The sequence below is a fragment of the Prosopis cineraria genome, unplaced genomic scaffold (assembly GCF_029017545.1).
Source record: "Prosopis cineraria cultivar Desert tree isolate PC_DT_omini unplaced genomic scaffold, ASM2901754v1 PC6, whole genome shotgun sequence".
Lineage (NCBI taxonomy): Eukaryota > Viridiplantae > Streptophyta > Magnoliopsida > Fabales > Fabaceae > Prosopis > Prosopis cineraria.
In genome coordinates this window covers 36,929,496-36,985,089 of record NW_026555337.1, presented here as the reverse complement: position 1 = coordinate 36,985,089, position 55,594 = coordinate 36,929,496, and the positions used below count along the sequence as shown (strand labels likewise).

The window sequence follows — 55,594 nt, the reverse complement described above, 5'->3', positions numbered from 1 at the left end:
CCCACATATCTTTCAATTTGGTATAATAGTTGGAGACGTTGAGGGATCCTTATACACAGTTTGACTAGGCTTGATGTAGAGATGTTTTGTGAAATCTTTCTTGTAAGTCTTTCCGAATGAGATGAAAGGTATCAAAATACACAATACCATTTACAATCTGTTTGTCAACTAAGTTGACAAGCCAAGAAATCATGATTGCATTGCAATGATCTCATTGATCATGAAGCTTGGAATCCTGATTCAGTGATACCCAACTTGGCTCCTGATACCATAGAGTGCAATATCTAATGAGGAAGCCTAACTTATTTTCCCCAAGGAACACCATGAATGGTACAACTCCAAATCATATAACTATCAGATTAGGTGAGAACTTATGAGACAAGAGTCATGATCTGTGTATTTGATAGATGGAGGTAAAGAAGATGATGAAAGTTGAGTGATTGTTTCTCTTTGTTGGCTATGGCTAAAATTATTGAATCGTGATACAAACAAGAAATTAGAGAAGCTTAGATGATTAAGATAACTAGGGATTGGCTATCAAGCAAAAGGAGAAAATGATTCTAATAAGTCCTACAATTCTTTATTAGCAGGTGATGAAATGATATCATTCAACATGACAGGCAAAAATATTTGCATTTTTGCAATACGCAGATGCATCAGTCTTAATTCTTGAAAGAATGATGTCATTCTTGTTTTTTTTATATGAAAGGAAGCTTATTGCAAATTCTAGACAGGGCTTCAATCTTAAACTCAATAAGATTCTTTAGGCTGAATGATGCCTAAACTGGCTCTTGATACCATGTAATCATTCATAAACTAGTCTTAGTGAAAGAATAAAATTATTTTATGAATAATTAGAGTCAATGAATACAAGAGGTGTTGGGCCTATTTATACATATATGATAGACCCAATATACAATACACATCACCAAATATTAAACTTAATTAATGATATATTAAAACTACATCTAATATTTCTCATAAGTTATTGCCATCAATCCCATTGCCACCACCCACTATTGTCAACTATGGCCAACCATCACCATTAGTCAATTTTTTTTAATTTTATAGCTTTTTAAATTAATATAGCAAATATATATTTTTGTCTTATTTTAAAAAAATTAAAAAAATTATTTCCAAAATGGTTTTAAAAATGAAAAATGGAAACAAAATTAAACAAGTCCTTAGATGTCATTTTTTAATTTCAATTTGAGTTATATTTCATATAGAACTATTCCTAACTAAACTCACATTCTCAAATTAGATTTAAATATTGTCTTGATGGAAAAATTATATTTAAATATTGTTGAGCTTAGATGTGAATACCTTTATCAATCTCTAACAAAAAAAAACAACAACAACAACAAAATACCTCTATCAATCTATTTATCTACAAATTTCTAATTGGAACCCTACTCATATAGTTATAAAAAACAACATTGAAAATTTAAAAATGACAGCTTGTAAAATCCATGAAAACTTATACTCCCTATTAAATAGGGATAAATATAAAAAGATAATATTAGTTGAGAGACAACTAACTACTTTATTAGAAAGTATGATTTAATTAAAAATGCCTCACATTTTTTAATGGAGGGAGTAATTGACTAGAAGAGATTAACATATAAAATTAGTAAAATGACAAGTTGAATTAAGGATTTAACAAGTTCACTTTATGTTATAACAAACAAGTGGTTTGGAAATTAAGTTTATTATCAATGCATACATGTTATTTTATTAAAATTTAATTGTAAATTTACAATTGGGAACTTGTAAAATTCTTGAATTTTCAAACTTCCCAATGCAATTGATCATGATAAATTAACAAATAAAATTAGTAAATGACAACTGAAATTAAGGAATTAATGAGTCAACTTTATGCTTGTAACAAGAAAGTGGTTTGAAAGCTAAAGTTATTACATACTTTCTTTGTTAAAAAATGTAAGGTATTTTTAACTAAATCTCATCCCTAATAAAGTAGTTATTTTTTTTAAACTAATCCTATCTTTTTATGTGTATCCATATTTAGTAGGGTGTTTCATCTAAAATAAATTTATATGAAGTAATTTATTCCGTAGGGATACTTTTGAAAAATAAGTAATGATTACATCTTAAAAAACTAAAAATTATTTACATTTGTTAACATCCAATCCCTTAAAAAATGACTTATATTTTTTAACGAAGGGAGTATATTAGTTTTTGCCTAATATATGTTAATGGGCTTGGTGGCTATAAATTTTTTGTAAGTCAAGGGATTATACATTCAAATCCCCTTGGGTTGGAGATTTAATGGTTGCCTCCAATGATAGTGGTGGCAGGCAAAACAAAATTTATTAAAAAAATTAGGGAAATTTTAGTATTTTTACAACAAAATTCAATTACATTTCAGCCTCTTAATCTTATAAAACAAACCCATAATTATTTGATCATTTTTTTTAATTAATGAGTTTATGTGGTCTTTAGATGTGATTTTCCCATAAAAAAAGCAGACAAGTACAATGTACATTTTCAAGCGAAGCGAATCATTAGGGCCACTTATATGTCTTTAAACTTGATGGCATTGGCGTACATTTTATAAAGTGTATAAAATAAATTATGAGTTATAATTATTATGATTGAGCTAATAAAGGTGAATTTAGTTGATAAAAATGTAACTCGCATCCCAAAAGAATGTGAGTTTGAATCTTATTATATGATTTATAAATAAATTTGCAAATGTTTTTCCGGTCTTATGATATGTTTTAATCTGAATGAGTCCTGAGACGCAATTCATATTATTTTTTTTTAAAAAAATATGTTATCAATTTATCATAATTGGTGAGTAAGTGTGAACACAAGCCAATGAAGATGAAGAGGGTAAGTACACGCTTGTTGTGTAGTTGACTTATTGTCGTTTTCTAGTGTTTGTAAGTCGTGAGAGGCAACTCTACATCCCTTTGGCTCTATTATTAATGACGTCCCCTTTAAGACTTGAGGTTATTCATTCCCACTCCTATTATACTCTTTTGGGTCTTTAATATAAAATAAAATAACTAAATTTATACTTTTTTTGGTCTTTAATATAAAATAAAATAAATTTATATTTACTAAAAAATGATAGTTATATTCTTAATATTGTTAGAAATTATGTAACATTTTTAATTTTATTCTTCTTTTCTATTAATAATCATAATAAATTAGAAATTCAAATGATGATAAATAAATAAAGGTTAAAAATGAAAAATAATTAATCACTTTATATTTTTCTTATATTAAGGATAAAAAATGTTAAAGTTTGCCTTATATTTAAGGATGGATCCAGATCTAATTTTAAAAACTTTTTCAATAAAAAAACAAACATTTTTTAAAGAAATAAATTTTGTGTGCGTGTGTGTATTTTTTTTGGGGGCTAAAAGGAATTTTAAAAACTTTTTCAAAAAAAAACAAACATTTTTAAAGAAATAAATTGGAGAGTGGTCCTTGCTCCCATGTAGATCTGTCCCTGCTTATATTAATGATCAAGGGAGTATGTTTTTTTTTTTCAAAAATATGTATAATTTGGATCATGTTACTTCATACTTATTTTAAATTATATATATATATATATATATTCATATATTGATTGTTTAAGTATCCAATTCAAACTAAACGATTTAAATGTTATTATTTTATTGAGTTTTAGTTATTTATTTTAAAAGTATAATATGAAATTAAAAAGACAATTTGAACTATTAAATTTAAAATTGTTGTCAAAAAAATTTAAAAAAATATTCTATTAATCTCAACATATAATTGACATCTTGGAGTTTTTCATACACGTTGAGAAGTTATTAAATAGTGTAGCTTGCATGGTGGTAAAATCTAATGATCCTTATAGTAAAACAGTAAAAAAAAGTTAATGCATTATCAAAATAATATTTTATAAAATTTATACGAAAAATTTAAAAGTGATAATAATTTTAAAATGGATGGAGTAACAATTTATGAGTGTAAAATAGGAGCACATTATTCTAAATGAAAAAAAAAAGAAAATTACGAAATTTGACTTGTAAAGAAACTGAATAATAATTAATTTGTTATTTAAGAATTGATTTTAATTTTCTCGACCAAAAAAAAAAAAAGGCCCACAAGAATTTACATGACGTGTGAGCCCGTGGTTGTTAGCTTGCGGGGGAAGATGGTGCGTGCAAAGTGTAAACTCAGAAATGGACCCAACGAGCCATTAGAGAAAGAGAAGATGGGTGCTTCACGAAAAAGCTAACGTCCAACATAATGAAGAAACGATTCCACAACCCAATTTTCCACACATGATAAATGTGGTCCCACTTTTTTTTTTTTTTTCAGTAGTCACAAAAAACTGTTGCTAGCCTGGCCCACTTGGCTCTCATATGTTTTGCTTTTAAGAACTCAAATTAATATGTTGAGAAAAAATTAATATACTTAATATTCATTCAGTTTCATTTATTGAACACATTTTAAAAATAATTTTTGATCTAAAATATATAATACATTAATATTTTTTTAATTTTATCCTTTCTTAATTAGTATAAAGATATTTAATATAATTGTATAATGATTTAAAGTTAAAGGTGAAAATAAAAGTACATCTTATTTTTTTATGATATTAAGAAAAAACTAACTTTTTCTTAATTTGCATAAAACAGTTGAAAGTGTCATATAATAAGGATCAGAGGAAGTACTTAAGTAACATTTGAATTGGTAGATTTAAAATTTCATATTTCAAATTTTACATTTAAAATTTATGTATTTAATAAAAAATTTCATTTGGGTACTTTATTCCAAACAAAGAAGAAAGATAAGTTAAGATTTTAAGCGAAAAGGAAAAATTCAAAGCAAATGTCTATTTCTATTTTTCAATCATCAAAAGATGAGAACAAGAATTAAAAAAGATATCAGAATTGTAGAAACATCAATAATAAAAACACGAAGAGAATGTGATGTTTGAATTGATTGAAATTTTAAATGTTTATGGTGTCAAGAGATTTTAAAATTACAAAAAAAATATAAAAAATAATGAGTGGATTTATATTTGAAAATTTAAATTCATAAATTTTTATGTATCTAAATGAGTAATTGGATCCAAATCTAAATTCTTATTAATCCAAACAAACTATTAAAGTACTTATTCTCAATTAAATTAAGACTTACTCCTTCTATTTAAAAATATAAGGCATTTTTAACTAAGTTTTACCCTAATAAAGTAGTTACCTACTTTCAAACTAACCCCGCCTTTTCATATTTATCTTTATTAAACACCCTATAATAAATAAAAAAGTCATTATTAATAGGAGTACTTTAAAAAAAAGGCAATAATTATATCTCGAACGACTAAAAATGTCTTATATTTTTTAACATCCAACTTCTCAAAAAATACTTTATATTTTTTAACGAAAGGAGTATGAATCTTTTACGGATAAGTCATGCAATAACAAATTCTTATCATTAATATTATTAATAGATTAAAATTTACTTGTCTTAATTTTTTTTACCAAAAAAAAGGAGGTATTCATTAAAAGCCAAACCGGTGGAGTTAATAAGATACAAAGTCATCCCCGAATAGGAACGGAGGTAGTAACACTACGCTTTGAATTACTCTATTCAAAACTTAGCCTCTTTAGAGAAGAATGATAGAGAGAGAAGCTTTACCTTCTCTCCAGACCTGGAGAGAAGGTTTAACTTCTTCCTTGTTTCTTTCTCGTTCATACTTTTGCTTTCTTCAATCTCCTCTGCTCTTCTTCATGAACTCCAATCAGGTACTTAATCCCAACTTCATTTTCTCAACTACACCAGCATTCAAAGAGACCATGAATCCACCTGCTTCGAAGGAAGAAATCGATTTACTACTCAGAAGCAATTCCAAGCCAAATGATGAAATGATTGACAAAGGTTCAGAAATTTAGCAACATTCAAAAGCTTAAATTTTTAAAAAAACATGGACATATATGAGAACCATTAGGAGTAACAAATGAAAATTCAATCTCACAATGGTCTTGCTAATGAGGCAAACCACAATAAAACTTCACTACCTCAAGGGATTAAAGCTCCTATCTCTTATAAGGAGTCACTAATAGGTTATAATGGTTGCTATGGAATTAATATTGGAAAGGAAATTTGCCACAGAAACGAAGCCCTTGCTAAGGAGCTGGATATAGCTTGGTCACCTACTAAAAGAACAAAAAAATTGATGGACCAGTACCCAGCGCTACAAATCTCTAATGAGGAATGGAAGAAAATATGTATGTCATGGATGGATGCTATTGTCATCAATACTCTGGGACTACATCTCAATCCTAAATCTTTAAAGCCTAGATTAGCTAAAATGTGGAAACTAAAAGATTTTGAATTTATAGACTTAGTTAATAGTTACCATATTATTAGAACTAAGGAACAAACTACCTATGATAAAATTCTGAATGGTGGCCCCTAAATAATATTTGATCACTGCATTCTTGTGTAACGTTGGTCACCCAGTTTTAATCCAAACTCAAATATCTTAGGTAAAGTTTCTATATGGGTTAGATTATCTAATATACCTATACAATGCTATGATAAAGAAATTCTATGGAGACTTGGAAATTGCATTGGAAAAACTTTGAAAGTCGACTCCAACTCCTTATCTGAGTTTGATGCTAAAGATGAACAAGGGAAGATAGAAAGAGGGAAGTTCATGAGGATTAGTGTTGAAATTAATCTCCAAAAAAAATTAGTACCTAGGCTATTCATCAGAGATGAATTATATAATGTTGAATATAAAAGTTTGAATTTGATTTGCTTTGGGTGTGGATGTTATAGACATAACAAAATTAATTTCCCCCACAACCCAAAGAACAAAAATGAAAATGGATCTAAAGAATGTTCAAGTTTTATTAGCCAAAATAGTAATAGCAATCAGTAGTGCTTGAAGAAGGCTCAAGACGAAAATCAACATTAAGCAGTTCAAGACTCACCAAAAAACAACCATGACCTATCAGAAGACGAATATGCAGAATGGATGAAGTATAAATAGTAGAAAAACTCTTAATTCTTAAGAAACACAGCAAATTTTCAGCCTACAGTCATAATCACGGACAAAACTTCACCTCCAGGTCATGATTTGACGTCCTCCCGGCCTCGATTAGTACTCTTATAGTGCAAGTCAGAGAGATCATACTTCCCACAGTCCACTTAAGCCTCCTCCTACAAAGACTGTTAGGAAAATTTAGAGGAGAAAAGATTTGACTGGTACGAAAAGAAACTAGGTGAGAGAATGTGATGAATCTGATGAAGAGGCAAGGGCAAGAGTTTGCAACGAAGGAGAGAAGATCTCTAAAAAGGATAAAGCTAGGCCAAGTTTCAAATGGAAAGGCCCAAATATGGTTAATCTAGACTGAATGACACTTAAAGAAGTTGAGCCCAAGAGCGCTCCAAACGTGTTCACAATATGGCTATAGGCAGCAAGAGAAGTTTGGGCTCGTACGATAAGCCCATAAACAAATTAGAGAAAATAAAGGTCCAAGGGAATAAAACTGATCAAAATTTGACTAGAATTTCCTTCTCACCTGATTCAAAAGTCTAGCAGAACCATAATAAAGATAAAATCTCTTCCCTCCAACAAAATTGCATTAATCCTTCTCTTTCCCAAATTGATCATAATGAACCTCCTGATCCTAATATCAACCTCAGTATTGTACTAGAAACCCAATTCCATATAGATTCCTCTAAGGAATTAGGTAATAACCTATCTGATATGGAAGTCAATAAAAATGAATTCATTCAAGAAAATGATGAAGATGATATTCTCGATGATGATCTCCTGGATGAAGAGTTGAGCAAATCTGTCCAATATGATGATCTTGAGGATGATGAATTTAATGATGAACAAATTGAAGACTCTCTAGAAAATCATAAAGAGTAACCTCGAGCCAGGTTTATCTTCTCCTTTTATTTTATTATGGATCTAATCTATTGAAATCATAGAGGTTCTTGTGCTAAGAGTTTTCCTACACGTATTAAAGAAATCACTAAAACTTATAATACATAAATTCTTATTCTTTTTGAAACAAGAGCTAGTGGTTCTAGAACAGATAGTATTGTTAGGAAATTAGGTTTTTCTAACTGAATTTGTGTTAAAACTACTAGCTATGCTGGCGGTATTTGGTTACTTTGGAATAATAATTTTGTTAACATTGATTATATTTATTCTAATGTTCAGTTGTTGCATTGTAGGGTTAATATCATAGCTAATAATTGTTCCTATTTGCTCTCATGTGTCTATGGTGATCCTAATCTTCTCCAACATGCTTTGGGATTCTATCAATTCTCTTGCCCATAATATAACTATTCCTTGGCTTATTGTTGGTGACTTTAACTTATATCTTTCATGTGATGACAAGTATGGTAGAGATAATTTCAATTGGAGATCTATGAAACAGTTTATATAATGCATAAATTTTTCCAACCTTCTTGACCTCAACTTTATGGTGATAGATTTACCTTGAAAAAAGGTAATGTGAAAGGACAGATTGATTGGGCCTTTTGTAATACAGAATGGAGGCTCAAATCTCACAAAGCAATTTCCTTTCATCTTCTCAGATATGGTTCTAATCATTGACCTATTAGAATTCAATTATTTAAAGAGTCTCAACTAAAGAATCAAACTAAACCCTTCCATTATAATGCTGCTTGGATGCTAGAAAAATCCTTCCGCCCTATGGTCAAAGATTCGTGGATCAATAATAACTAGATAGAGGGAGCTATAAATTTTTCCAATTTAGCTACTACTTGGAATAAGGAAAATCTTAGTAATATTTCATCCAAGAAGAAAAGAATTTTAAGCAGATTGGAAGGAATTGACAAGAACAGAAGCTACAAAGATAATTACTTCCTTCAAAAATTGGAAAAATTCCTTTAGGAAGACTATAACAAAGTTCTTTTGCAAGAAGAGATGATTTGGTTCCAAAAGGCTAGATGTAAATGGCTTAAATGGGGAGATCAAAATACAAAATTTTTCCATACTACATCTATCATCAGAAAGAAAAGAAATCAGATCATTTCTCTTAAAAATAATGATGACAATTGGGTGGAAGACAAGAATATTCCAAAGAACATGGCTGTTTCTTTCTTTGAAGACCTTTTTAAGGAAGATAATGACAATAGACCTAAACTCACTACAACTGCTTTCTTTCCACCTCTTTCTTCTGACCAACTTCAATCCTTACATAGGGATGTGACTGATGAAGAAATTAAAAATGTTGCCTTTAATATTGGGGCATTTAAAGCCCCTGGCCCTGATGGCATTAATGTAGGATTCATTCACTCTTATTGGAATGATCTTAAGGACAATATCTTCAATCTGGTCAAAAAGGCTTTCAAAGAACTAGATTCTATAAAGGAAATTAATGACACTTTTATTACCTGATCCCTAAGATTGATCACCTAACTTGTATGAAAGACTTCCGACCTATCTATCTCTGCAATGTTAACTATAAAATTATCACCAAAATTCTATCTACAAGATTACATGCTTGCATGAACCACTTAATTAGTGATTACCAAAGTAGCTTTATTCAGGGACAATAGAGTAGTGATAATATTATTATTGCTCATGAAGTCATTCATTCTATGATGAAAAAAATAGGAACAAAATGTTTTATGGCCCTTAAGGTGGATCTTGAAAAAGATTTCAATAGACTATCATAGAATTTCATCGACGATACTCTTATCTCTATTAGGATAAAAAATCACTTTAGAAAATTAATTCTTACTACTGTCTCCACCACTCGAATGAAAATTCTTTGAAATGGTGAACCAACAAAAGAATTTACTCCTTCTTGTGGCATTTGTTAGGGGAATCCTCTTTCTCCTTATCTTATTGTCCTTGTATTAAACGTTTGAGTCACTGCATTCTTAATAGTATTGATAAAAATGAATGAAAACCTATTAGACTAACACCTAGTGGGCCTCCTATCTGTCACTTATTTTTTGCTGATGATTTGTTGCTTTTTGTAGAATTATCTTTCTCTCAAATGCAAATCATTCTTTAATGTCTTTCTGATTTCTGTAATGCATCTGGTCAAAAAATTAACACTGGAAAATCCAAACTTTTTTGCTCTAGAAATGTTAATTTTAATAGAGCTTTACAAATTAGTAAAGATCTTGGAATTTCTCTTACTGGTAATCTTAAAAATATCTTGGAATTCCTATCATTCATGAAAAGGTTATGAAGCTTAACTTTATGCATTTAATTAAAAAGATGAACTCTCACTTGGCAAATTGGAGAAGTCAATATCTCAACATTCCACAAAAATCAATTCTCATAAAAATTTGTTCTATTAGCTTTTTCTAACTACAGCATGCAAACTATACTCTTACTTGATAACATGTTAGAAGAATTGGATAAAATCTCCAAAAATTTTCTTTGGGACTCTTCTGATGAAGAAAAAAAAACCCCACCTTCTCTCTTAGGATTGCATCACTTCTGATAAAAAGGTTGGCGGTCTTGGCATTAGAAATTTAAAAGCCAGAGTATTGCTTTTATCATGAAGTTATGTTGAGGCATTATCACTAAAACGAATTGTCTTTGGGTGAGTGTCATATAAGATAAATACAATTGTAGCACACCGACTATCCTTATGGTTGTTAACAACCATAATTCCTACTTCTATACCTGGAGTAGCATTTGCAAAATATGAGACACTTTCATGATTTTTATTAGTTGGAAAGTTGGAAAAGAAGAGAAAATATCCTTTTTGGCATGATAAATGGACCTCTCTCCCTGATTCTCTTATTAAACATGCCTTTCATAACGTCAATTCTATTCTTCATGCGTGAGTATCAGATTTTTACAAGCCTAACGAAGGTTGGAATTTAGATCTTATGAGAAGATACCTTCACCTGAATATTATTAATCATATTGCTCTTGTTTAACCTCCTAATACCCAGAGTGAAAAGGACATTCTTATTTGGAGACCATCATTTGATGGTAACTTTTTATTAAATCTACCTACACAACAATAGAAAATTGGAAGGCTCAGGAACACAATAATTTATGGTCTAAAATCTAGAAATGGCCTACTTATGAAAAGATTAAGTACTTCCTTTGGAAAGTAGCTTGGGAACATCTTCAAATAAACACCATGCCCTCTAACAAAAAAACTATACAGCATCGTGCTTGTTAACTGGGTTGTAACTCTCATAACTCTTCTATTCATATCTTAAGAGATTGCAAAGATGCTAAGGAGGTTTGGGAAAAGTTAGTAACCCTTTCAAATATAATATCTTTCTCTCTCTTCCTATGCAGGACTGGCTAATTTAGAATGCTAATAATGAAGTAGGAAGCAAATATATTAGAGGATTGCCTTAGAAGAAACTTTTTGCACAAGCTTGCTGGAATATTTAGAAAACAAGATGTAAGGAAGTTTACTCTAAAGATGATACTTTGGACAAAGACATTTCTTTCTTAAGTACTCAACAGATTATAAATGACCTGCAGCTTCAATCCAAGCTTGACCGTCTAAGCAATTTCGATACTAGACATAAAGCGAATTAGAAGCCTCCAGATCCTGGGTGGGTGAGACTTAATGTTGATGGTTCAGTTAAGCGTAATGGTGCTACAGCTTATAGAGGTCTTATCAAGGATGACAAGGGTAAATGGATCAAAGGATTCACTTAAAACCTTAGTTACCAACACATTACTATTGTTAAGCTTATAGGAATTCTAGATGGGCTAAACATTTGCTAGAATGCAAAGATTTCAAAAATCAATGTTTATACTGATTCTATAGAGGCCATATCCCTCATTAATGGTAGCTCAATCTAGAATCATCCACTCTCAGAAATCATCAAAAGCATTAAAAATCTCATCATGAGGAGCTGAGAGGTCACTCTAAAACACGTCTATAGATAAACAAACTGCTGTGATGACCTTCTAACCCACAAGGCCTCTAGCGAACATTTTGATGCTACTCTGTTTGATGACACTCTAATAGATTGTAGTAGCATTTTGTCTTTTGATATGACCTAGCTTTGGTCCTTTTGCATGGTATTTTTACCATGGCTTTGTATTAAAAAAAAGTCATCCCCAAATCAAAGGGGTAAAGACGTAAAGTAGACAGAGCTATTACCAATAGAGGCCAAATCTGATACAACCTCTTGAATAATGCTATGATATGCCCAACAACATCAACGCAATAGCATTAGTGAGAACTTAGCAATCAGTTGATGCTATTTGTAGTAGAGGGAAAGGAAAAAATAATAATAATTATATTTATAAGGAACTTATCAATTTTCAATATTCCTCTTTATACTTTTGTCTTTATTAAATACTTTGAATAAAAATATTAATAATGAGATTTTAAAAATATTGAATAAAGGTAAAAGTGAAAATTTATTAAATTATAAGACAAAGCTAATGAAGTTTAAAGTTTTTCTTGATTCCGATAAAATATGTTAAAAATAACTTATAAATAGGATAAGAGAGAGTAATCAATTGGTCAATGAAGCAGCAAACAATCAACATAGCCTTCTTACAAGCAATAAAATTTTAAGGTTAAGGTGTAAAAACACATTTAAAAAAAAAATCAACAACTTCTAATATTCTTAAGTCTTACCCATTAGATTTATAAAAAGGTGACCATTCTCCAATTCATTAAATTCCATCATTAAAACTCATTCCCTCCATTCAAAAATATAAAGTATTTTTAAGGAGTTGGATGTTCAAAATGTAAGGAATTTTTATTTTTTTGAGAGGTATTTATTATTATTTTTTTTAAAATTACCCTTATTGATAATAACTTTATATTTATTGTAGGGTGTTTAATAGAAGTAAATACAGAAAGATGGGATTAGTTAAAAAGTAGATAATAACTTTATTGAGAATGAGATTCAGTTAAAAATACTTTACATTTTTGAATGGAGGGCGTAACAATTATTATCATGTTAATTTAACGAATAGAGAAGATTAACTTCTTTCATCAATATAGATACTTATGCTTTATTGTTAAGAAATCACTTTACAACTTGCAAGGTGATTTCGTGCTGATTAAACATCTCCCCAAACAGAAAACATGGACTAAGTCATGTTTTTATATTTAGTCTATGAATATAATAAATCATAGATATAGATGAGCTATTATATTTCCATTTATTACTTAATTAAAGCAGTCTTCCCCTGCAATTTTCTATAAACAAGTCCTAGGATGAAGAACGAGTCTTGGAGAAGTATTATAATAATACCTAATAAGTGATTTGATTTTGTGATACGTAGAAAAGATTTGTATTAACTATTACGTTAACATGTCGGTTCTTTTAATTTTAAATTAATTAATTAATTAGATAGTGTCAAAACTTAATGCTGCACTGACCTGAGCATCACCGATCAATATCTTTCAATTTTTCCACGCTTCTCTGCTTTTTCAAGGTTCTCTTAATATATTCGTTCAGCCATATCCTATCACTTTCATCGTTATCATTTGTTATTATTATTTTGTTAAAAGATAACACAAAGCCTTAATGCAGACGTAAGAGGAGAAAAAAAAAAATCAATAAAATCAAAACAGAGAAAAACTACATATATTAAATTCCTTTTGAATCAAATTGCTCACCTTGCCTCTCGAGCTGCTAAAAGTAATATATTATATTTCTTAACACTTAATTCTATGGGAGTGTATTTGGGAAAGCTGGTTTCTTTTGAGGTGTCCAGATATTTTGGTTGGATATGTGCTGCCATAGAAAATAAATGAATTTAATGTGATAAAACCTTTAACACTGAAGCGAACTTTAGTTGGGAATTACAATTATATATAATTAAAATATTTTCAAATAAGTCTTTTACCTAGATAATGAAAATTAAATTAATCATTGAAATGGTTGAGATAAGAGTTAAACGATCATTGGTTCAATTCTAAGTGAACCAAAATTTATTCAATCATGATTAAAATAATATAACTTAATTAAAATATAAAAAATATTTAGACATCAATTTCGAAAGCGTAATATTTAAATAAAAAAAAACACTATCCCACTAGTAAATTGAAGATTCCTATATAAACCACAATAAACCAACAAAAAAGCTACTAAAGCACAAATCTGGCATATTGCCATTTTTTTTTTCCTTTAAACTCAAAACAATGTCATTTCAGACTTATAAGAGAAAAAAAAATATAAAATATAAATTGATCTATTTATTCAAAACTCTTGAGTAAACTAATTAGAAGATTGGTTTACCAGTTTATTTGTATGAGAAGGTTGGGCTCTAATAACATGTCCTTTTTTTAAGTTGTGAAGTAGAGGCCCAAAGAAAAACTACAGCTTCTGATTTTTTTTTTCATTTTTTATTTTTAAAAATTATTCTGTGAACCAATTTTTACAAACTATTTTTCAAAACAAAATAAACTAAAAATCTATTTGATTATATTAATTTGAAAACAAGTTTAGAACTTAAAAAAGTGATTTACAATGGTAGTTACCAGTGGTCAGTGATGGCCGATAGTTGTAGTTGCTAGTTATTTCTTCCAATGAATAATGATAATGATGATAATGGAAAATCACTCCCAAATCTTATACAAGTAATTCAAATACAAAATGAAAAAAAGTCAATTTGCTCTCTTGAAATTGTCAATTAATGTTTGATAGTTGTTAGTAGAATTGTTCAGTTGACAATTAAATAGCAATAATTAAGAAACAAGTTTCAATACTCGTGATCATTATAATGAGATTCAGACTATTTAAGTTTGATTATCTTTATTTTAAAATTTGTATCTATTAAAAATAACTTAACGAGAACGTGAAAATAAAATTATCCCATATATAGGCCATCGAGTATTAATTGGAATGGATTATGTTGGTGTCCTATTTAGATTAAGAAAAAATATAGAAAAAAGAAAATTAAGAAAGAAAATAGAAAAGAAAGCAATTTTTAGCCTTATTTGAATGAATTGAGAAAAGTGGAAAGAAGAAAAACTAAAAAAGTAAGTTCTCTCCACATATTGAAAGATTTTGAGAGGAAAAGTTCATTTCACATGTTACCTCGGATTTGGGGTGTCTCTTCCACGAAGGTGGCGCCGTCACCCTCCTCTCCTCTCACTCCTCTAATACCCACATTTTTAAGACATTATTTGATACGAAAGAATGAGAGGTGACAAAATAAATTTGGGTGAAAAAATGATTTATTACCTTGTTTGGTATAAAGTAGCAATACTTTATTTGAAGTAATTTCCATTTCATCTCTAGATCATGAGAATGGAATCCATTTTATGGGAATGATTTTTTTAGACAAAAATATCTTAAATTATGAATTTTATAAACAAGAGTGTCTGTTCCTTTTTTTTATTGTAATTATTTTTATAAAATAAAAATTATATCATCATTCATTTAATATACTCAAAGTATTTTTAAATCTCATTCTCACTTTTGTTTTCACTCCCATTACCATTTTCTCAAAAATCATTCCACATGACAAACATGACATAAATTAATAAATAAATAAATAAAGGAAGAAGATGGCTATTGAAATAAAGAAGTTGAGAAATGAGAAGCTGCAACCCAAACATTCAAAATTTCAAATCTTGACTAAGGAATTCAAGTTTTCAAACGCCTCAATCCGAGGTTCCCAACTATTATTATTATAGCGTCTCATTTTTTATCTGATCGTCGATGGTGCTCTTGGCAGCTCACAAATTTTCAAAGAAACTGGAGGATCACAACAGTCATACTCATCACGATGCTCACCATCATCATCAATCACACCACTTTTCATCTTCCCTTCAAGCTTTTCGATCCATAGCTTCCGATTCCATTTCCCAATTACCCCAATCTGAAATCCTCTCCCTCTCATGGATCCACAAGTTTCTGTGTCTCTTGCCCCCAATCAACGACGCCTTCGCGAAGCTTCTGGTGGACATCGATTATCCCATGAGCTCATGGGATCCCGAATCTGTCCAAGCGTTTCTCGGATACAGCATGAATTTGCTTGATCTTTTCAATTCGGTTTCTGCTTGTCTCTCTCATCTCGGTCAGGCTCGGATGTCTGTGTCTCATGGATTGAGTCTTTTGGAGAATTCGCCTTCTTCGGCGACCCGGCATCTGAAATCGATCCCTCCTGGTAGTTTCAACCGTAGTTTCGGTGGGGATACAAACGTGGAGGATCGCGAGGCAAAAGATTTCTCAGGTAAGCAAATGGTTGTTCATGAAGCTGTGAATGAATTGATGAGGATTGGCTTCTGTGTTTGTGGGATTTTCTTGTCTGGTTTGTGCAGCGATTGGAAACCCTACTTGGAGACGAGAAAAATCGCTGGTGAATTTGATGGTTCTTCAGTTTTCCCGCTTGATTCCAGAATCAATGAGCTGATGTTGATTAGTAAAATACCAGTGTTGAAAGAGATTGAAGAGATAAACAATTATGTGGCTAAACTTATTGCTGCTTCAAATGCTGAGAAACTTGATTCAGCCATGGAATTGCAGAAAGAGCTTCATGTATTGGAGAAGCTCGTGGACGATTTGAGCAAGGAAATGGATGATTTTTTTGGAAGCGTTATGACTCAGAGAAATGAGTTGATCGATTGCTTTAGGCTGATCACCACACAACCGCAAAAATCCGTTGCTTGATCTGTAGATATGTTCTTGGTTTCTTTGATTCTCATATGAGTTTGTTGTAAATTCTGAATATGATTGATTTCTTTGCACAACAATGTCCGCAAGTACATAGATGGAATAGTTTGAGATGATATTTGGAATGATAGATTCAAACATACTTTAAAAACATTGTCACATTTCAGCCAATAATGGAAGTACATTCCCTTGTTCTTGATCTTCTCTGGGACTTGTTTGTTTGGATGGAATGAAAAAGGAACATATAATTCATGATTATTTTATTTCTACAGTATGCAATACAAGATGAATGATCCAACTTTTTGTGTGTGGAATACAAGATTATTCCAATTTAATTAGTAATTTTGAATTCTGAGTTCTAAGAATACAACAACTAACAACATTACAACTGGATGGTTAAGTCCTAAAAATTTAGCAGCATGACAACTCAGTTGTAAAGCCTACTGCCCAAAAGAGTCTGTCAATGCTTGATTCGAATTAGTATGGTTTTTAAGTCTTCTTAACTTGATGTAGTGTAAACTCAGATGTTAGGTGAGTAAACAATAAAAAAAGGGAGAATATTAATGAAAAATTCTTGAAAAAATTTAAGATCTTAAAAGGATCCTAGATAAATTGGATGCTTGTTAAAACAATAACTTTATTTATTAATTTACTAATGTTTATTTGTTAGAAATCTTTTTAAGAAATTAATTTTTTTCAGATTATTTAATTGATATTCTCCCTTAAAAAAGTCAATGCTGGAAGAATAGAATTACGCTACGTGTATCAAAAGTAAAATTTAACCCTATACCCAATGAAAGCAGTGTGCTAAAAGGTTAAAAAAAATCATAAAATTGTTGCCTACGTAATGGTTCTAAAGAGAGAGATCAAACTTTTATTATATGCAGGGGAAGGATATGGTGAATTCTAGTGTTTTGAATTTTCTTTTAGGCCTCCCATGTTTAATATTTTAAAACTTTTGTTCTTGATCTTACTTTTTTATTCCCTTTAGTGCTTTATTGTTTGATTTAGAGGGGCACAAGTCTTAGGTTGCCTTTATGTAAATTCAACATTTTTTTTAATAATGCAATTGGTTATAAATTTTTTTTTATTCTTTTTGGACATTGTAGTTTTATTAATGTATAATTTTTTATTGTGTGTGTGTATATTCTATTGCATATAATTCTATTCTAGGCATTGTCAGTATATAAAAAATTTAGGGACAACATAACCATTGATCCTTATAGAAAGCAATTGTCCCTTTTAATTTTTACCTTTTGTTGATTCAAATTGCCAACTCATTAACATTGTTAGCTGCGCATCAAATTATTTAACGCTATTATTAGTGACATATTATCATCCCTCTAAACATATTTAAAAGTAGAGTGACCTAAATTATTGAAAAGAAGCACATGAATCAATAACAAAAAAGATAAAACTATAGAGATGAATATTTATGTTTTTTCAACAATTTAAAGTATGGAAAACTTCATGCCGTCGACCTCTTCATGAATTTAGCATTCATATCCTTCATTTCAGCCGAAAACTTGGATCTTTATTCCTTCCGTAATGGCTAATATGTGAATCTCAACTAACATCCTCATGATTTTCGCATACATGTCCTCAATTTCAGCATAATATATGGATCTGACTAAATGTACATCTTGATATGTATAATAAACACACTACAACTTTGAGCCTTATTTTACTTTTGATGAGTTTTTAAATTTACCCCCCTAAATTTTATTTCACGAAAAAAGATTAGATTCAACAACCTCTAGAACTAAAAAAAAAAAAATATAATTATTAGTCTTTATACTCTTAGCGTGTTTTAATATTAGACCTTGCATTTCTTTTTGTTATTCCAAGCCTTAAATTTCACTAGTCTACAAAGTTAGTCCCTATTATCACTTGTTGAGTTAAATATATTGATGTGTACATAATTCTATTAACAGAAAGACTTATGTATTTAGCTTTATATATTTAATATATCTTTATCTAATCATATCACAGATTTGAATGTGTTAATAATATTAATAATAAGAATTTATTATAAAATGAATAATTTAAAAATTATGCACATGTCTTAATTTAAATGGAAATAAATACCTTAAGTATATATAAGACTAAGTGTATAAACTTTCCCCTTGTACTAATTCTATTGCCAAGGTAATAAAATTATAATAAGTTGAATATTATATAAGCAAAATGACCACTAACCTTTATGTGTATCTTTCTTAACTATCTTTTCTGAAGCTTCATCCATTGTGCATTTAAGGATTTTGATTTAATGTCTTTTTTTCTTTCCTTTTTTGGCCTGCTACTCATTTTTCATATAAGTCAATATAATTTTAACAAGTTAATGTCAGAAGTAATAGTTTATGTACACATTAGTTATTGTTAAATCATTACAGTCATCTTTAAAAAAAATATAGGAATTAATATTACAATCAGATGAAACTCAAGAAACTTGAAATAATGAAAAAAAAATATAAAAAACTAATAATAAAATACCTTAAAAATTACATGATCCAATAGTTATACACTCCCAACTCAGAATTGATAAGACCACAAGGTGCAAGGGTGAGCTAATGGATACAAAGGATTGACAATGGAAGTTGGACATTGGGCCTTTTTTTGGGGCAAACATTAGGCTCATGTATGAAAGAATATTGATAGCCCAATAACTTGATCACCGGTGTATCACCAAAAGAAGACTTGATCACCCAAAAAAAAAATAAAGAAGGAAATTTAAAATGATGAAAATAAAATAGATGAACATATCAAAATAAATTCTAAGATTTGTAATAGGGTATTATTATGCTTTAAGAGGCTAACAAGCTTGAAAAAAAAAAAAAGAAACATTCAAGAACCTTGTATTTATTTCCCTTCAGTTTAACCTGATAATTCAATTTTAAAATTCTGAAATTAATGGTTTATATTATTGTTTATTCAACTAGTTCGAGTCTTGCGCAGTGCACGCATTTTAGAAAAAGAGTCATACTTTTTATAGCTTATTAAGAATGCAATTTGTTAGAGCTTTTATGTTATGTATAAATATAAATTAATGGAACAGTTGCTTTTCATAAAATATTTAAAAAATTTTATTAAATTGTATTCAAAGCCCTCATTTGGTATGAGTAGAGAATCCCATCCTTCAAGGAAATAGTTATATGCTTGATTCTCAACTCTTATATAGGAAGCAAATAAATACCTAAATAAACTGGGTGCATCACGTCATTTGTAGTCTGTTCAATTAAAATACTCTAAATAATCTAAATAAAATCTTGTGTGACATTTTTTTAATTAATTTTATTTTTATAACAAAATAAACATTTAATTTTTTGCCTTTTAACTCTCCATTATCATTAATGTCAAAATTAGTTTATATTGAATATCGTATAAATGTCATGTTTTTATTGAACAGATTATAAATGACGTAATATACCTGATCTATCTAAGTATTTCTCATAGAAAATATGTTAATAAATATTGAAATATATATATATATATATAGATATAAAATGGGTTGTGGTATACTATTGGATATTGACAAATTTAAAGAAAAAGGAAAAGAAAAGACGAAGTGGAAAAAAAAATCATTACAATAATAAAAAAGGTAAAAATGTTGAAAGCAGCAAGTTAACTATATAAATATCGCTTTTTTTCCTTTTAACTTATCAATAATCAGTCATTAATCATTATTATATAATATACAAACAAGGTTATCGTTTGAGATTTTTAAAAATGCAGGCATAAAAAAATGAAAGAAAAATAATTTTCTTTTTATATAACTGTCTAACTAAATTAGATTCGAGCATTATTGAAAGACATTTTCTTAAGCTACCTCAATGAATTATAGTTTCAAGTTGTTTTAGACTGAAACTCCTTCAAGTTTTTAAATCACTCTCCAAGAAGTTCAAGAGATTTCAGCTTTGTAAATTGCAAGGGAGAAATCATCCCAGATCTTGATGTTTTGTAGCTTTTGTTGGGCCTAATGTCACGAATGATATATTCGTGATCGTGTAAAGACCAATATAATGAACAATTCGCTGGTTAGCCTCACACAATATGGGTAAAGGGGCGACATTAGCATTTGGGTGTGTTCTGTCTTATTCTTCGGGCTGAGTGCACAACTGGTCGGGAGCTAGTGCCGCCTCCCTGATGAGCCCATGGCAGGGCAAAACTAGTAGAATTCGTATGTGATAAGGCTTGTCCTGAGGATTATGGGGTCCTCTGGACGCCGCACGGGCGCTGTGTGCTGCACCAAACTCTAAGGCCGTGACAGATTGGTATTAAAGCGGGACGTACTTTACTGCCGTGTGCCTGTGGAGTCTCACATTGGGACTAGTTGACCTCGGCACCGCTCCAAAGGCCTGCGAGGTGTAGGTAGGTCCAAAAATAGGGACTTGGGCGGAAAGGTTGGCCGTGGTCGACTCCACTCCTGTTGGCTCGCGAGTGCGAGTGGGTCCGAAGAGTGTTGCACTCGGGTGGCCATTCAGCAGTAAGCTGATGTGTGTGTGACAGTACTGTACGGGTGATCCTTGGGCCGAGTCTTTCTCCCCTAGCACGAGGGCGTGCTAAATTAGGTGTGGGAGAATGTCACGAATGATATATTCGTGATCGTGTAAAGATCAATGTAATGAACGATCCATTGGTTAGCCTTGCACAATATGGGTAAAGGGGGCGACATTAGCATTTGGGTGCATTCTGCCTCAGTCTTCGGGCTGAGTGCACAACTGGTCGGGGGCTAGTGTCGCTTCCCTGATGAGCCCATGGCAGGGCGAAACCAGTGTGGTTCGTATGTGCCAGTGTGGTTCGTATGTGATAAGGCTTGTCTCGGGGATTATGGGGTCCTTGGGACGCCTCACGGGCGCCGTGTGCTGCGCCAGACTCTCAGCCCGTGACAGAGTGGTATCAGAGCAGGACGTACTTTACTGTCGTGTGCCTGTGGAGTCCCACGTTGGGACTAGTCAATCTCGGCCGCTCCAGTAGGCCTATGAGGTGTAGGCGGGTCCAAAAATAGGAACTTGAGCGGGAAGGTTGGCCGTGGTCAACTCCACTCCTGTTGGCTCGCGGGTGCAAGTGGGTCCGAAGAGTGCAGGACTCGGGAACGGTAAGCTGATGTATGTGTGGCAGTACTGTACATGTGATCTTTGGGCAGAGTCTTTCTCCCCTAGCACGAGGGCGTGTTAGATTGGGTGTGGGAGAATGTCACGAATCATACTTTCGTGACCATGTAAAGACCAATGTAATGAACGATCCGCTGGTTAGCCTCGCACAATATGGGTAAAGGGGGCGACATTGGCATTGGGTGCGTTCTGCCTCAGTCTTCGGGCTGAGTGCACAACTGGTCGGGGGCTAGTGTCGCCTCCCTGATGAGCCCATGGCAGGGCGAAACCAGTGTGGTTCGTATGTGGTAAGGCTTGTCTCGAGGATTATGGGGTCCTCGGGATACTGCACGGGCACCGTGTGCTGTACTAGACTCTCAGCCCGTGACAGAGGTAATGTCACGAATCATACCTTCATGACCGTGTAAAGACCAATGTAATAAACGATCCGCTGGTTAGCCTCGCACAATATGAGTAAAGGGGGCGACATTGGCATTAGGGCGTTCTGCCTTAGTCTTCGGGCTGAGTGCACAACTGGTCGGGGGCTAGTGCCGCCTCCCTGATGAGCCCATGGCAGGGCGAAATCAGTGTGGTTCGTATGTGGTAAGGCTTGTCTCGGGGATTATGGGGTCCTCGGGACGCCGCACGGGCGCCGTGTGCTGCGCCAGATTTTCGGCCCGTGATAGAGTGGTATCAGAGCGGGACATACTTTACTGTCGTGTGCCTGTGGAGTCCCACGTTGGGACTAGTTGACCTCGGCACCGCTCCAAAGGCCTGCGAGGAGTAGGTGGGTCCAAAAATAGGGACTCAGGCTGAAAGGTTAGCCGTGGTCGACTCCACTCCTGTTGGCTCGTGGGTGCGAGTGGGTTCGAACAGTACAGGACTCGGGTGGCCATTTAGTAGTAAGTTGATGTGTGTGTGGCAGTACTGTACGGGCGATCCTTGGGTAGAGTCTTTCTCCCCTAGCATGAGGGCGTGCTAGATTGGGTGTGGGAGAATGTCACGAATGATATATTCATGACCGTGTAAAGACCAATGTAATGAACGATTCGCTGGTCAGTCTCGTACAATATGGGTAAAGGGGGTGACATTAGCATTTAAGTGCGTTCTGCCTCAGTCTTCGGGCTGAGTGCACAACTAATCGGGGGCTAGTGCCGCCTCCCTGATGAGCTCATGGCAGGACGAAATCAGTAAGATTCATATATGGTAAGGCTTGTCCTGAGGATTATAGGGTCCTTAGGACGCCGCACGGGCGCTGTGTGCTGCGCCAGACTCTAAGGCCGTGACACTAAGCCTCTTTACTTCACCCAAAATGAAAACATGGGTCCAAAAAATACTTTTTACTTTTGTTTTTTTTGGGTTACTTCTTGTTAAATGTCAAACGGCTTACCAAAAACATTGTATTAAAAAAATGTGCCCCAAAAATGTATCAAACTGGCAAAACTACATGCAAGTGTTTTCTTTGGTAAAACAATTGCTTAATTGGTTAAAACACAATACTCCTAATTATAAGTCACCCATGCTCTGGAGTATTTTTCCAAATTTACCCCTAATTAAATGGCTTACCTTCTATACGAAGTTGCTTCAATTTTTTCATTCAACAATTTATTGAAGAATATTAAAAAAAAACAGAGATATTTAATGATAAAAAATTTGCTTATACCTTGGATAGAATGCAAGAAAGTATTTATTTATACTAACACTTAACAATATAAAGTTTATTTGGAGGGATTATAACAGAAGTCACTGACAAAACTATCAAACTTGTGTGACCCCAGAGTACTAACATGTAAATGAAAAAAGGAAAAAAGAAAAGACAGCTGCTAATGCAAATCTCAAATCGAACTCCTTTTACCTAATTTTTAGCTTATAAAGGGATCAACAAAAGCTTGCCACAAATGTAGAACACATCAAATGATTTGAAAGAACACCAAGAAAGAGGCAAAGTATAGGGAAAAACTAAATTCTATATATACTCTCAAGAAAGGGAAAACCCACAGAATCAAAATTGATTTCCCATTTCACATCAGAGGATCTCATAATAAGCATCATCACAAGATAAATAATATTCTGTTAACCCAACTATCCTATGTCTATTTCTTTGCTCCAGCTGTAGGCTCTGCTGGAGGTTTAATAATACTTAGTTGACCACCATCCTTCTGAGCAACCGTGGCAGCCTTAGTCTCATTGCAGTGGTTGATGAACTTGCTTACCTCCTGGTTAATCCAAATATGAAAGGAAGAAATCAGTAATTTGAATTATTACATTACATTGTGAATACATCGGTAGATAAATAGATATGAAGCTCTCAACTAGTTACTAGGAGTCATCTGATAAGAAACAGTAGTACTAGTATAGGAACAGAAAGAGTCATTAATGTCCTTCCATTCTTGTAAATAAAGAAGAAAAAATGACAGCCAGGTCCCAAAGTGCAGTTTAATTACAGTTAGGTCCTAAAACGTTTTGATGATCATGAGTTGCAAATATCAATTCGGATAACTACCAAGTATGATATTTTCAATTGCAAATCACTTGAAGTGACCTATGAGACTTAATAAACTATTTGCAACTGATAATTCGTAACTCATTTTTCTCTAACAATTTCTGGAGACTTCAACTACTATTGAATTATTTTTTGGGGTCTAATAGTTATTCCCTCAATAAAGAAGCAGCACAACATAGGGTATGGTCAAATTTTCCAGACAAAAAATATTGTCAATCGAGGTAGTTTATGATAATTTATTGTTGCCTCTCATTGAACTAGCCCCAGGTAAGCTTTCACTAAACACAAGACTCAATAATACCAATCATAATGGAGCAAGTCTTTCTTGGAGAAGGGAAAAACAAAACTTTGTCCTATGAAGTAGTCAAAATTCGTTGCTTAACCCTGAAGAGAATGCCTCAGAAATCGCCAAAGAAAATTCTAGTAATAATGGAATCGTATCATGTCTAACATGAATTCAACACACAACATGATAATTCAAATCTAGATATTGCAGTATTGCAATGTGAATTTGAAACTTACTGCCTCTAATTCGAATCCCAAACACTCCAAAGAGAATAAATAAAGCAAGTAGCAACGAGAAAAATTATTTAAAAAAGATAAACTCACCCGATCAGTATCCATCTCCCTCGTGACCTTGGATGGCTTCACAAATCTCTTCCCTGCGAAAACAGTAACAAATTACACTAACTAGAGCTCTTTCAAATAACACCGAGAGGCAGAAAATTAGTGTAAGAACTAAGAAGTACCTTTGCGAGTATGAGCAACTTTTCCATGACGATTGGGTGGAATTGATTTCTTCTTCTTTTGGCCTTTAAAAAGCGCAGCCTTCTGCGTCATTCTCTAATGCTTCTGCTGGCTTCTGCTTGCTGCACTTAGGGTTTTGGCTTAGTGATTTCTATGAAAAATTTGCCCTAAATTGGCCTAATTGCTTTGAAGTTTGCTGAATTAGAGCAATTTCAGGCACAGATAGGGGAGAGAGAGACAGAGAGAGCGCAGACAAGAGGGAGAGAGGAAACCAACATAGTAGCGGTTGAGGGATGTTATTATATATATGTGAACTTGTTGGGTATTGTTAGGGTTTATATTTTTTATTTTATTTTAGTTTTTACTATTTTTATTAATTCCATAGAATTACTTTTTAAATTTATTCTATTTTACAAATGATATCATGGATGCTTTGATTTAAAATTTTTTAATACATTTAAAATGTTAAATTATTTTTTTAAGTTAACGTATTATCTATATATAATTCATCGTCGAAATCTATATATTTAAAATATATATATACAAATACTCTATTCGTTCAAAAATATAAGGTATTTTTTAAGAAGTTGGATGTTAAAAAATGTAAGATATTTTTAATCTTTCGAGATATAATTATTGCCTTTTTTTAAAAGTGTCTTTATTAATAATAACTTTATATTTATTATAGGATATTTAATAGAGGTAAATATAAAAAGATAAGGTTAGTTGAAAAGTAAGTAACTGCTTGAAGGATAAGATTTGATTAGAAATATCTTACATTTTTTAACAAAATAAGTATATATAAAGAGGGCTTGGATTGCAAACGAAAGTAAGGTTTGATTATTGATTTTAAATTAGTTTAAACTAATCATAACTAATTATTGTAGAACCTAATTGTGCTTTGAATTATAAAATCTATTTATATGTGCTAATATATCTTTTTAATGATAAAAGCTAACCATTTTTTCATATTTATAATCTAGTTCTATATATCTACAATTTTATATATATATATATATATATATATATAAAGAGGGGTTGGATTGCAAACGGAAGTCAGGTTTGATAATTGATTTTAAATTAGTTTGAACTAATCATAATTGATTATTGTAGAACCTAAATGTGCTTTGAATTATAAAATCTATTTATTTGTGCTAATATATCTTTTTAAATGATAAAAGCTAACCATTTTTTCATATTGGTTATAATGTGGATATCCTTTTATTTTTATGTTCCATGCAATATTAAATTTAGTAAATTGCATAATTTTATATACGTTTCATAAAACACTAGATTTAATAAATTATACTCCCTTCATTCTAAATTATAAGACATTTTTAGACAAAATCTTACATACTAATAAACATCATTAAATACCCTTAACAACCTTATCTTTTCCAAAAAAAAATAATTTTTTAAAAATACTCATTATTTAATATATTGAAAAGAGAATAGATGAAAATTAATTATAAAGAGAGAAAGAGTAATATTAAAATTAGTATATTTAATGAAATTTTAATCTATTTAAATTGTCTTATATTTTAGGATGGAAAATTTTTTTAAAAAATACTCTATAATTTGGGATAGAGGGAGAATAAAGTTTGATTTGTTGAGTTCGATGATGAACCTTATAGATTATTAGTAATTAGTAATTTTCACCGACTAAGTACCTGCCAATCGTGATAGATATCAAAAACTAGTTGGAAAGTGAATTTATCTCTCACAGACGAGATCGAATATTACGTATGTAGTAAGTGCTGTGAGTCGGTTTAGAGTCAGTTTATGCATACCCCAAGTGAAAGATCACATGGATTCAATCTTTCTTATCTTGAGATATGCAAAAGGAACCCCAGCGGACTATTATTCAAGAAACATGAAGGATTTGATGTTGAGGGACATACCATCTTAGACTGGCCCAATGAAATAGATGTAGAAGGGTATGCAGACTCAGATTGGGTTGGTGATCAAACCACCAGGAGATCTATGTCTAGGTACTTCACATTTGTGGGTGGTAATCTGGTAACATAGCAAAGCAAGGAGTGAAAAGTAGTTGCACGACCAAGTGCAGAAGCAAAATATATGGGCATGGCCAACAAGGTGTGCGAACTTCTATGGATTAAAGGCATTCTAGATGACTTGGGGATCAAATATACCAAACCCATGCAACTCCACTGTGACAACAAGTCTGCAATTAAAATTGCCCATAATCCAATGCAACATGATCATACCAAGCACATGGAAGTCGACTGACATTTTATTTGAGAAAAGCTTGATCGAAACATAATTACATTTTCCTTTGTGCAGTCTCAGTATCAACTAGCAAATGTTCTCATAAAGGCTGTATCGTCTGACGCATTCAAGAATGCTATTGGCAAGTTGGGCATGATAGATATCCATGCACTAATTTGAGGGGGAGTGTTGAAGAGGTCCAAGTAGTTTAGATATTCTTGTTGTGTATATATTAAAAGATATATTTAGATATAGCCAATATACTATCTAGTAGAATATGGCAGATAGCATAGTTACATGATTTACGTGATTTACTTGTACAGTTGCTGTGATATAACTTTACGAGGTATTATTGAATAATCAATGAATCCTATACCCATAATTTCTGGCAACATGCTTTATGGGCTTGAAGTAGTCTGCTAGTAGGATGATACATACCATTGAAAGACATTTTTCTATGCATGGGGTCTGGTCAGAACATTCTTGTGTGGAAGGACCACTGGACTTCTGGCATGATTGATTTCAAAGCTTCAAAGAGAGAAGATGTTGTTTAAAGTTGCTGACTTAATCTGTAATGGCTCTTGGGATATTTCTGCTGCATCTCATACCATGACCCTTAAAACCTTACCCTGTATATATCATATGCAGATCCCACGGCGTATCACCTCTGACAAAGCTGTTTGGAGTGGGGCAAAAAATGGAGTTTACATATCCAAGATGGGCTACAGGTTGCATTATGCGAGATCACATCCTGTTAATGTTCTTACTGCTTGCTCGTCGGATTCCTTATCTCAATCCATTTGGAAACATCTATGGGATCTAAAAACTTATCCTATTGATCCATTGAACATTACTTCATTTGAGAATTTGTGCTCTTTCTACATTTCAAACCATAGGCCTTTAGATGCTCATGATAAGTCCTATGTAGCTTGCCTTTGTTAGAACATTTGAAAAACTAGGTCTACAAAGGTTTTCTCATGTGCTAAACTTAACCCACTTTGGGTTATAACAGAAACTTTTGTTGCAGAATTTTGGAATGTTCATTATAATTCAAAGGCCAATTCGAGTACTATTGCTGGTCCTATTAAATGGACACAGCCAGCCAAGGCAAACTTAAGTTTAATTGTGACGGTGCTTTCTCAGCCGCTTCAAGGAAAGCTTCAATTGGTGTGCTATGCCGTGATCATCAACGAAATTTCATTAAAGGGGAGGTTGTCAATGCTACTTCCAGTTTTTATGGCTGAATTTCTAGCTCTTCAGAAAGCTATTTCTATTGCTGCTGATGGCAATTTTACTGATGTTGTTTTTGAAAAGCTTTATTATGTGGTATCATCTCTTCATGTCTTGCATTGTCACTGGTCTTTTCACAGCCCACTTGAAGATCTTTTTCCCACTATTCATTCTCACTCCTCCTTTTCTTTCTTGTTTATCAAAAGGGAAGGAAACTCTGTTGTTGATTAGCTAGCGGCCTCATCTCTAAAGGGTATGGAACCTTCTGGGTGGGTCTTTCGGCCTTCACTCCCTCTGACGTCCATTCTAGAGCATGATTTCAATGGTGCTGATTGTGTGATTTCTCAAGATAGAGAAGGCATTGTCTAATCTTCTTATCTTCTGCTGTTTCTTTTTACGTCTCTACTGTGTTGGCTTATGACTTGGTATTTTGTTGCTTCGTACTGTGTTGACTCTCATTATTTCGGAATGAATTTCCTTTCTCTAGTCAAAAAAACATCTGTCCGATTTTTAAAGCATTCACCAAGTCAATCACCTTAGTCAAAGGTGAGTTATTCTTTACTATTCTTGTCCAGTAGATGTGAATTTTTTTTCTTGTTATATTTTTTTGCCAAGTGCGATCATATGTCACAGGTATCATGGTTAAATTTGCAAAAATACTTAAAAAAATTAAACTATTTTTATAATAAAATATATTTTTATTTTTTTAATTTTAAAAATTAAAAAAATAATTAAAATTAAATTACTTTTTTGTAATTTAAAACATGCATATCCAAATTTTAAAAAATTATTTTATTTGTAAAATAGTAAGTTATCTTTTAATTAATTTTTCTTCAAAAAATAATAAAATATCAACAAATAAAATTACAACCTTAAATTAGGTGGACTTTGCACAATTAACTAAAGTAATTATTTTATAAAATAATTGTTGTCGGGTTCATAACATCTTTTACACTCATAATTGAATCTCAAAATTTTTTATTATTGGATTTTTTTTCCACATGAGAATAACAAATTCTTGGAATTTAGGCTCGTTTTCTGTCTTCAATGCCCATTCTTCCAAATTGCCCATTCTTCCAAATTTTATTCTCTCAGCACCGTGGAGGTTAGGAGAATATCAACAAGAGCAGGTGGTAATGTCTTGAATGGATCTTACTGTACTTTTTTTTTTTTTCTAAATATTTTGGTGAACTTTCTTATTTCAAATTTGAGAGTGAATATGGCAGCACATTTGTGGATTATTCAAGGATTACAGTGTCGCGGTTCTCGAGTCAGAGAGTTCTTCTCACAGTCCCCATTTGTTCCTGCTAGCATGGTATTGAAAATCGAACCGGACCGGTCGGGTCAACTCGAAAACCGTGAACCGGTCCCCTGTCCGGTCTGGGTTTGCTCTTAACCCGGTGAGGGAGTGAACCGGTGTAACCCGGTCAACCCGGGTTCAACCCGGTATAACCCGGATAACCCGGTGGATTGACTGGGTTAGCCGGGTTAATATTTTTTCAGACTTTTACCCCAAAACGACGTCGTTTTTTATTTTTTTTTATTTTTAATTTTTCAGAGCTCTGAGTTCAGAAAAAAATAACAAAAAAAAGTAAAATTGAAGTCAAAAGATGAAAAATTAAAGATAGAGCATGCTAAGTCCAAAAATATAGTATTTTATTATTGTTAGACTTTTGAATGGTTGGATTTGGTTGAATGTTTTTATAATTAATGTCTTTTTATTTAAATTGTATTATTTTAATCATGACCGGTTTGCCACTGGTTCAACCCTGATTGAACCACTAACCCGTGACCCAATATCATGACCGGTTTAATGACCGGTCTGGTTTTACGTACCTTGCCTGCTAGTGACACCTATTTTGTTTTCGTCCTCTAGTAGCCTTTGAGTTATACATCTTATTCTTAACTTTCGGGCTATGTCTGATATTCTTAGTTTTAAGCTACACTAGATTTATTACTTGTCTTGTAAGCTGTGCATCCATATCTATTCTTCATGGTTTACAAGCCACACTAAATTAATGATTTACCTATATAAGCTATGTGCTCTTAACAAATATCTCATGCTATGTGAATTGCTTTAAAGAAACTTATTTTTTAAAAAATATTTTTTTTGTCTCTAAATTTATATTTTTAGAAAGAAATTCTTATTATGAATTGTTAAACAAGTTGTTATTTTTGGCTTTGGAACCATGCCTCATATTCTTAGGTAATGTTTAAGAATTTTTTGTAAGATAGAATGGAATGGAATGAGATGGCTAGAAACCTTATGCCATTATTTAAAAGAAAATTTTAAAAAAAGATGAAATGGTTTTGAGGTGGCCTTTCAAGCCATCATTTGCCATCCTAAATTTATTTTTCTTGACCTCCCAAGAATGAAATATATGATATAAATAACAATTTTATAAAATTATTCTTATCTTTCTCACTCCCTCTTGCTCTTTCACTCCCTCTTACCTTAAAATTTAAAATATAATTATATCTTATTCAAATCTATGAATTTTATAATTATTCTTAAATAATAATTAAATAAATTATTTATTCTTTTAATGAAATTTCTAGACAATGAAATGTTCCACTCCGTCCCACCCCACCACATTTCATTCCATTAATAATCGTTTCTTTTCATTTTATCACATACTCTCAAACATACCCTTAATTTTAAGCTACGTCATATTTGTTATTTACTTTGTGGATTGTGTATCCATATCCACTCCTTATGGTCTAGGAGCCACACTGGATTAATGGTTTACCCACATAAGCTATGTGCTCTTGACAAATATCTCATGCTATGTGGATTCCTTTTAAAAAAACTTTTTTTTATAAAAATTTTTTAAAAAATATTTTTTTTCTTCTCAAACTTTCCATTTTTGAAAAGAAATTCTTATCCTAAATTGTTAGACAAGTTGATCTCAAAATTTCTATTACAAAGTTTATTTTGTTATTATAATAAATTTGAAAACATGTTTCACACACCTGATAATTATATTATTTCTACATTTTATATTGTAAATATTGTATAGATAAATATTTATCCATGTTGATGTTTATGTATTAGAAATGTTTTTGATAATTTAAATTATTGAGTTATGATATTCTTAAGGATGAGTCGAAACATTATTCAATTATTTATAAATTGAATACTGGAAATATTTAATCCCTTGATTTACATTATAAAATGGACCCTTTATTTGTTGGATATTTGTCTTTATTAGTATGATAAATTTAAATTATTGTCTTGTGATATTCGATAATTCTTCCAAATAATAAGCAAGATATCCATCTCTTTGATCTATCATTTTATTTTTTTTTTGAGATAATTAAGAATTTTTTTGATATAAGAGAAAATGAAAATCAGAAAACTTTTGCTGAGTAATAAGATTTATCGTTGATCAAATTAATTAATACAATATCTTAGCAGTAATCTCATCTTATATCTTATAAAGCCGTGTACTTTTTCACGTTGCACTGTTCATATACAGTGTTTTCCATCAAATGGTCCTGTGTGATGTAGTTCATGTACAGTGTTTTTCCCTAAATATATTTTTTTCGTGGGTCTCGTCATTTTTTTTGGTCTATTATTATTATCTCGCAATATTTAAGCCCATCGGTTTGTCACTATCACATTATTCACCACCAGTGTTTTTCCATTAATAACCCTAGTGATGAGAGAAAATAACATGGGTCCCATTGTTTTGTTGTCTTTTTTCACCTTCTAGATCCTTCCTTCCCTCCGAAGAGATCATCGCCCTCTCACCTTGCTGTCCCCACTGCCAAGCTTGTCCTTCATCATCATCGCACGCTCTCTCTGTCTTCACTCCCACCGATCGAGCTTCCTCCTTCATAGCCTCATAGTGTCTTCCTCATCTTCCCTTCTCTGGAGAGAGGCATCTTCTATCGTCGCTATTTAGGTATAACTTTCTCTGCAATTATGTTATCTTCTCCGTGATCTTTCTTCAATTTACTGATGTATTATATGAGTTGAGAAATCTTGCTATGAAATCAGATGCCTTGCAATCCTTGGCTAATTTTTGACGACTACTGCTATTTTTTTTCATTGCCTGGTCAGATATTTTTGCTCTCTCTGTTGTTCTATGTGCGCAGGCAGTTTTGCATCTTCCCTTTTTCTGAATTGAATGTTTGGTAACTCTGTGTTTTTTTTTAATTTTTTGCGACCCTAAATAGCGAGTGGTCTATTTTATAACAGAAAGAATTGTCTAGCAGTTTATACTATAAGGGACACTTAGCAGGTTTTAGGAATGGATGGATACTTTGCCTGTTAAGGGAACAACATAAAACAAGCAATTCATATAGCATTACTTTTTCTAAGATACTGGAAACCCAAATCTAATGATTAATATTGTCACTAAATATTGAATAAGTAGAGATTATCTGCAGTTGGCGGAGAATTTCACTACAAATCAGTCCCTCTCAGGGAAAATATTGCTTTATGGCTATGTGCTGTGGGAAGTAGTTGAAGCATTTTCTATAGGTTCCAAATTCACTATGGGGCATCATTTCTAACAAAGATGAGTTGCTGCTGTTTGGGTATTATTCCTTGTGAAAATTCTTTAATTCTGAGGCATTTTTCATCATTCGGTATTGGTGGTTCTGCCACAACAAATTGGAATCCAATACATATTGATATTATTAAAAAGTGTGTGTGTGTGTGTGCAGGCTATTGTGGTGAGTACATGCCTAAAGGTGGTAAACGGTGAATATGCGAAATGAATTGTGCCGGGGGATGAAAACCTTGATGGATACATGACTTAACAGTATTTAAAAGAAAAGAAAAAAAAAAGAGTGAGGATGTTTCATTTAAACCAAATGTCATAAATTATGTGCATTGCTTTTTTATATTTTGATTCTTTTGCATTCCCATCAGCCGTGGAATAAATTCTTGTGTTTATTACAATGCGTAGTAACGTAGGCTTTAAGAATATTTAAAGCCTATGTTACTACGCATTGTAATAAACACAAGAATTTATTCTATATTTAAAGCCTATGTTACTACGCATTGTAGAACTTACAAGAAAATAAATTCGATGTGCACAAGAAAACTTACAAGGTGACCCAAAATTGTAGAACTTACTATCAACTCACATTCAAATAAAAAACTTGATCTAGAGTTAGTTTTAACATTTTTGAGCCCACATATGAGGCTTGACGTTAGCTTCTGAAATAGACATGTATTATTTTTAAAACCAATTGAGCCTAAGAATTATATGCTTGAGTTCCTCACATTGTCTGTGCCCTTTCTTTAGAATAGGAATGTCCTTTTTTAAGAAATGCATAGGATACTAAACATTTATTTTCCTCTTTAATGAATTTTCTCTTGAAGCATGTTGTCCTATCAAGTTCTAGATTTTAAATAATAGCGGACACTTGAAGCTGTAGAATGGAATCGATTTTGGATATTGATTCCCCGAGTCTGATTGTATGTGTTTTCCACTCCAGCCTATTTTGGATTCTTGATTTGTATCCGACAAGTGCTATATGTGATTATCATTGCACTGGCCTAATATAGAATAGAATAAGTTTCTAACATATTTAGCATTGTTTTCGGTACTATATAGGTTATCTATGGGCGGGTTATCGCTGTGATACCAACTGTATCTTTGTATCTATGTAGATTCAGTATATTGAATTTGTGCAAGTGTGTTGCTAACTTCTTGATTTGGTTCACATTATATTTGTCATTGGATATTTCTTCTGGGAAGTTAATCTTCCTAATTCCTTAGATTTTGAGAATTTTTACTTGGCAATGCATTGGCTTTCAAAGGAACTGTTTGTGCTAATATAGGACCGTTGATAAGAAAAACATTTGTTGACAACTTAGTTTTGTTTTTTCATGTAGTTTCAGCAAAATTGATGTCTTCTATTTTTCATAATTTTTGTAGATTCATGATGAGCACTTGAGCTTCAAGAAATTGGAGAATGCATGTATAATAGATATGAAAAAGTATAATGACATTTGAGGAATTAACCCACTGAACTAATAGAAGGACGAAACTGGGAAAGTATGAAAGAAGTATTAGCCATGATGGATGAAACTAATCAAGTTTGGTGCTGGAGTGGATTTGGAAGGTGTAGAAACAAGTGGTCAATTTGTAGGTTATAGTTAAGCATGCTTGCAAACGACATGTTAAGCTATCCTTTGTTGTCCATGAAGTTTTTATTTCTTTTTATGTGAGTTATGAATATGTCATTCTTTTATATTCTGTTCTTCTCGGCCAAACCATGCAAGTATCTTTTGTCATAATGTTTTATCAGAAAACATAAATATAATCTATAGCTGTTACAATGTTATAGGATACCTGAAGGATTGCTACCTCATGCATAGCATGAGTAAAATTTAAATTCTACAATTGGATCATACAGAATTCATGATTAAGCCATTCAAGCAACTTGAAAAAAAATTTTACCATCTAAATTTAGAAAATATCGTAGTGCTTCAAGTTCACTTCCTTAAACTATTTGTATGTAGGTCAAAAAAATTATTAAATATATTCAAGAATGAATCTCATGAAATAAATCTACCCTTACATTATTTCTTAGCTTCTTCTATTATAGTAAATTGATCTTTTTTTCAAAAAATTCTTACCTAGTAAAATCACTTAGTTTTCCTTTAAATAGACAATAAATTAACATTTAAAAAAATGGCACTCCTCATATGTGATGAAATATTTTCTGTCACTTTAATTATATACAATCATCTTTTATTAGATCGTAACTTTTTTCTAAACCTAGTTTTCTTTGATAATGATCTATTACCAGGAGGGCATAGCCTGCATTTGCTATTATGGGAGGCAATTCCCCTGGGTAAAAAGTGAAATTTAGTATAATATGTCTCTAAAATTCAATGCCCCTTATAAAAATTTCATTTGTTTCTATTAAGAATTTTATTAGGGGGCGAATGACATTAAATGATGAAAAGATTAAATTAAACTAAAATAAGAATAAAAATATATGAAAATTCAAAATCAGGACAAGTAAATTTCTAATTACAAGATCTTGTCTCACTAAATCATATTTGAGCTATCTAACTAAGTGATATCTTTGTCTATCATAAAGAACCTGCAGCTATTAAAATTTCAAAGAGTTTATATTAAAAAATGACAATTTTTTACTTACACCTTTCAGTATCTCTAAAAATTAAAATTTAAATATACAAAATATAACAATTTGTGTAAGTACAATTACATGAAAAATAGGATCATGAAAAAAAATTAATAAGATCTCAACCAAGAAAAAAGAAAACGTTATATGGAGCCATTACCCTCCACTTTAATCTATTTTAATTATTATCATGACACATTAAACACAAAGGAACACAAAAAGATAATGAAATGAGTATCTAAATGCTAAATACCTTGATGATGATGACTCAAAAGAACAAAGACTAAAGTATATAATTCAAAAAACAAAGAGCTACAATTCTAAAATTTCATGTGATCTTTTAGTGGAGAGTATAGAAAATCATTTTGGTAAATCAGAATCTAATATAAATCTAAGGTTCATGGGGTGTGTGTGTGTCATTGTAGCAAACATTGATTACATCATATCTCCCCTTAAAAATAGTTTTTCCTTTTATATTCTTTTGTTTAAAATACCTTAAAATTCTAAATAAAAAAATTTTTTTTACCATAAAATGTCAAAAAGAGAATTATCCATGATATTGCCCGTGCGACGCACAGGTACCTTCTGCTAGTTTATATGTATTTTTTTATTTTAGTATTTTATTAATTTGAAATTAGACATGTCAAATATTATATATATATATATATATTAAAAATTATTTGCTAATAAATCAATAAATTAAATTAAAAAAATTGCATCCTTGACCTTACATACCTAAAAAGCTTTATTCTTTCAGATTAAAATAAAAGAACTTCAATGTGTTGGTAATATTAACAATAAAAATTTATTATAAAATAAATAATATATAAAAATTTTACACGACTTGATTTAATTAAAAACTAACATCTTAAACATACAATATGCTGACTTAAATCCAAAACAATAATATGTCGATGTCATTGACATCAAATCAGAACCATAAACTGTTTTGACTTCGATATATATTATTATTATATATTGTAATTAAATTGTTATTATTATTTTGATACGTCAAATCAGACTGTTTTGTTTTGATTTCAAAAACTGTAATTGATTATATATTATTTATTTAAAACCCAATAAAAGATCATGATCAGACTCTTTGCAACTTTGCATGATATTAACATTAATATGAAACTTGAACGATTAATTTACAAAAAAATTGGAATTAAAGATTAAGATTTAATATTTTATAAAAATTATTATAATAAAACATAAAAATAAAAAAATAGATTTAAATATTGTTAAAATCTGATCTCTCATCAGTGTAAGCTAATTTACAAACTATAATTAAATTGAATAAATAAATTTGATTAAATTTTAACCGTTAAATAAATAGATCCTTTGATTATTGATATCTATCAATATCAATATTTGAATTCAAACATTAAATCAGGGTAAGGTCCAGAGATATCATTTAGAACACATTTTTAAGTAGACTCGAAAAACTGCTTCTGTAATTCTGACTCTGAGCACACAAGCAAAAGAGAGAGCATCGATCCATGGACCTGCTACAGCACCAGCTAAAGCTAATTCTTCGATTCAGATCAGCGTTCTTCGTTCATGACCCCCTCGGAGAAATCAACCTTTACAAGGTCCAATTCTCCGACGTCGTCTTTTGCAGCTGTAAGCGGACATCATTCTCTCGCCTTAACGGCGACCCATGGTACTATTGCCAGCACATTATCTTCATCTTTTATTGTGTCTTCAGGATCCCCCTAGCTGCTTCAGCAGGACTTTGGGCCCTACCATGCTCCGCTGGATTCTGAACCTGCCGATGTCGCCGGAGGCTTTTGCCAGCAAGGAAATCTGCGACATGTTCATGGACAGGATCTTTAGTAATTTTGGAAGAAAGAACGATGATGCTGCAAAGGTGGTAGTGGAGGATGATGTTGCAGAGGTGGTAGTGGTTGATGATGTTGCAGAGGTGGTAGTGGACGATGGTACTGGGGCTAGTGATGACAATAATGGATGTCCGATTTGTTTGGAGGAGATGATGAAGACGGGAAAGGAAGTGAAACTTGTGGCCTGCGAGACGTGTCAGAGTGTGGTTCATGAACGGTGCTTCGTCGAGTGGAAGAAAACCAAAGAGAACAAGGCATCACTTACGTGTGTCATTTGTAGAGCTCCATGGAAGAGCAATCAAAATCTCGATGGTTCTGTTATTGACTCTGCAAATGTTTGATCATTTCATGACTCCTTTACCTCACTTCGATACAATAATGCTGATTTAATTATTTGTAGCGGCTTCTAATATATTGAAATCAATTAATTTTTTTTCAGCCTAGTATTTATACTAATACAAATATCAATTTGATGGGTTTCATGTTTAAATTCGAATTTGAAAATTTTCATATTCAAGATTTAATTTCAAATCATTGTAGAAACCTATCCAACCATTTTAATTGATTCAATTCCTGAACTAGCCACGTCTTTTTTTTTAAAAAAAAAAAAGTAGGAGACAATTACCCATAATATCTATTCACCTATTTATATTTATACTCCTTTCACATAGTAAGGAAACACATGTGGCCACCACAATTTTTCCCACATTTTGGAAATTGTTGTTGGTGTTCCTCACCAGTCAGGTAATTTAATTTGTCAAAAGATTTTTCAAATGTTCTTAAGCACTAACACACACAATACAATATTTTAGATGTTGTAGAAAAAAGTGTACGGGACTGTATATATTAGTGCAATTCACTTCAGATATAACACAGGTGGTAGCTCCAGATAATTTTATGGCTGCCAAATATGGAGATCCATTATTTGTATAAGAAGCTTTTGGTTTGTGAGATTTGTGAGAATGTTGTTCAGCTATACTTTTGTGAAAATCATATGTATTCAGTTTTATATGATTTAATGGTTTATACTTTATAGCTCAGTTCATATATGGCCAATTTTTTTTTTTGAATAAAATTTTGGGCCATCGCTTATAACCATGCATATTATACAAGAATTACTGTTTTTACATATACACTCATGTAATATTTAATATACTTGTTTTTAATTAAATTAAAGTTAATTAACCCGAGCGTGTTGTGCGGAAGAAGAGATTGTCAAATTATTCATCTCAAGTGAATATTTCAATTTTGTTTGGAGATAACAGAATTTGGTTAATGAATACGGTAAAGGAACTTCATAAAAGCTTAAGAAACACAATTTTAATAGACTGTGAGATAAGATAGAAAATATTTATAATTTGATAAAAAAAGCTTCTTTTGGTTAGGAATACAGATAGAAGACTTTATAAAAATTGCAAGGTGATCCTCGAAGATGCTGTAACGACACAACATAGAGTCCTAGTCCTTGATGTGTGTATTATGAGTAAAATTCAAAAGCGTCGACAAGTAGTAGCACCAAGGATTAGGTGGTGGCAATTAAAAGATGAGAAGCAAGATATTTTTAAGCGAAATCTTTGGACAAAGGAATTTGAAAATCTCAGGGAAGTGCTAACATCATGTGGGAGGATATAGCTAAAAAGATACGGGAGGTTGCAAAAGTAGTTTTGGGAGAATCAAAAGGTTCTGGTCCCAAAGATAAGGAGTCTTGGTGGTGGAATAATAGTGTACAGGACAAAATCAAGTATAAAAAGAACTGTTTTAAAGCCATACATTTGTGTAACAATGAGGAAAATTGGGAGAAGTATCATATGGCTAAGAAGGAAACTAAGAGAGCTGTAAGTGAAGCTCGTTCTAAAGCTTTTGAAGAATTTTATAAGAGTCTTGAGACGAAAGAAGGAGAACGAAACATTTATAAGATTGCCAAGAGTAGGGAAAGAAAATTAGGGGATCTAGAACAGGTAAGGTGTATTAAGGATGAAGAGGGAAGAATTTTAGTTACAGATGATGAAATTAAAAACAGATGGGAGACTTACTTTTCCAAACTTTTCAATGATGGAGAGGGTTCATCTAGTAACTTGGAGGATTTAGTAACTGGTGAAGGAGAACAAAATTTGTCATTTTATCGAATAATACGTGATAAGGAGGTAAAGGAAGCTCTTAAGAAAATGGCAAATGGTAAAGCCAATAGACCTGATTGTATATCTATCGAAGTGTGAAAATGTTTAGGTGAAGAAGGGGTGAGATGGTTAACTAAGTTATTTAATGTGATCTTACGGTCCAAGAAAATGCCTGATGAGTGGAGGAGAAGTACATTAATTCTTATTTATAAAAATAAAGGAGATATTCAAAATTGTACTAACTATAGAGGGATTAAACTCATGAGCCACACAATGAAATTGTGGGAGAAAGTAATTGAACACAGGTTGAGATTGGAGACAAGTATTTTTGAGAATTAGTTTGGTTTTATGCCAGGTAGATCAACTACAGAAGCGATTTATCTACTAAGGGGACTAATGGAAAAGTATCGTTGTAAAAATAAAGATTTACACATGGTTTTTATTGATTTGGAAAAAGCTTATGACCGTATACCAAAAGAAGTGCTTTGGAAAGCGTTGGAAAAAAAGGGAGTACGGATTGCTTATATTAAAGCCATACAAGATATGTATGAGGGGGTAAAAACTAGTATAAGAACGCCTAGTGGTCAAACAAAGCATTTTTCTATAAAGATTGGACTATATCAGGGATCATCTCTGAGTCCTTATCTGTTCAACTTGATCTTAAATGTTTTGACGGAACATATTCAAGGGAAAATTCCCAAATGTATGCTCTTCGCAGATGATATTGTTCTTATAGCAGAGACAAGAGAAGAGATTAATTGCAAACTTGAGTTATGAAGGAGGACATTGGAGTCGAAAGGTTTTCGTTTGAGTAGGAGTAAGACGGAATATTTATATTGTAAATTTGGTAAGAGACTATTCGACAATAATTTGGAAGTAAAATTGGGAGATCAAATTATACCTCAAGTGGAAAAGTTTAAATATTTGGGAGCCATTATTCAAAATGATGGCTAAATCAGTGGAGATATTTCACATAGAATTCAAGCTGGGTGGTTTAATTGGAGAAAAGCTAAAGGAGTTATTTGCGACCGTAAGGTGCCTAATAAACTTAAAGGAAAGTTTTATCGCACTGCTATCAGACCGGCAATGTTATATAATAGTGAATGCTGGGCTCTAACGGGACAGCAAGAGTACAAAGTTGGAGTAGCAGAGATGAGAATGTTACGATGGATGTGCGGACATACACGTAAAAATAAAATTCGAAATGAGCACGTATGCGAAAAAGTGAGGGTAGCACCTATTGAGGAAAAAATGGTAGAAAATCGGTTGAGATGGTTTGGGCATGTACAAAGAAGACCAAGGGAGGCACCAGTGAGAAGAGTGGAACATATAACTTTGAGTCCGATTAAGAGGGGTAGAGGAAGGCCTAAGAGAACACTCTTGAAAGTTGTTGAACGCGATCTCTTAATTAATAATATTTTTAAAAGCTTGATAAATGATAGAGCACAATGGCGTCTTGCAATCCATGTAGCCAACCCCACCTAGTGGGATAAATGCTTGTTGTTGTTGTTGATAAAAAAAGCTATAGATACACTCATATTCAAATTTGTTTAAATACGATATTTTTAATACGGTTCATCATCATAGCAAAAGAAATTCCTTCTTTTCAAATAGAGAAAAAATAAAAAAAATATAAATAATAATATTAAGGGTAATAATAAAGATCAGGTTGAAAAGTTCAACAATAAAACAAAAAAAAAAAGGATCAAAATACTTTTCAATATGTTTATTTGTCCTGGAAAGTCATGCTAGCAGTTTAAGAATTTGATAAATTACTTGTAATTGATGATTCGCCTCAAGCGTTTTGAGTTTTGATAAATCACGTGTAATTTACAAAGAGTTTCAATATTATTAACAAAGGTAAATCATGGAATTAAAAAGATGAGATCTAATATAAGTCATGATTTGATAGAACAAGGTATCTTAACACTATAAAATTACACACACACACACACATTCTTTCTTTAAATATTAGAACTGAGTAAAATATCTCGTCGTCAAGACTCCTCTTAACATTTGACATGAGTGTGAAAGAAGTAAGTTAAAGGGAAAAATAAATTATAATTCACAATAATTTTTTAAATTAAAATATCCTCATCAGGTACGTCATCTCATTTAAAATTGAGATTTCATTTTATTAGACAGTAATATTGTTGTGTATCATATTGCAAGTAAATATGTTTATATAATTTCCTGATGTAATTTTCTCATTATATTTTTTTAACTAAGATTCCATGTATTTCAATTATACATTTATTATTTTAGCGTACTCCTTTATCATATTATTTACATTTGGATAGGTTGTACACTAATATTTTCTAGTCCATTAACTTGTGAACCGATGTAAATAAGTACTATAGAGGCTTATATTATATCAGAATTTCATATTGTATATCCAAATTATCAATACATTATCGGGGTATATTTGATATCTAAACTTGCACATATCAATCCACTTACTTTATATATTATAAGGAAAATAATCACCACCAATTGTTACAGGTATCATTATAAAACTTGTGACAATTAACACTCTTAGATTAATAATAATTGGTTATTCATTTTTTAGAATTATCTTTGAATTTTAATTTGTTTTATTTTATTCAGTTGAATAAAAATATCAATTTAATATCAATTTAAACTAACACGTTTGAAATTATATATGGGCGTCACTTTTTGGCTCCAAGCTCGTGAGCATGGCTCTGCTTGATAGGGGTGCTAGAGATTAAGTTCTTGTTTAGTTTTGTTCTATTTTTTGTTTTTAAAAATTATTCTGTAAACTAATTTTAAAGATTAATTTTTAAAATAAAATAAAATAAAATAAAAATATGTTTGGTTATATTAATTTGAAAATAGTTTTAGGTGACATTTGGATTCATGGATTTGAATTTTAGATTTGAAATGCAAAATCTCATATTTAAAGTCCATTTATTAAAATATTTTGTTTGGGTAATTTAAAATATTTCAATGAAAAAAGATAAATGAGTTGAGATTCGAAATGAAAATAAAAAATTAAAAAGAACAAATTTCTCTATATTTTTCAATTAACAAGAGACGATCAAAATGAAATACGAGAAAAGATACAAGAGTCAGAGATATTAATAATTAAAAAATTAAGAGAATAAAATATTTAAAATGACTAAAATTTTAAATGACTAGAGTATATAATGAATTTAAATTTGAATTCATAAATTTTTATGTAGCCAAACAAGAGATTTGGACTAAATTCAAATGAAAATTGAAATTTTCATTAATCCAAATGTACTACTAGAGTTAGGAAATGAAGGATGGTGATCCCTGGTGATTAATGATTATGGCCTATTACAGTGATCAGCCATAATTGGAGATAATTTACAATAATTAAATATAGCATGCTTTAAAAAAAATAAAAAGAAAACAACATCATAACTCTAACAATGTTTCCATTTCTCGTTTTAAAAAAAAAACAGTTTTAAAAATATTTCAATTCAAATTTTATTTTTGTTTAAAAATAGAAAATAATTTTTAAAATCAAATAGCTCCTAATAGATCTAACGTATCCTTCACTTTTTTTAAATAATGTATGTACTATGTGCTGTGGGGTAAAACATTTGAAATCATTTTACAAGCAAATATTGATCCATTTTAAAAGAACGTGGAAAGTATGAGAAATCAGGTTGAATAAAACTAAACTGAAACTGAAAATTAAATCGAATCAAATCGAATCAAAGTGAATTTTTATTATTTGATTTGATTTATTTGAATTTTTGATTTGATTCAATTTTTTTGAAAAATATTTCAGTTGATCGGTTCAATTCGATTAATAAGATTTAAAATCAAACAGACTGAACCAATCGAGTTATGATGTATATATATAATTTATTAATTTATAAATTATATTTAGTTTATTAATTACTTTATTTTATTTTATTCTTTTTAATTTTATACTTAAATAAAAGTAAACATATAATTTGATAAGTTGAAACCCTAACTCTCATTACAATGAGCTACTACCACTTTATAAGCTCAATTTTATATACAAATCTTGTCTATTTTAGTAAAAAAACAAAATTAACCCAAGTCCAAGCAACTCAATATAGAGTTCAAAATCAAATTAACTGATTGAACCAAATTATTAATTTTAATTTGGTCTTTATTCGATTCGATTACCTTATTTAATTCGGTTTGGTTCATACTTTTTGTATTGTTTGATCGATCCTTTTTACACATTTTGGTATTGAATCGAATTAAACCAACTGAGACCCTACCCCCTCAAAATAGACACGTTTTTATCCTAAAATTATTATTAAAATTGTTTTAAAAAATTTAACTACATAAGAATAGGCATAAGAGTCGTTTTAAGAAATGAACCGGATGGTTAGAACATCAATTGAAACTGCTGGCAGCTCAACTTAGATTAAAAAAAAAACTACATTTTTTTAATTGACTCAGTTTACAAGTTTAGTCATTATTGAATTAGAAACTAAAATGATTATAAAAGAACTGAACTAATCTAAGCATAATATAAAAAATGTAAAAAAAATATAATATTCACACCGTTAAAAAGTCTTATCGCCCAGACTAATTTTTTGTTTAAAAAGTTGTGATTTAAATCCTCCATTGATGGGGGTCCGGCAAGCATGACTTGGGAAAAAAAATTATATATAGGTTTTATAAAGTAAATTTATTTATAAAAAGTCTTATAAAATTTAGAAATCACCGCCAATCTTTTAGGATTTAAATGTAATTTAAAATTAGACAGTAAAGACAATGATGTCTCTATTAAATATACATTACATCAATCAAATAATTAATTTACTACTTCATTAATAATTTATAATTATAATTACTTCTTACAAATTGTAATTTCACATTTTCAATTGTTAAACAATCATATGTTACTAACAAAATTTAACATTAATTATTTATAACTACTTTATCAATAATTTATTACTATAATTTTAGTTTTTTATGATTATAACTTCACATATTCAATAGTTAAACTGATCAGTTTAATTATTGAATATATAAAATTACAATTATAAAAAGTTAAAGTTAAAGTTATAAATTATTAACTGATATAATATTTAATCGAAACATTAATATCTTTTTATCCTAAATTCAAATTATACTCAGGTCTTAAGAAATTTAATTATAATTTTTAAATTTTATGAGACTTATTTATAAATAAATTTATGGAGGAATGGCATTAAAGGCCCTAAAAACAGAGTTTATTATGCTTAGGGCCTAAATCAATTTGAAATTGCTTTGTAAGCCTTAGGGCTTCGATTGCAATATTTTTCAGAGCAAAAATACTATTTTGCCTTTTATTTAATTTGAACCAGAAATGGTGGACGAATTTGAACCAGAAATGGTGGACGATCCTCAAAGAAATAAAACAAATGAAGCACAATTCACTGTTTTTCTTATCTTCTTTCTCATTTCACTAGTCATTGCTTTGTCGTGGTTGATCATTGCCAACGTAGATGAGTGTAGAAGTCGTAGGTATTGATAGACGAAGCACAGTTCATGATTTTTCTCTCTTTCCTTACACATTGATAGTCATTGCTGATCTTCTTTGTCTTCCTTATCTGAGCGACATCATCTGTTTCTTGGAGCTTCTATTATTATTGTTTAGAGGTAAGGATCTTTAATTTTATTTCTCTCTCATTGATTCGGTGTATGTGTATCTTTTAGTTGTTGAAGTTGTAATAGCTCTCTCATGTGAAGTACAGATGTTTAAGCTCGCAAGTTTACTTGTTTATCTTGTGATTCTACTGCTAATCTAATCAGAAAGTTGTTGAATCATTTTGGCCATGAAATTTTTAGAGTGAATTAGTTGTTGTACAGTAATGATAGTTAACTTGTTCATATTGAATTTTTACATGTGAACTGAATAAAATATGATTCAATATAAAGAAAATCTCCTATAAAAAATGTTGAAGTATTTGTTGTGCAAAAAAAAACTGTGAGCTGTTGTGCATTTTGATAAATTGAAATCCTATGACTTTTAGATGAGAATATATGAACCTTATGTTGTGCATAATAAATGTTGTGTTGTGCACCATTTGCCTAACTTAAGCATTTTATTAAGTTTAGACTACTAATAAAGTAGAATCGTATGAATTTTTAGTTGAAAATATATGAACCTTATGTTGTGCATAGTAGGTATTATTATACATTATTTGCCTACTTGTGCTTACTAATATAAGCTAAAGGTTGCTAAACCATTAAGTTGGCTGTGAAAATTTTAGAATGAATTAATTGTTGTACAATAGTGATGGTTAACTTATTCATATTGAATTTTGATATGTGAATTGAATAAAATATGACTCTCAATGTAAAGAAAATATGTTGTCAAAGATGTCGGAATATCTACTGTGCAAAAATGAACTTTGAGTTGTTTATGTTTAACTTTGAATTGTGTAAAATAAAAGTTGGGCTTCTATATGTGAATATTTATCTAGATTAATTTGTTCATTGCAAATTAAAATAAAAGAAGATTTATCATTGTTCAAGATGTGGGGAGGCTGGACACAATGACAAGATATGCAAGAATTCTAACCTAACATGAGAAGTAGTCACATTGTTCCTTTTTGATGTATATAGACAACTATAATTATATATATGAAAGCATTCTCAAGTAATATTTTTTAGATAATTAGGAATCACAGGTATTTTTTGTTTGTATGTAGATAAGCAACTGTTATATGTTTTGAATATAGTGGCTAGCTTTTTATACATATTAGACTTGAAATATCATGTTAAATTTTATGTGGGTACTTGTTTCAGTACTTAGGTCAGTACCAATATGAAATTCTACATATCTGATATAATTATCCTTCTTAATATTGAAAATGCATGGACTTTTTGTTAAGCATGCGTGGATATCGTCTTGTACATAGTGGATATTATGTCATGTATGGTCTACCTAATTTGTCATTTCTATTGAGCCTTGGCTTGTGAAATACTGGAAATGAATAGACTTTCTGTTGAGCATGAGTAGACATCATTTTGTACATAGTGGATGTTGTGTTGTGCATGGTTTGCCTAGCTAGTCATTTTGTTGAACCTAGGCTGATGATGAAATATTCGAAATGCATGAATTTTTTGTTGAGCATGTGTGCATATAGTTTGGTGCATAGTGGATGCTGTGTTGTGCATGGTCCGTCTAGTCATTTTTTTTAGAGCCTAGGCTAGTGAAATACTCAAAATGCACGGACTTTCTGTTGAGCATGTGTGAACATCATCTTGTACATAGTGAATGTTGTATTGTACATGGTCTGCCTAGTTATTTTATTGAGCCCAGACTAGTGAAATATTCAAAATGCCTGAATTTTTTGTTAAGCATGCGTGAACATAGTTTGGTGCATGGTGGATATTATATTGTATATGGTTTACCTAGTCATTTTTGTTAGAGTTTAGGCTAATGAAATACTCAAAAATGTATGGACTTTCTATTGAGCATGCATAGACATTGTCTTGTATATAATGGATGTTGTGTCGTGCATGATTTATTCTGTTGTTTCAAGAGTTCGCGCAAGTTTTAAATTTAAATCAAACAAAGGGCAAAATAGTATTTTTACTCTAAAAAAAATATTGCAATTGAGGCCTCGAGACCCGCAGAGCAATTTTAGATTAATTTAGGCTCTAAGTATAATAAACTTTATTTTTAAGGCCCTTGATGCCAATATCCTTAAATTTATTTTATGAATCTTATATGTAATTTTTTTAAAAAAGAAATAGAAGAAGAAGAAGCACGCAGAATGAATTGGGAACGAGGGAGCTGAGGAGTGTGTTATGAAAGAGGTGGGTCCCACTATTTTTTATTTTCTTTTCATCTTTTTTTTTTCATTTATTTATTTAAGACTGATAAATCTTTAAATCTTCTTCCATAATTTTTTAAGACTCTCATAAAATCCAATAGAGTTAACTTAATTTGTATCTTTACCTAAATATAAATTTGCATAATATTTAAATAATTATAATTTCTGAGGTAGGAAGATAATTTGCATATATTTATTTTATCTCATTTACACATATTATTTTTTTCTTAAAAATTATGACTTGGTATCATATTCTTAAAATTTAATCTATCTTGAGTAATTTTTTTCTCTCTTAAATAATTACATGATAAATTTCAATTACTATAAAATAGCCTCTTAAATTCAAATTAACATTAATAAATATTTGCTACGTATCTTCCATTAACTCAATGAATTAATTTCTGGTGTCATTTAAATTTTAAAATAAAAATTGAAATATTACACAATAAAAGCATGGTTTTACAATCTTCCAAATTATTTGAAAACATTACATTTACATGGGTTGAGTTGAAGAGGTCTTGCTTCGTCTGGTTGAGCTGGGCTTGACTGATCTTTTGCATCTATATTGCTGTTCTTTTTTTGGCTTTCTTTATTTTAGCTCTTTGCTGTGGTTCATTTTTGTTTGTTTTTTATTTTTTTGGCTGGTTATCTTGTCTTTTTTTACTTTCGTTGCTCTGCATTGTTTTGTTTGGTATCTTTACCTTTATTATTAATAGCAGTTTCCTTTGGAAAAAAAAAAACTGCTTTATTAAAAAGTAGAATCACCCTCATTGAAAATTTAGATGATATTTCTAACTTTCATTGTATGTATTACCAAAGGGTTTTAGTTAGGAGGACTTCCCCTTGGTAGATGGCATAAATTAAATCAAACTTTTATATCATATGTTTAAATTATCAATATATTATAGGGACATAGTATATATATATATATATATATATTTCATCTCTAAACTTGCACACATATCAATCAACTCACCCTATATAGTTATAAGAAAAATAATCATGGCCAATCGTTACAAGTGGCATGGTAAACTTGTGACAAGTAACCCTCTTAGATTAATTACAATTGGTCTATTCTTTTTTTTTTAACAATTATCTTTGAATTTTAATTTGTTTGATTTTATTCAATTCAATAAAAATATAAATTTAATATCAATTTAAACTAACAGGTTTGAAATAATATTTTTACGTCACTCTTTCGCTCCAAACTCATCAGTATATATGGCTCACCTTGATAGGTGTGTTAAAGATCTTCTTTAGTTTTATTTTTATTTTTTACGTTTAAAAATTATTCTGTAAATTAATTTAAAAAATTATTTTTCAAAACAAAAGAAAATAAATTTGTTTGATTATTTTAATTTGAGAATAATTTTAAAGTTAAAAAAGCTGGTGGTGATAGTCATTAGTGGTTAATAATTATTGCCTATAATAATGGATTAGTGGTCAGTCACGATTGAAGGTAATTTACAATTTAAAAATAAGAAAACGAAAATGAAAACAATTCGAAAATGTTCCATTTTTTATTTTAAAAATAAAATAGAATAATTTTAAAAATATTTAAATACAAAATAATAATCCAAATAATTTTTTATTTTAAAAAAACAGAAAACAATTTTGAAAACACAAATCAAATAAATCTTAAGAGATCCAAGGCGTTCTTGACTTTTTTTAATAAATGAATATAATTATTGAGGTCCCTTATCACAGCTTAATAGGAAAACAACCCTAGGTTGAGAAATATAGCTTGCAATAAAGTTTAAATTGTTTTTTTATTATATTGCAACAATTTTGTAAATTTTGCTTCTAATTTTAAATTGTCTTTCTTTTTCTAATTTTTTTCTAGTTTGCAGCAAGTTGGAATAAGCCGCGGCTATTATGAGCCACATAATAGTCATGACACAAGGAACACCATTTTCATGAACTAGTCATCTCTTGACCATGGTTTTGGAAGTTGATCTTCTGAATTTTATTATTATCATATATTATTTTTGTAATAATTCATAAATATTGATTAGTTTGACATATGTTGTCTTTTTGCACCTTTTGTCACAGTTTTTTCTGTTAGCTTTACTATATATATTATTTTGATGATTGACCCAACGAATATGAACCAAAGTAATGTTGCCTTTTTCACCTTTCTTCACAATAAAATGTGTGCATTGGGAGGTAAAACATGCATTCGAAATCTTTTTACAAGCAAATATTAGTTCATTTTAAAAGAATTTCGAAAGTATGAGACCCAACCCCCTCAAAATAGACCCAGCAAATTTTACCCAAGGATATCTTATACTTTATTATTAAAAATGTTTTAAAAAAATTTAAGTATATAATAAACAATAGTTGTTGTTTTAAAAAATGGACTAAACGGGCAGATTATTGATTGAAACCGTTAACAGTTCAATTTAAATATAAAAAACTATTTTTATGGTTATGTCTAATTGTAGTAGAGTTGAGTTGCCATTGAACTAGAAGAGATGATTTTTTTAAAAATTGAACAGGTCTAAACATAATATAAAAATGCTAGAAATTTTAAAAAATTTAAAAATTAGACTCTACTAAAATTTAACTTTCTTTTTAGGCTCACATATTTATAATATGATTTGAGATAATCTTTGTAAAAAAATGTTGACAAATATAAGTGAAAATGTATATACTTTCAAGCTTACTTATACCTAAATTAATAAAAATCTATATACATTTGATAAGTTATAAAATTATAACTTATAATATTGTAAATTTATGATCATATTATTTTATTAACAACTAGACATACGATGATTTTTTTTTACATCAAAGACATATTATAAATTTATTTCTTATGTTTATATATAATGTACATTTAATATTATTTTTAATTAATTATTATGTCACAGTTAGATTGTTGATTTAAAAAAAAATTAATCTTTTAATCCTTCAACTTTTAACTCACTTGTAACTCAGTCCCTCAATTATGACTCGCTGTGACTCAATTCCTCAACTATAACTCGCTGCGACTCAATCCCTCAACTTTTGATTCACCTATAACTTGGTCCTTATTTTTTAATTTTTTAAAAATTTTATCAAATAAGAGGGATAAAAAAATGCTCATATATTATTTTAAAATATCATCTTTTTGCTCATTAATATGAGATATAAGCTAATATAAAAACATTAACAAAAGTTAAGAGGTTAATTTGTAAGTGATTCAAAAGTTGAAGGATTAAGTTATAAGCGAGTCATAGTTGAGAGATTGAGTTACAGCGAGTTATAGTTGAGAGACTAAGTTATAACTGACTTAAAAGTTGGAGGACTAAAAGATTAATTTTTTCTTGATTTAATCATAAAATCAAAACTTGTAAACCTTTTAGTTTATCATTCAGTCTGATTTTTAAAGCATTCAACAAATCAATCACCTTGAATCAAAAGTGAGAAATTATTTATTATTTTGTCCGGTAGATGTGAAAGTTTATTTTTAAATCGTTGTATTTTTAGCCTAGAACGGTCATATATTTTAAATCTTAATTCATTAATTTAAAAACATAACATATTCACAACATTCAGACCTAGAGAACTTGAGACCAATGCAAATAATGAAACAAATCTTTGTTTGTTTGTGTCTTTTTGTTTTTCTGTTTTCCATAGCTAGGTTTTGTTTTTTACGGCAATACTGGAAGTTCCTTTTCACGTTGTCAAGCTAAACCGCTGTCACAGACTCAAGATATAAAACACAAAAACACATTGTTCTGCTCAAACTTCGCTATCCAAATTGATGGTTCCAGAACAACAAGAAATAGAAATAGGGAAACATAAGGGAAAACATTCACAAACTTGCAGGAAAAAAAAAAGAGAAAGAGAGAAACCCACTGTCAAAGGACAACAGCTGGAGAGAAGAGGAAAATGCCAGACGGCTAGAGAGAGTGTTTACAAAATTTGTCAATAACAACTTTTGGCTCATCAATTGATGTTTAGTCCATATATTTTGTTGAACCCATCCGTGCATATCCTTTCCTATAAAATATTTAGGTGGATCAAGACCATTTCAAGAGATCAAAATGTGAACAAATAAATCACCAATTAGAAAGTCTATTGGGTGGTCTATAGGTTTAACTTGGTTTGCTTTTTACTTGTCTTTTAGGTGATTGTTTCTTGTTATATTTTCTCGTGAATGAGATTTCATGTACTTATTCCAAAAAAAATGTGGACAAATAATTCATCAATGCCTCCTACAATTGTCCTACCACTTTATATACCAAACCATTTCATTTAGGCCCTTAGCTTTTGAATTCAATAATAATCTTTGGCCCATCAATTGACAACTCAACTCAGTCAATATATCTTGTCAAACCCATTCATGACATACCCTTCTCCATAAAATGGACCTTGTCCTTAAGGTTTGGTTGTAAAAATATTCCTTCGAACATAACCATAATTGCATTCTTACGTAAATAAAGACCATTCCAAAAGACAAAATGTGGACAAGTAGCTCCTCAATGCCTCCCACAATTGTCCTACCATTTCATATACCCAACTACTCCAATTAAACTCTAAACTCTTGAGTTCAATAATAATCTCTGGCTCATCAATTGACAATTCAACACAATCCATATAGTTTGTCAAACCCATCTGGGATAGCCACGTTTGAAATGTATGACTTCTTTTATTTGAAAATATGTGTGTATTAAAAAATAGACTGTGATAGACATAGGGATTGGGATGCCATGACCTCCCAACTTTTTAATTTTTTTTAGTAACATGTAAGTGTCATATATTTTTAACCCAAAATATATATATATATATATATACACACATATTTGTGTATATTTGATATTGATGGATTTAATTTTTTCTAATTGGTAAGCACACAATGATATTTGAAAAAAGAAGAAATTTTTTAGCTCTAATAAAATAGATACTTAATATAAGATCTACTTTTTTCCTTAATAAATATAAACTAATATCTAAAAATTTAACAACCATTTATCAAGGGCAAAAGTGAAAAAATTGCGTTTTGAGACAGATTGAATGAAGATAATTACTTCTTTTGTTCCTATTTATTTGTCCTAATGTGTTTTCATTTTACTTTTTAATACTTGTCCTGTTTCAAATTTCAAGATATAATAATTAATTGTTTTCAATAATATTCATATAAGAATATAAAATTTCATATCCCACTATTGAAAAAACAACATTTGGATTCATTTAACTATGTGAAAACTGATATTAAAATTACTCTGATTTCTTTTTCAAGTGAGATCAAATTTTTGGGAAGGTATTAATATGTGCTGTGGGTGCAGTTTAATACTATTGGCCATTAATTCTCCTGACATATTCACATCTTATTTTTAAATCATAAATCTCCCTTGCTTCAAAGGATGGTAACATTCTAAAAGTGCCTTTCGCAATGATGGCACTGTTATATTTTATATTTTTAAAATAATTTTTTGTTTTAAAAAAGTATAAAATAGCATGTTTGATCATTTACTTTTTGTAAAATATTCTTAAAAAAAGAATAATAATATTATGAACAACAACAGAAATCATAACATCCTTTTTTTTAAATTTTTTTTTGAATTAGGGAAAAGACGGGGAAGAATCAAAAACAAAATCAAATAGGCCGTAATTCGATACAGATTTGAAAGTGAGACATTAAAAAATTATACAGTAATTTTTGTGAGGTGATAAAATTTACTTTATTAAAAGAGTGAGAGAGAGATAATGACTAATTTTTTTAATATCAAGGATAACTTAGGATTTATAAAATACTAAGTATTTAAATTAATCCTAATTATTTTCTCTCTCCTCTCCTCTTAAAAAAAAACTCCCAATCAAAGGGGAGGGCTAGAAGAAAAGGTCTAGGTCAGCCTTTTTTATTTCATTTGATATGAATTTTTTATTTTTTTTATTAAAAAATTCATGTCAGCATTGATTTGATATGTAAACACAAAATTAATAGTGTTAATTATCATATCAGCATTATTAACAGTGGTTTGTACCACGTCAACATTCATATGAAAATGTAGGTACCAACATTGCAAATAGAGATAAGTGTAAGGACTTAAAAGATTGACAAAAGCATATAGACCTTTACTAAAATACAAACAAAATGTAAGGATCAAAAGTAATGTTTTTCTTTTTTAAGAGAAAATTACTCATTTAGATCCTATAGTTTTGATTCAGTTATAACATTCCTAAAGTTGCAATTTAATTTTGATATTTTTGACTCATTTGTAGCTTAGTTCCTAAATTTTGATTCAATGTAACTCAGTTCCTAGACTTTTAAAAATTTAAAATATTGATCCTTGCATTTTAAAAAATATAATTATAAAAATTAAAATTATTTTAAAATTTTAATCTTTATAATCTTTATAGAGATTAAAAAAATTAGTAATTTAAAATATTAATCTGTAAATTTCAAAATAATTTTAGTATTTATAATTTTATTTTTAAAATATAGGGACTAATATTTTAGCTGGTTAAAATTATAAGGATTGAGTTGTACTAAATCAAAGTTTAAAAATAAAGTTATAACTAAATTAAAATTATAAAAACTGAGATACACTAAGTTAAATTTTAGAAATTAAGTTACAATTAAATTAAAATTAGAGGATGAAATGATTATTTTTCCCTGTTTTCAATTATAATAAATGACAAAATAGAGATCAATTTGATGGAATATGGAATTATGATTAATTAGGATAATTTAGATTTATTTAAGAAATTAGGATTATTCATCAAGGATATTTGGATTTATTATTTATTTTATTTTTATCTTAAATATCAATATCTTTAAGATTAGATTTAGATTTGATATTTGAATTTAAATTTTTATTATTTTATTATTTTTAAAATTCTATAAATAGATTTAAATTTTTCATTTGTATTTAGTTTTTGAATATTATTAAATAAAATTTTTTTTAGAGTTTCAGTATTTTCCTTCCTTCTTTCTCTTCACTCTCTTCTCCTTTTCGCTTCTTGTTTAACATCACAATTGTTTCTAATAAATCAGAACAAACATAAATAGTTACTCGAGCTGAAAATTTGAGAATAAAGCATATTTTTATATATCATAATTATTCAAAATGATCAGGTAAAACTTTGATAACAAGGAAATGAAATTAGGAAAACAAGAGAAACAAATGAATGAAGAATCATTTCAAAGCAAAGTGGTGAAGTTCCTTGGAAGATTTGTTGGAGCCAAACCCTAAGTGAGTCATCCAAAGTGGCCGCCCCTCTCTCTTTGTTCATAGCAACTCAAATTCAAGACGCAAAATAACTGAGTTATAATAAGTTATAATTGAGAAGTTGAATTATGATCGAGTCAAAATTTAAATAATTAAAAGATAATTTTCTTTTTAATTTATCTTTTATTGTTAAATTTTAATATGATTTAATTAAATAAAAAACTTGCATAACTTAATACAATTTAATAAATATCAATAAAAAATAAAAAATTATATTAAAATTAGGGAAATTAATCCCCCAAATCCTCTTAGTTTTACCCAATTTTTAAGTAGAGCATTGTAATTTCCCCCTTTTTTATTGGGTCCTTATAATTTCTTATGTTATTGTAGTTAATCCTTATAATCAACATCTGCTAATTTCATAGTTAACTAGATTAACTCTCGTGCGTTGCAAGGATTATACATAAGATAATTGAGTGAAATATGTTAGATATCAATATTTAGAATATTTTAACAAAAATATTAATGTTCCTTTGTTAAATAAATACAAGAACATTACGACTCATTTTTAAAAAAATGATGCATAAATTGTGAATTATGTTCTTTTGTTAGTATTTATAATATATTATGTCGTGCTTAATCTAGAATTTCTTGATGAGAAAAATTGATTAAAAAATATATATTTGAAGTCGTCACCAAAATTTTGAAGGTAATTATGAAAACCTTTTTAACATGTGGTTTTCATATAGGGTAGGAGAGTCGATTGTATGTTGGAAAGGTATTAGGCATCTCACAACACATATTCATATGAATAACTACCTTAAGTTAACTATATAAATTTAAATGACCTTAAAAAATATTAATTATCCTTAAAAAATAAGGCAAAAAAGTAAGAAAATTAGAAGGGAAAAATTTTACTTACTTATAAGTTGAACTTGACCTAGGATGAAACCCTAACACCTACAGACCCTTTTGAGAGATCAAAACCTATGTAGTTTGGGATAAAAATGCATATTTCTTGGTTGAGAATTTGTTAAATAAAAATATTAATGATTAATTCTTTTATGAAAAAATTTTAACGTTGGTTAGTATTTTTATTTATGAAAATATTTTATTTCTTTATTTGCGACAAAATTTTGAGAAATAATTTTGGGCAAAATATTTTAATA

General features: G+C 30.3%; 3 protein-coding genes and 1 long non-coding RNA gene across 4 annotated transcripts; 3 read left to right on the top strand and 1 right to left on the bottom strand.

Annotated features, from left to right (window-relative positions):
• Positions 1-15,516: 15,516 nt before the first annotated feature.
• Positions 15,517-16,783, top strand: LOC129314297 (protein BPS1, chloroplastic-like). The gene has a single exon (XM_054957695.1). The coding sequence runs from the start codon at positions 15,631-15,633 to the stop codon at positions 16,579-16,581; it is 951 nt and encodes a 316-aa protein (XP_054813670.1). The 5' UTR covers positions 15,517-15,630; the 3' UTR covers positions 16,582-16,783.
• A 6,840-nt stretch (positions 16,784-23,623) lies between these two features.
• LOC129314494 (uncharacterized) lies at positions 23,624-25,202 on the bottom strand. Its single transcript, XM_054957946.1, has 3 exons — positions 24,927-25,202; positions 24,787-24,839; positions 23,624-23,890 (listed from the first exon to the last, which is right to left on the bottom strand). The coding sequence occupies exons 1-3, from the start codon at positions 25,015-25,017 to the stop codon at positions 23,768-23,770; spliced, it is 267 nt and encodes an 88-aa protein (XP_054813921.1). The 5' UTR covers positions 25,018-25,202; the 3' UTR covers positions 23,624-23,767.
• A 6,906-nt stretch (positions 25,203-32,108) lies between these two features.
• On the top strand, positions 32,109-34,696 carry LOC129314443 (uncharacterized). Its single transcript, XR_008594114.1, has 2 exons — positions 32,109-32,291; positions 34,281-34,696. It is a non-coding gene; the product is annotated as an uncharacterized LOC129314443 (long non-coding RNA).
• A 2,580-nt stretch (positions 34,697-37,276) lies between these two features.
• LOC129314122 (uncharacterized) lies at positions 37,277-37,684 on the top strand. Its single transcript, XM_054957492.1, has one exon. It carries the CDS (start codon positions 37,277-37,279, stop codon positions 37,682-37,684), a length of 408 nt encoding a protein of 135 aa, XP_054813467.1.
• Positions 37,685-55,594: the final 17,910 nt, after the last annotated feature.

Bases quoted from the DNA above. Each gene is read 5' to 3' on its own strand.
- LOC129314297 (XM_054957695.1), top strand. From the start codon at position 15,631: ATGGTGCTCTTGGCAGCTCACAAATTTTCAAAGAAACTGGAGGATCAC.
- LOC129314122 (XM_054957492.1), top strand. From the start codon at position 37,277: ATGTCGCCGGAGGCTTTTGCCAGCAAGGAAATCTGCGACATGTTCATG.
- LOC129314494 (XM_054957946.1), bottom strand. From the start codon at position 25,017: ATGACGCAGAAGGCTGCGCTTTTTAAAGGCCAAAAGAAGAAGAAATCA. The intron at 24,840-24,926 runs GTACTTCTTAGT...CTGTTTTCGCAG, and splicing joins AGTTGCTCATACTCGCAAAG to GGAAGAGATTTGTGAAGCCA. The intron at 23,891-24,786 runs GTGAGTTTATCT...TGGATTAACCAG, and splicing joins GGGAGATGGATACTGATCGG to GAGGTAAGCAAGTTCATCAA.